This window comes from Bufo bufo, chromosome 3 (assembly GCF_905171765.1).
Source record: "Bufo bufo chromosome 3, aBufBuf1.1, whole genome shotgun sequence".
NCBI classification, from domain to species: Eukaryota; Metazoa; Chordata; class Amphibia; order Anura; family Bufonidae; genus Bufo; species Bufo bufo.
In genome coordinates this window covers 557,416,273-557,488,361 of record NC_053391.1, presented here as the reverse complement: position 1 = coordinate 557,488,361, position 72,089 = coordinate 557,416,273, and the positions used below count along the sequence as shown (strand labels likewise).

General features: G+C 43.5%; 2 protein-coding genes across 3 annotated transcripts in view; one reads left to right on the top strand and one right to left on the bottom strand.

The window, feature by feature from the left end:
• The window catches only part of FKBP11 (FKBP prolyl isomerase 11), a 45,632-nt gene extending 44,031 nt beyond the window's left edge, over nt 1-1,601 (top strand). For both annotated transcript variants that reach the window (XM_040425520.1, XM_040425521.1), the window contains one exon: nt 1,361-1,601. In XM_040425520.1, the coding sequence (XP_040281454.1) occupies nt 1,361-1,578 (218 nt within the window). In that variant the 3' untranslated portion in view covers nt 1,579-1,601. The remainder of the gene's footprint in view (nt 1-1,360) is intronic.
• A 28,153-nt stretch (nt 1,602-29,754) lies between these two features.
• CCDC65 (coiled-coil domain containing 65) lies at nt 29,755-67,671 on the bottom strand. The gene is made up of 9 exons (XM_040422106.1): nt 67,620-67,671; nt 62,147-62,298; nt 60,134-60,301; nt 57,266-57,435; nt 51,350-51,488; nt 47,046-47,243; nt 43,310-43,528; nt 40,425-40,577; nt 29,755-30,244 (listed from the first exon to the last, which is right to left on the bottom strand). Exons 2-9 carry the CDS (start codon nt 62,285-62,287, stop codon nt 29,927-29,929), a joined length of 1,506 nt encoding a protein of 501 aa, XP_040278040.1. The 5' UTR covers nt 62,288-62,298; nt 67,620-67,671; the 3' UTR covers nt 29,755-29,926.
• Nucleotides 67,672-72,089: the final 4,418 nt, after the last annotated feature.

Sequence of the window (72,089 nt, the reverse complement as noted above, 5' to 3'; positions counted from 1 at the left end):
GTTTTTCTTATAATCAGTTGAACAGTGAAGCATAAACAGTTGCCGTCCGGGTAGGCCAAGGATTCATTGGTTGGGTTTAACCCACAAGATCTATTACAAAGATCAGAGTGAATGGCATCATTGTTTAGAATTTTTATTTTTATTTTTTCCACATCACTATCTAAATAAAATAAAAAATCTAAAATCCTGCAGTTATAATATGCCAACACTTCCTGTTCTGTACAGGACACTTTTCAGCAGTCATCTTATTATCATCACAGGCAAAATTACAATGACATATTTCACTTCTGCATGGTTAACACAGGATCCACCATTCACAGCTTATCTACCCCTGCTCCCTGTAAAGTCTCCTCTGCATGGGTTACTGAGCATGTTAAGAAAACTATCCCCTAGAAGTCAATGGGGATGATTTATCAAACTGGTGTAAAGTAGAACTAGCTTGGTTGCCCATAGCAACAAATCAAATTCCATCTTATATTATTTTTACAGCTTCTTTGGAAAATTAAATTGCCCCCAACCCCATGTGGCAGCTGTAAAGCATATCTCTAAATGCTATTAACAGCTCTGGCAAGATGGCCTCCTTGATAATCTCGCATAGGAAAAAAAAAAAGAATAAAAAAAAGCTGCAATCACATTAAAAAAAAAAGTGTCACTATCTGGTTTTAATTGGTATAAAAAAAAGTTATAGGTGACACATTCCCTTTAACTTGTGGATCCCTGTTTCCCACTGCAAAAGCCCCCAGAGGGTTTGCCAGGCCATATAGATATGGAATATTCCTATGCAACCATTCATAGTCTGCATTTAGCCTAATTGCACTTTAATGCACCTTTCTCACATGGACTGAAAGCTCGGAGATAGTTGTGTGTCTGGAGTCCGTGGTTGCCATATAGACGTTTGACCCCAACACAAAACACACTTTAGGGTCACTTTTATAGGAAGCTAATTCGTATATTTTTGGAGTGTGGAGGGAAACCGAAATACACAGAGGAATCCCACAGAAACATACCAACTCCATGTAGATGTTGTCCCTGGCTAGATTCGAACCCAGGACCAAGGTACCAGAGCCACCGTGCTGCCCATGTTTATGGTAATCATGTAGATCCCCCTGACTTTCACTATGTGAGAACTGGATTGACTAGCGTGTAAATTTAGTTGTTTTAATGCCCACAGGACATTGTGTCAGGAACATAATGTACATCAATAATGCAGAGCTTGTTCTGTTGGCTCATTGTTTTCTACTTCATTTTTTTTGTATTGTTACTTTGTATTTCTGCCTATAAAAGCCTAAATGTTACACATAATGCTTTGTTAGAAAGCATGTAATAATAATGAACATGCTGTTCTTGTCATTCTCTACAGGTGATGCAGTGCTACAGTTTGAGACTGAAGTCATATCATTGTCTAAGCCCACCCAGTGGCAGACTTTGGTGAATGATGTGCTTCCCATGCTGTGCATTGCTTTAGTGCCCACCCTTTTAGGGCTGATTGGTTACCACCTCTACTCTAAGTCCAAGTCTCCAACTGTGTCCAAGAAGAAACTGAAGGAAGAAAAAAAGAATAAAGCAAAAAAGAAATAAAATAACTCTAATTTTCTTAAACACCTGAGTCTCATAATTTGTTATTCTGAAGAGCACTCTTGTGGGCGTTGGAGACCGAGCCACTTCAGGTCTTTTCTTTGGCGAACTTTAGATTGCCGTATTTTTCGCTTTATAAGACGCACCTGATAAGACACACCCCAGATTTTAGAGGAGGAAAATAAGAAAAAAATATTTTTCATCAGACCCCCATAAATATCAGGACATCACATCAGACCACCATATCATCCCTCCATGTCAGACCCCCAACAGACCTCAGAACAGCCCTTTTCATTCAGACCTCAGATCAGCCCTTTTCTTTCAGACCCGCATCAGGATAAAAGAAAAAAATTTACCTCTCCTGCGCCGCGGCTCGCGCTCCCGTATCTTCCCTGGCCCGCGCTGCACTGTCCCCTGACTGCGTGCAGCGTCAGGTTATAGTGTGCGCACTACGTCCTGACGCTGTACGGGGTCAGGACAGTGGAATGCGGGCCCTAGCAAGAAGACCAGGGAGGGTGAGTATCGGAAGCGCTCGCAGCGCTTCTTCACCGCTCCCGGCACCTAATGCATACTAGTGAGTGCTTCCATAATGGAAGCACTCACTAGTATTCGCTTTATAAGACGCACGGACATTTTCCCCCTATTTTTTTTTTGGGGGGGGGGGGGGGAGTGCGTCTTATAAAGCGAAAAATAAGGTACATACTAGTCGCTCTGATGGTGACAGCTGTCATTTAAGGGTATGATACTTTGTGTAGTTTCACCCCTCCACTGATACCTTTGGGAAGTGTGTGTTCTGCTAGTATACTTCTCCTCTACAAATGGGAGCTTTGTGATGCAGAAGACTAAAGGGAAACTTCAGTTCTCACTTCCCTTTCATCCCATCAGCATACACAGGCTGTATTACATTGTTCTATGAATACTGATCCAACAGAAAACCATAGTGGCAGTGGTAAATTTGCACACAAGACACAATCTTTAAAATAACACTACAGACTCTTTGAATCCAGAGAAAAAATTCTGCAGACAGGTTTGCAGCTGATTAGGAATAGCAGGTTTATAAGCAGACTAAAAAGGCGAGTTTGGGAGCATTCAAGTGTGTTCTGATCCAAATTGTGTTATGTCTTAAGTGTGTGACTTGAGATTATGTGAGGAAGTATCTGTGAGGCCTGCTAAAAAAATATCTGTGCATTGATGAGTGTGTCTGTGCCTGACTTTTTTTGTACTTTATACCAAGTCACAGCAGGGTATTATAGATTATACACTGTAGGTTATTTGTAACAGGTTAATTATATAGTAGTTGGGGGTCTATTGTGGGTATATTTGCTCAGTTGTGCAGTCTGTGTGTGGTTATCTAATGAAGAAACTCTAGGAGGGTACTGCATTTATTCATTTGTTAATCAGTTTCATTGCATTGTATAATTGACCTTATTTTTTTTGGGGCAGTCTCCATAAGCAAGTATGTGCTCCATGATTGACAATTCTGTCCAGTGCACATTTTGTGCATTATATGCAGTCCTGGAACAGCCATTTGAGGGTGCACATTGCTGTGCAAAATGTGAGCAAAGTGCACGTTTAGAAGCCCGTATTCTGCATCCAAATGAGAGAATTGCAACACTGAGATACCTTGACAATATGGAAAGTTGTTAGGTGCTTACTGAGCAGACACTTGCTGGGGTACATAAAGGGGAGGGTGGTAGTATGGAGGAGCTGGAAAGTGAGGTAGCTAGCTAGGTAACAGAAGGCAAAGTAGATGGAAGAGTTCCAGGGAGGTTAGCCCTGAGTGGACACAACCCAACAAGTTTCCAGATGAGGGGATATCAATTCAGGGATGGCCTTGCTGCAGCAAGATACTTCCTCTGCCAGTCACGGGAATGTCAGCTCCAGTGAAGAGGATTGCAGGGCAGGTCAAACAGGTGCTTGTAGTGGGAGACTCAGTCATTAGGGTAACGATAGGGCGTTCTGTCACAAAGACCGGGATCGTCGAATGGTATGTTGTCATCCTGGCTCTTGAGTTCGACATATCGCAGATTGGGTTAATGGATTACTGGGAGGGGCTGGTAAAGACCCAATGGTCATGGTGCCCATTGGCAAATTTAGAGGTAGGTAGAAGGTCCCTAAAAATGATTTCAGGGACATAGGTTGCAAGATAAGGGCAAGGACCTCACAGGTATTATTTTTGAAGTACTTCCTGCACCACAAGCCACACCAGAAAGGCAGTGACAGATTAAGGGGTAAATAAGTGTTTCAAGAACTGATGTAGGAAGGAGGAGTTTGGGTTCCTGGAGAACCTGGCTGACTATTCCATCAGCTATAAGGGAGGGATGGGCTGCACCTCAATGGGGGGTACTTACATTATAGAAGTGGAAGATAGTGACCTGGGGCAAAGTAATGGAACTGGGTGTGGGACTAAAACTGTTCATATGTAAAGGACTAGGGTAAAAAAATATACAGAAAAATGCCAGAAGCCAAGTCTGGACTGGAATTGGTAATGTCTGGGAAGGACCATGACATAATCCTATTAGGATTAACTGAGACATGATGGCCATGACTGGGCAATTTACAGTCTGTTTAGAAAGGATCATAAAAAACAGTAAGGGAAAGGGATTTGCCTTTTTGCAAAGTCCTTTCTAAAGCCCACACTCTGGGAAGATATAAGTGAGGATACTAGTAGGTGGGTTTTATAAGCAATTTAACATAACTGAGTCCACAGAAAATCTACTACTAAGGGAAGTGGATGAGGTGACAAATCATACTTAGATCATTATTATAGGGGACTTCAACTACCCAGATATGGACTGGGAAACTGAAACCTGTGGATCTCGTAAAAGAAACAGGTTCTTGTCAATAACTAAAGACAATTACCTTTTCCAACTGGTACAAGATCCAACCTTACTGGACTTCGTATTAACCAATAGACCTGACTGAACAACAGACAAGCAGGTTGAGGGACACCCGGGAAACAGTGACCATGCTAATATCTGTAAAGCACTGCAGAATATGTCAGCACTATATAACTGAGAAAAATAAATAATATTATAAACTTCCAATTCTCATAAAATAGTGTATTTTCAGGGAGGCACAAAAACAGAACTATCGAAAAGCAAAATTTGATCAGCTTAAAGAGTCGATTAGCCTCACTACCTGGGACAATGACCTCAAAAATAAAAATACAGCCACAGAATGGGATATTCTTAAAGCATCCTAAACTTTCATTGTTAGAGGTACATACCTTATGGGAAAGGGCCATGAAGAAGAAACCCCAATGTGAAAACCCCAAATAAAAATGTAAAGGGACAACAAATAACAAAGAAAGCATTTAAATTACTAAAACAGGAAGGTAGCGAAGAAGCACTAAAAACTACGTAAAAAAAAACCTAAAATGTTCTTCTGATATATAAATGTTAAAAAGGTTAAACCTGAAACTGTAGGCCCTTTAAAAAGTGATGAGGGAGGAGTTGTAGAAAATTAAATCTTAAATGAAATGCGGAGTGTCAAAGTAAACTCCCTATTAAATGTAGTCAGTTTGACCCAGGAAGTAGTGCAGCAGCATCTTAAAAAGATCAACATATCCAAACTAAAAGAATGAACCTGGATCACACATTCTCATGCTATGCTTTGATCTAATAACTGCTTCTCAGCATAATTAACATCGCTTCTCAGCGTCATAAATAGTATACAGGCCCCTATGTTGCATACTATACATGGTATATATACATAGTATGCTATACATAGTATATATTTTGATCAAAAAGCATACTAAGGAGCCCAAGGGGCTGCACTAACCGTTCTGGAGCCCAGCCACGCCCCCCTGTGAGGGAGCCCAGCACCGCCTGTATCCAGGAATCTCCTTGCTCACGAAGTCAGATCGACGTAATCTCGCGATTTGCGAGCTCGCGCATGCGCAGTGCCCGCATAGTGTTCCCTGTGCTGGCATTAGCCTCTGGGAAGGAACTGCGCATGCGTGAGCTCACACATTGCGAGCTTACCGCAATCGTGAGCAAGGAGGAGATTCCTGGATACAGGCGGTGCTGGGCTTCTTCACAGGGGGGCGTGGCTGGGCTCCAGAACGGTTAGTACAGCCCCTTGGGCTCCTTACCAGGCTCATTTACATATATATTAAATCATTTTTTAAACTCTATAAAACCACTCAGAGATATGGGATAGGTATATTGCGGACACGCTAGCGGCGATCTAGCCGTGCATGTCCACATCTCTATAGGGTAAAAAGAGGTGACAGAATCCCTTTAAGGACTTTATAATGACAGGGTCTGTTGCATGGTAGCCCGGAAACTATAAGCTGACTTGAACACTGAGTGATTGGGCATCAACTTACCAAATGAGGTTCAATGTGGATAAATGTAAAGTTATGCATCTAGGTAGTAATAATCTCTGTGCATCATATGTCCTAGTAGATGTAACACTGGGGGAGTCACTTACTGTATAGAGAAGGATTTCGGTGTTCTTGTAGATGGTAGATTAAATAACAGCATACAATGTCAATCAGCTGCTTCTACGGCTACCAGGATTTTGTCATGCATTAAGCGAGGCATGGACTCGCAGGGCAGGGATGTAATATTGCCACATTACAAAGCGTCGGTGCAGCCTCATCTGGAATATGCAGTTCGGTTCTGGCACCAGTCCATAGAAAGGATGCACTACAGCTGGAAAAAGTTCAGAGGAGAGCGACTAAACTGATAAGGGGCATGGAGGGTCTTAGAGGTATCTTCTCAAGACTAAATAAATGTAATTCTTTTAATCTTTCCTCACAATTAAGGGGGGGGGGGGAACATGATTAACCTATACAAATGGGCCATCCAAAAAATATGCTGAAAAGCTGTTCAATGCAAAACTCCCTCAAAAGACAAGTGGGCACTGCTTCCAACTGGAGAAGAAAAAGTTCAGTCTCCAGAGATGTCAAGGACTCGTTACTGTAAAAACGGTAAATCTGTGGATATACTGTCCGCTTTTGTGTTAATTACTTTACACAGTTTAGTATAGTCTGCAAAAGTTTATATTTTACTGCGCAGTACCTCTACAAGATCATTAATATATATATTGAAGAGAATGGGGCCTAATACTGACCCCTGAGGTACCCCACTGGTGACCCAATCTGAGTATGTACCTTTTAATAACCATCCTCTGTTTTCACAGAGCCAGTTACTTACCCACATACACACCCCAGTCCAAGCATTCTCATTATATGCGCTGACCTTTTTATGTGGCCCACTATCAAATTCTTTGGAGAAGTCAAGATCTACAACATCCATTGACTCACCCCAGTTAAGTCTAGAACTTATCTCCTCATAGAAACTGATGAGATTAGTTTGACAGGACCGATAACTCATAAACCTGGGCTGACAAGGCGTTATACACTAATTTTCATTGAGATACTCCAGAATAGCATCTCTTTGAAAACCTTCAAACGTTTTACCCACAACAGAGGTTAGACTTACTGGTCTATACACTGTACCAGTCCCTAGAGAATCTATGAAAATTATAAACAGGGGCACAGCAATGACTGAACTGAGTTCTTTAAGAACTCTTGGGTGTAATCCATCTGGATCCAGAACCTGGTGAAACAGTGTAACAGTTTCTGAAAAGTCATCTGAAAGTCTAGTTATGCTTGAGTTCTGTTTATACACTTGCAAGAAAAATGTGAACCCTTTGGAATGATATGGATTTCTGCACAAATTGGTCATAAAATGTGATCTGATCTTCATCTAAGTCACAACAATAGACAATCACAGTCTTCTTAAACTAATAACACAAAGAATTTAATGTTACCATGTTTCTATTGAACACACCATGTAAACATTCACAGTGCAGGTGGAAACAGTATGTGAACCCTTGGATTTAATAACTGGTTGAACCTCCTTTGGCAGCAATAACTTCAACCAAACGTTTCCTGTAGTTGCAGATCAGACGTGCACAACGGTCAGGAGAAATTCTTGACCATTCCTCTTTACAGAACTGTTTCAGTTCAGCAATATTCTTGGGATGTCTGGTGTGAATCGCTTTCTTGAGGTCATGCCACAGCATCTCAATCGGGTTGAGGTCAGGAATCTGACTGGGCCACTCCAGAAGGCGCATTTTCTTCTGTTTAAGCCATTCTATTGTTGATTTACTTCTATGCTTTGGGTCGTTGTCCTGTCGCAACACCATCTTCTGTTGAGCTTCAGCTGGTGGACAGATGGCCTTAAGTTCTCCTGCAAAATGTCTTGATAAACTTGGGAATTAATTTTTCTTTCGATGATAGCAATTCGATGATAGCAGCAAAGCAACCCCAAACCATGATGCCCCCACCACCATACTTCACAGTTGGGATGAGGTTTTGATGTTGGTGTGCTGTGCCTCTTTTTCTCCACACATAGTGTTGTGTGTTTCTTCCAAACAACTCAACTTTGGTTTCATCTGTCCACAGAATATTTTGCCAGTACTGCTGTGGAACATCCAGGTGCTCTTGTGCAAACTGTAAACGTGCAGCAATGTTTTTTTAACAGGGATGTTAGCATATGCCAGAGACTTTTGTAAGTCTTTAGCTGACACTCCAGGTTTCTTCTTCACCTCATTGAGCAGTCTGCACTGTGCTCTTGCAGTCATCTTTACAGGACGGCCACTCCTAGGGAGAGTAGCAGCAGTGCTGAACTTTCTCCATTTATAGAAAATGTGTCTTACCGTGGACTGATGCAAGGCTTTTGGAGATACTTTTATAACTCTTTCCAGCTTTATGCAAGTCAACAATTCTTAATCGTAGGTCTTCTGAGAGCTTTTTTGTGCAAGTGGACTCCAGTTGGCTGACACCTCACTCTAATTAGCTCTTGGAGATGTCATTAGTCTAGGGGTTCACATACTTTTTCCACCTACACTGAGAATGTTTACATGGTGTGTTAAATAAAAACATGGTAGCATTTAATTCTTTGTGTGTTATTAGTTTAGGCAGACTGTGATTGTCTATTGTTGTGACTTAGATAAAGATCAGATCACATTTTATGACCAATTTGTGCAGAAATCCATATCATTCCAAAGGGTTCACATAATTTTTCTTGCAACTGTATTTATGCAAAGGGAGTTTTTAGTAGTCCCGAATAAAGTATATAAATATTTGTGCTTGTCGTAGGGATTCTTGTAGGATGGATGATTTTTTTTTCTATGACTTGTCAAGTGAAGATTTATTAATGAGAAGTCAAGTAATATAATCTAATAATTTTATTGGATGTCCACCATCTATGCACCTTCCAGTCTTGACCACGTGCAATGCTTGCGGGTTGCGAATAAAATAGGATTACAGTGATGAATCAGAAAACAAGTTTTAAATCTCCTACATCCCCTGGGCACTAGAGAATGGTGGTGCAATTATACAAATGGAATAGCGCCTGTAATCACATTAGAGCAGGTGAGGAAATTGGGTATAATAGTACATGCTCTAATTGAACCCATGCCATGCTGTTTTTCCAGTATTTATAGCTGCCTGCTTTCCTATTTGGGGGCTTTGTAATATTTCCAGTAAGGAGACTTGCTCTTTGTCATATATGGGAGATATTTATTTCCTAAGAAAAAGGAGTTAGAAGATGACCACTTGCTTATCTAATCACACCTCTGCACCTTATTAGGCCGTTTGTTGATGCCATAACCCAGATTTTTACCAGGATCCAGATCACAGCGCCAAATAAGTTGCACCGAGCACACCACAAACATCAGTAGTTTCCATTTGACAGTTTCCCTTTCGATTCCCCATCTCTAGGCTAAAATATGCGGCCTGCTTCTCTAGCAATGCCCATTACACATTCAGCAGTAACACAGTTAAAGGGGTTGTCCGCTTTTTTATATTGATGATGAGTGCTGCCTTCTCTTCATTGTTTACCTGCTTGCCTTTGCAACTGCAGAGGTGAGCAGGTATAATTACCGTACATCGAAGATGTCCCAAGGAAAAATTGCTAATTTAGCATAGACGTCACTGAAGGCAATTTCCTAAAACGGAACTTTTAATCTACATACAATAAAAATCCAAAATTAATCAAGCAGCTGCAGGCTGGGGTAGGATACAACTGGGACAATTCAACAAGATATACTATAGCTGTGCCTAATATCGCTCTTATCCACACTGCTCAGCCCAGAGATACACCTTAAAGGTAGATATACTCTGTCCACGTACCTAGGCTAACCTGTCCTTATACAACCCTATCACTTTCTAACACCACATACAGTATCTCTTAATACAGCAAAAATGCTGAATATGAGTATCTGAAGTGCAACAATAACTGTCAAAAACATAGGACGGTTAGCAAAAAACAGGGACAGAATGCATTTGGGACAGACCATAGGTATATGATATGTCACTATTCTTTCCCTTGTCCACGCTGCTCAGCCCAGAGATACACCTTAAAGGTAGATGTACTCTGTCCACGTACCTAGGCTAACCTGTCCTTATACAGCCCTATCACTTTCTGACACACCGTGCACTGTTCCAACGCGTTTCCCCTTAAAAATAATCTAAGGTTCATCAGGGGACTATTAGTATCAGTATGCTAATAGAGTGCCATATACACAAATCAGTGTGGTAATAGGATACCATGTACAGAAGTAATAGTAATAAACTGTGATCGATACGCCATATACAGAATACGGAGATCAAACTGATAATTAGATGCCGTATACATAAATAGGGAATCATAAACAAAATACCGGACCGCCCCAGACCAGCACCAGGACGAGGTACCAAAATATGAAACAGATAGTATATAAGCAACCAATATACAATGCTTATTGTTCCTATAATGAGGAAAACACTTAGCTGATCCGGATGATCCTCTCGCAGATAACAGATGCGCAGCTGGGGGGCTCCAGGGGGCAAACAGACAGCTCAATTTTGCCAGGGAAAAGAGCTGCATTAAAACTATAGTTCTAGGGCGGGCAAGACCTTGATTGGTAGACCTGATGTACATATCCGCCCCCTCATGATCCCATGATCAAATATACCCATTCTCATTGGATAATATTATGAAAAAGTTCCTCCCCGTGTGTCTGCTCCAGTAAACTTCGGACGCCAGGCGTCCCAGACCTCGCTCCGAAGTTCTATATGTCCAAGCCTCGTTCTCCTTTGAACACACTCAATACACTACCCGTCCTATCGCCAAACAGTACACGGCCACATGATTAAACGTGGCCGCACGCTCCACGCTGGACGCCCGTGGAACGCACGAAGATACCTGATCCAACATAGCCGCGTGTTCCATGCCTAATGCCCATGAAACGTGTTAAAGATGTGTGAATTTTATTCTATGTTTTCTGTATATCTAGGACTGTAATGAGTTAAACTTTTTCTTCTCCAAGTGCCTCCCTCCCACCCCTCTCTTTGTCTAAAGCAGGAGAGGAAGGGGGGCAAAATGCTGCGGGCAGTGTCTGATTTCTCACCTTTTTGCAGGTGTCCCATGGAGTGAGATGGAATGTGTAGACCAATCACATGACTTGATGATATATGTTGTTCACTGCCTATAGAGAAGCACCTCTTTGAAGTGTCACATATGACGTATGCAGTAGTAGTGTTAGACCGTCCACCATTAACAAATGGCGACCCTTAGATGTTTACAATTAGCTTAACATTCCAAGGTGGTATTCACTGCGCAGCTGTTGAGTGTTATCTCTGTTTCTCTTATCTCTTCTTAACTTTGACCAATGAAACAATGGTTTGTGTCTCAGTGAGGACTGCCCTCTTCTGAAGATATATATATGTCTACCTGATGTAATAAAAGTTAGAGTGAGATTGCTTTGACCAACTTCTGTGTCAGTGTTCAGTCTTTCTACCACGCGTGGAGATTAACCCCCTGAGGGTACATTGATTCGGAACACCAGAGTGTATCTTAAATGCCCTAATTGAAGTGTGGCTTTAACAAACGCATAAGTTAAAGGATCCAAGATGTCCATGCGTTCCACACGCGACAGATGTGGAACGCACCAGTCCATCGCTAAGGAAGATATCAGTACAAGTAGCGCAATGTAGAGGCCACATACAAGGTGGTGGAAAGGGGAAGGGGAGATGAATAAGGAAACCACGAGAAACGTAAGGAGGAGTGGAACTCTATAATCCCCACATACCAGATTTAACACAAAGGGGGAGGGGAGAATGTAGACATGAGAAATAATCGAAGACAAAATCATATAGTGGATCTTCCAATTCGAAACTATACACACCCACAAGATATTAAAAAAATGGTAGCCCATTACTATACACGACAACCACAAAAGTTGATGGTAAAAAAAAGGCCACTTCCTTGACATGAAAGCAAATAAGGTTCCAGCACTCGTGTATTCTTGGTAGTCTTTCTTTGTGCATATTCACACTTCCTTGACACAATGTGTGACTATAGTTTTGGTTCAAATTGATACTGCCATAACGGTCAAATAAAGAACCTTTTTTAAAAATAAATGAAATTAGCGCTTCATGCGCCGATATTTATTTTTATCTGGTAAAGGAGGAAAAGCCAATTGCACAAGAAAAGGAGGCCAACCCTTAAATATAGCAAGAGAAGGTGAGTCTCTCGTTTAGTCCCCCCAGGTGACTGGGACCGGAACCTATACTGTATATCCATTCAGTTTCTTTTTAAAGGATTCTACGTTCCCAGGCACCTTTTCTGGGAGAGGGTCTAATCAATTCCAGTGCTGAAAACAATACAGAAGTAAGGTCTCCATCATGGCACTCCCATATATGATTAGCCATGGGGGTGTTATTCTTTTTCCTGATGTCACTAATATGCTCAAGAATTCGGCGACGGAATTCCCTAAATGTCTTCCCCACATCTAAAGGACAGGGGCACTGACAGAGGTACACTACCCCTTTACTCCTACAGTTGATGAAGTCCCTTACAAAATAACTTTTATTTGTGGCTGAACATATGTTGACTTGAATTCCTAACAAAGCGACACGCCGAACATGTGCCACAATGGAAAGTACCCAGTGGTTTCCTGACTAGCCAGGTACCTACTGAGGTCGGACGTGAAAAATGGCTATGAACTAGCCGGTCTCGAAAGCATCTACCATGTCTAAAGGTGATACTTGGGCGGGGTGACACCACATCAGCCACGTCCGGACCCATTAGGAGGATGGGCCGGTATTTATTGATTATCTCCCTTATTCTTCGATTTTCAGTATCATAAGTGCAGATAATTCTAATAACTCCCCTCACCCCCCAGGATCAGGGTACTCCGCTCCCGTCCTACAGGGTTCTGGAAATCATTCCTTAGGACCTGTTGGGGATAGCCTCTTGCCTCAAAAAAATCTTAAAGCTTCCTTGATTCGCAATAAAAACTCTCTGGATCTGAACAGTTTCTTTTCATCCTCAAGTACTGACCACGAGGTATTCCTCTTTTAAGGTTCGTAGGGTGGTAACTCTCCCAATGTAACAAGTTATTGGTAGCAGTGGTCTTCCTAAAGGTGGTTGTGACCAATATGTCTTGGTGACCCTAACATCCAAAAATGTTAGTGTATCTGAATGAAACTCAAAAGTGAATGCCAGGCCTAACTCATCCGTGTTTAAGATCTTAATAAATGATTTGAATTCATTCAAGTCACCATTCCAGATGATGAAGACGTCGTCTATATAGCTTGTCCAAAAGACGATTTTGTCACACCATTAAGCTTGATTGTCGGGAAAGAACACTTTGTCCTCCCACCAGCCCAGGAGGAGATTACCATAAGTGGGAGCACAGGGGCTCCCCATAGCGGTCTCCCTGAGCTGGTGGAAGAAACGTGAGTCAAACAGAAAATAATTGTGCATGAGGACAAACTCTAAAAGGCTCAGCACAAATTCATTATGAGAATGGTAACAGACTGCCCTCGTCTTTAAAAATTCCCCTACCGCCATCAACCCTTTGGAGTGAGGAATAGAGCTGTATAATGACTCAACATCAATACTTGCAAGGGAGCACGATGGTTCTAGATTGATAGTTTCAATTTTCCTTAAAAAAATCCATTGTGTCCCTTGTAAAAGAAATGCTGACACAAATCCCTTGAGAATCTTATCAATATAAATACCACTGTTCTGAGTTATCGAGTTCACACCAGATACGATAGGGCGACCCTTCAAGGGAGATAGACCCTTGTGGATCTCATCCAGAATCAACGTCAGTTTTTTACAGAAGACCTCTGTTGGGTCAGATGGTAAAATGCGGTAGCAGTCACGATCACCTAACAGGCATTCACACATTTGTCTATATTGGTTACAGTCCATAATCACAAGATTACCCCCCTTATCGGCAGGTTTAATGACTATAGAAGAGTCTTTTTCTAGGCCCACAAGGGCCAGAGAGATTACAAAATGGTATTACAGATGCAGGAAGCTTCTCAATCTCAGCAATGACCATTTGCAAGAATATATCTATATGGTCATAATTCATAGGGGGAGGGAGTCTAGTACTCTTTGGACGAAGGTCCGTAAATGGGCCATGTCCAGGTTTATGTGTTCCTTCCTCCAGCAGGTCCAAAAATATTTTAAGGTCTGCAAATTCACTGTCCTGAATGCCAAGATGTTCACAGGTGAGTTTGTTATTATGTTTAACAAACTTGTGCCATTTTAATTTCCTTGAGAATAAATGAAGATCTTTAACCCAGATAAAGGGATCAAACTTGGTTGTAGGGACAAATGATAGTCCCTTTTTTTAGTAACCTAGTCTCGGTCTCATTAAGGGCGCGGGAAGAGAGATTAATTATTTATGATTCCTCACCTTTTATTGATCTTTCCCCGTCCTTGTTCGATCCCTCAACCGGTAGGGGGTATTTACTGATTGTGGAGGGAGTAGATGAAAAAGAGGGTAAGGGAGAGCATGATGACGATTCTCCCCCCTCCCCCTCTGACCTCCCGACCCTGGCCATCTCCTACTATTGAAGCGTCCTCTACCCCTTTGACCACGTCTGTAGTTGGTCCTACCCCTGAGTTGAGAGGGTTCTGAGTCCGAGAATTCCTCAGAGGATGAGATCTCGGATTCCGAGGGGGGAGGTGGCTTACTATCCAGCTAATACGCTCTATTTTCTTTGAACTCCTTAAGATCTTTGTTAAACTGTCTATGCTTCCGCTCTTTTATCAGGCCCTGAAATCTCTCCACTGCGGTCTGTAGTGATGACTCTCTTTTATTAAAGTCAGGGTCAGCCTTGAAAGTCACAGCAAGACCAATTCATTCTTTTAATCGCACTGATGATTTTCCAAAGAAAATTTTCTCTTCTTCTAGGAGTAAGCTCATTAGCATGGGGGAGCTATTAGTTAATTCCTGTTCCCAGCGTGCCAATAAACCTGGTGACCGTATGCGTAATGCTGGAAAAATAGGGATGCGTAGTCCCTTGGGGATGATTCTATCTTCTAAATAGCTCTCTAATGATTTAATTTCCCACCATGATTTGAAGTTATTTTTATATTCATCGTATAGATCAGAAAAGGCAAGTTTACAGGTTACTGAATTTGACAAACCGGGTAGCTCCTTATCTGAAAATATATCTTGTGCTTCTTTGATGAGTGCCTATGTAAATATTGTACCTGGCAAAAATCCAGCCATATGGAAACAACGAATTTACTGAATACCAAGATGTCCCAAGAAAAAATTGCTAATTTAGCATAGACGTCACTTAAGGCAATTTCCTAAAACGTAACTTTTAATCTGCATACAATAAAAATCCAAAATGAATCAAGCAGCCGCAGGCTGAATGTGATACCTATAGTGCAAAAAGCTGTCAAAACAATGGACGGCTAGCAAGAGCCAGGGGTAGGATACAACTGGGACAATTCAACAAGATATACTATAGCTGTCCCTAATTTCGCCCTTATCCACACTGCTCAGCCCAGAGATACACCTTAAAGGTAGATGTACTCAGTCCACGTACCTAGGCTTACCCACCCTAGCACTACCATTTTAATGCAGCTCTTTTCCCTGGCAAAATGGAGCTGTCTGTTTGCCCCCTGGAGCCCCCTAGCTGCACATCTGTTATCTGCGAGAGGATGTGACTTCATCCGGATCAGCTAAGTGTTTTCCTCATTATAGGAACAATAAGCATTGTATATTGGTTGCTTATATACTATCTGTTTCATTTTTTTGGTACCTCGTCGCAGATTAATGCTGGTCTGGGGCGCTCCAGTATTTTGTTTATGATTCCCTATTTATGTATACGGCATCTAATTATCAGTTTGATCTCCGTATTTTGCATATGGCGTATCTATCACGGTTTATCACTATTACTTCTGTACATGGTATCCTATTACCACACTGATTTGTGTATATGGCACTCTATTAGCATACTGATACTAATAGTCCCCTGATGCACCTTAGATTATTTTTAAGGGGAAATGCGTTGGGACAGTGCACTGTGTTTCAGAAAGTGATAGGGCTGTATAAGGACAGGTTAGCCTAGGTACGTGGACAGAGTACATCTACCTTTAAGGTGTATCTCTGGGCTGAGCAGCGTGGACAAGGGAAAGAATAGTGACAGATGTATCATATACCTATGGTCTGTCCCAAATGCATTCTGTCCCTGTTTTTTGCTAACCGTCCTATGTTTTTGACAGTTATTGTTGCACTTCATATACTCATATTCAGCATTTTTGCTGTATTAAGGGATACTGTATGTGGTGTTTAAAAAGTTATAGGGTTGTATAAAGACAGGTTAGCCTAGGTACGTGGACAGAGTATATCCTTTAAGGTGTATCTCTGGGCTGAGCAGTGTGAATAAGGGCGAAATTAGGCACAGCTATAGTATATCTTGTTGAATTGTCCCAGTTGTATCCTACCCCTGACTCTTGCTAACCGTCCATTGTTTTGACAGCTTTTTGTACTATAGGTATCACATTCAGCCTGTGGCTGCTTGATTAATTTTGGATTTTTATTGTATGTAGATTAAAAGTTAAGTTTTAGGAAATTGCCTTAAGCGACGTCTATAATTACCGTACATCTGTCGTCCCATTCCTTCTTAGTTGGCTTAGTTGTAATTACACCTGCTCCCCACTGGGGTTGCGACAGTGAGGAGTTATACTGTACAGTGAAGAGAAGGCAGCGCTCATACAAGCACTGCTTTCTCTTCAAACAGCTGATTGGCGGGGTGCTGGGAGTCGGACCCCCGCCGATCTAATATTGATGACCTATGCTGCGGATAGCTCATCAATATGAAAAAAGCAGACAACCACTAGAGAGGAATCTGATATGCTTCTTTTTATATATCTATACAAAATATTTCTGACAGAAAAGATAATAGAACAATAGGCAGTTCTTTGTTTGATAGGTGTAAAGGTAACTGGGTGAGGAGATCAAGAGTGGAATAGTGTTGGGAGATTTAAGAATTTTGGGGGTCATTTATTATCCAGAAATACGCCTATATTCGGCGTATTTCTGGCGCAGATTGCGGCTCCAGTTTTAGGCATAGAAAATGGTCAAAATGTAAGCCAGCTAGGATGCTGTCTTACATTTAGACTGGCGCTAGATGCGCCAAAGTTATGTAGAGGCCCGCGCCTCTTCATAACATCGGCAGATTCACCGCCAGATATAGGGGTTATTAAGCGTCTAAAACGTCGGTCTTAATAAATGACCCCCTTTGTTTCTAGATTGTTTACTAAAGCAAGATCCACCCACCCAGCCTTCATTATAAGTTTTGTTGTGATGTTCTACATTGTAAGGTACTTCACAGACATGTTGGTTGCTGTGGGCCGTGGTGAGATAAAAACAGGCTTCACAGCACTGTTTTTCATCTGTTAGGGGGAAGGGGGACCCAGGATTTGCGGCACATCCACAGTTTCAGATGGACTTGGGCAACCACGAAAGCTTGCTCATGGAGAACCAGCGGTTGCTCGGAGGGAACCAGTGGAGGTGCTTAGGCATCACTGCTCCAAGTCAGTGGGAGGCAAGCATGCCGTGGCCTATGGTGTTAGGTGGCACGATCAGTCGGGTTCTCCCAACTGTGCTGTATAAATAATGGGTGGTTAGTGCCCTAAATTATTTGCCACAATATTGTTTTGGCATGGGTACTTATGTTTGATGTGTGAAGTGAGTGTGCATTCCTTAGTCAAATTCTGGAATGACATAATCAAAAGTCCCTTAAAGAAGGCTTGCAAACTATAGCACCTGTATTTGTATTCATTGAGGGCCATTTATCATGAGGAGAATTTTTAAAATCCGCTTTGCAGAAGTCTATGGTGTTTCATAAATTTGGTGCCAAATAATCCCAAAAAGTTTCAAAGCCGTTGTTGCAACATTTTGAATCCAAAATTCTGGGGTTTAGGGCAAAATTTTCCCAGTTATCTTTTTAAGTGTCTCTGCACTGTCTCTTATGGATTTCCCCATGTGACTTTATCATTTTGTTTCTTTATCAGGGGCATATTCATTAGCATACACACACATGTAAGTGTATCAGCCTCATGACGTCTTGGTGCTGACCACATTTGGCAGCGAGTTCAATTAATATATTAGGCCAACATGCTTTCACGTTGCAAGGGCAGTAGTGTGCTGTGCTGCAAAACTGCAGCAGTTTGTTACAAATTGCCATGTTTTTTTTGTAACATGCGTATGTTCTTGACCTGTACTTGTCGAGACACTAATTATGTCATAGTACATTATGATGTCATAATGCATTTGGCTGTTATAGTACATTATGATGTAAATGTATTATTATCAAAAATAAAAGGACAGGAAGCAGGCGCTCCATTGTGTATTACCTCCATAACACTGGTAAAACGGGATCTAGACAGCCGCTTACCATAGAAAGTTGCATGTCAATGGCTTATCAGCAATCCCAGTTATCACTCCAGTTGCTTCCTACTGCCTGGGATAACAGAATCCAGTCCCAGTAGAGTAACAATAGTACAGGATTTATACAGGGCGCTAAGTAAACTCTTATGGGATATTTATTTTGAAAACATAAGCAAAATCACAGAACAGTGCTTCATATATCGTGGCGGTCCTCCACATGCCTGAGGAAGGTGGCAGAATGCCACCAAACGCTTTGCTATGTATGCCCATCTAATTATAAAAAAAAAAGTTTCATAAGGGATTTCATGACTTGAAGTATTGAAAAGAAAATTGATGATTAATGAAGTCTTCTGAGAAAACACAGCATCTGCTGCAGAGATCACACCTTGTGCGATACTCTGTCGGAGGGAACATAATTCATCAAAGATTCCCTATTGGATTTAGAAATGACATGCAGTGCAATTGGAAAGTCTTCAGATCCCTTCACTTTTTTCACATTTTGTTATGTTCTGGCCTTGTGCTAAAATAAAAAATGTTTAAATTTTTCCCTATCATTCTGCACTCAATACCCCATAACGAGAAAGTAAAAACAAAATGTTTCAAAATCTTTGATAATTTATGACATAGTAACATAGTTTATAAGGCTGAAAAAAGACATCTGTCCGTCCTGTTTTGAGAAGGAAAAACTAAAATCTTGCATTGCCATAAGTATGCAGATCCTTTACTCAGAACTTAGTTGAAGCATCTTTGGCAGAGATTACAGCCTCCAATCTTCGTGGGTATGATGCACACCTGGATTTGGGGATTTTCTGCCATTCTTCTATGTAGCTTTTCTCCACCTCTGTCCGGTTGAATGGGGACATATGGTGGACAGTCATTTTCAGGTTTCTCCAGGGTTTATATATTTAGGAGAGTGAATAGGATGAAAAGGATACCCTATTATGTCCCTGTAGCCCTACGCTGGTTCTCCACATGGGTCTACCACGTGGAGAACCAGCGTAGTGTTACAGGGATATAATAGGGAAACCTTCCCATCCTGTTTATTCTCCTGGATATTTAAATCCTGCAGAACTAATCTACAACACCGGTAAGACTGTTCTTATTGTGAGCACTGGTGTATGACAGCACTTTCTGAAATGACGTGGTATAGTGTTGCCTGCTTTATTGTTTGTTGAGCTTTATTATTGTGGGGCCAATTTTTATGGTAGTTTGGATTAAAAGTTATGTTTTAGAAAATACTCATGTTGCTACATATTGCTTCCATACGGAACTGTTGTATATTTACGTGTCCACTATGTTTAGTGGAGTTTTTTGTTTTTGTTTCATCAGACCAGAGAATCTAGTTTCTGAGAGTCATTTAGTTGCTTTTTGTAAACTTTAATGTGTCTTTTATTGAGGTAAAACTTCTTTCTGGCCACTCTGCTATAAAGCCCAGATTGGTGGAATATTGCAGTGATGGTTGACCTTCTGGAAAATTTTTCCATCTGCACACAGGATCTCTGGAGCTCAGCCAGAGTGACCATTGGATTCTTGGTCACCTCTTTTACCAAGGCCCTTTTCCTCCCAATTACTTTGGTGAGGTAGTCAGCTCTAGGAAGAATCCTGGTTGTTCCAAACATCTTCCATTTAACCCCTTAGGGACGGGGCTCATTTTTACCTTAAAGGGGTTATCCGAGTTAACTTAATTTCTCTCTATGGCTTTATTTCTCCTATACATTAGTTTTCCTAAATCACTTGCAGTACCTATCTTGTGCCGTTTCTCTGCTATACTAAACAGTCATGTGACCGCCCACGTCATCAGCTGTGACGTTCCGTTTACATGGAGCTCTCTGCTTGTCGGAGTGACTAAGCCATGTAAACGGAACGTCATCAGCCTTGGCCACGCCCCCACCTCTCTGGATTACAGTCCGTGCGGCTGTGAGTTGATCGCGCATGCGCGATCCTCACTTGTGCCGCGGCTACCTCCAAGTTCCTCCCTGCGGCTAATAGCTGATCCAATGGTATAAAATATTCTAACCCCCAGGTGTTCCCATGGTGACGGGGACGCTTGCCTGGTTAGAATATACCATCGGATCTGAGTTTTTCGAGCTCAGTGAGATCGTAAAAAACTCAAATCCGATGGTATATTCTAACCCCCAAGCGTTCCCATGGTGACAGGGACGCTTGCCTGGGGGTTAGAATATACAGGGCGCTGTAGTGAGCTCTTTACTTGGATTATTACAGGATATCTCTTACTTTGTCTTAGCTCTGTACTCCGGTAATAGCAGAGCAGGCAGTTCGGGGGGCGGCGCTCACTCACTGTCACTGACGTCACGCGCCTGCTCCTCCCACTAGGCGGAGCAGGCGCGTGACGTCAGTGAGTGAACGCCGCCTGCACTGCCTGCTGTTGTTACCGGAGCTAAGCCAAAGTAAGAGTCAGAGACTCAGAGATTTCAAAATAATAAGAAAATAGCTCTGCATTGAGAAATGAAGTGACTGATTAGTTTATTAATATACTGCTGCTGTGAGCGTCGGGGAGGGGGATCTGTGGATGGCACTGTAGGGGGATCTGTGGTCTGTGGATGGCAGGCAGTGCCATCCACAGATCCCCCTACAGTGCCATCCACAGACCACAGATCCCCCTCCCCTAAACAGTGCCATCCACACAGATCTCCCCCCTAAACAGTGCCATCCACAGATCCCCCCTCCCCTAAACAGTGCCATCATGATGATCAACCCCTCCCACAAATATTCATGAGGGAGAGATGAGTCATTGTTGTTACTGCTGCATGTAAACACAGCAATAACAGAACCTAGAAAAGGTGTAAAGATCGTTTTTTTTTTCAAAAAATCAAGCTTGACTAATGTATATGTATATCCTGATTAATTTTGTTAGGTTTTATTTTTTTTCCCATAACTCGGATAACCCCTTTAAGGACCAGGCCATTTTTTGCAAATCTGACCAGTGTCACTTTATGTGGTGATAACTTTAAAACGCTTTTACTTATCCAGGCCATTCTGAGATTGTTTTTTTCGTCACATATTGTACTTCATGACACTCGTAAAATGGAGTTTAAAAAAAATCATTTTTATTTATAAAAAAAATACCAAATTTACCATAAATTTGGAAAAATTAGCAAATCTTTAAGTTTCAATTTCTCTACTTCTATAATACATAGTAATACCTACAAAAATAGTTATTACTTTACATTCCCCATATTTCTACTTCATGTTTGGATCATTTTGGGAATGACATTTTATTTTTTGGGGATGTTACAAGGCTTAGAAGTTTAGAAGCAAATCTTGAAATTTTTTCAAAATTTTCAAAAACTCACTTTTTAAGGACCAGTTCAGGTCTGAAGTCACTTTGTGAGGCTTACATAATAGAAACCACCCAAAAATGACCATATTCTAGAAACTACACCCCTCAAGGTATTCAAAACTGATTTTACAAACTTTGTTAACCCTTTAGGTGTTCCACAAGAATTCATGGAAAATAGAGATACAATTTCAAAATTTCACTTTTTTGGCAGATTTTCCATTTTAATAATTTTTTTCGAGTTACAAAGCAAGGGTTAACAGCCAAACAAAACTCAATATTTATGGCCCTGATTCTGTAGTTTACAGAAACACCCCATATGTGGTCATAAACTGCTTTACGGCACACGGCAGGGCACAGAAGGAAAGGAATGCCATACGGTTTTTGGAAGGCAGATTTTGCTGGACTGTTTTTTTGACACCATGTCCATTTGAAGCCCCCCTGATGCACCCCTAGAGTAGAAACTCCAAAAAAATTATCCCATTTTAGAAACTACGGGATAGGGTCGCAGTTTTGTTGGTACTAGTTTAGGGTACATATGATTTTTGATTGCTCTATATTACACTTTTTGTGAGGCAAGGTAACAAGAAATAGCTGTTTTGGCACCGTTTTTATTTTTTGTTATTTACAACATTCATCTGACAGGTTAGATCATGTGGTATTTTTATAGAGCAGGTTGTCACGGATGCGGGGATACCTAATATGTATACACTTTATTTTTATTTATGTAAGTTTTACACAATGATTTCATTTTTGAAACAGAAAAAAAAATCATGTTTTAGTTTCTCCATAGTCTGAGAGCCATAGTTTTTTCAGTTTTTGGGGCGATTATCTTGGGTAGGGTATGATTTTAGCGGGATGAGATGACGGTTTGATTGCCACTATTTGGGGGTGAGTATGACTTTTTGATCGCTTGCTATTACACTTTTTGTGATGTAAGGTGACAAAAAATGGCTTTTTTTACACCGTTTTAATTTTTTTACGGTATTCCCCTGAGGGGTTAGGTCATGTGATATTTTTATAGAGCAAGTTATTATGGACGCAGCGATACCTAAGATGTATACACTTTTTTTTTTATTTATGTAAGTTTTACACAATGATTTCATTTTTGAAACAAAAAAAAATCATGTTTTAGTGTCTCCATAGTCTGAGAGCCATAGTTTTTTCAGTTTTTGGGCGATTATCTTGGATAGGGTATGATTTTTGCGGGATGAGATGACTTTTGATTGGCACTATTTTGGGGTGCGTATGACTTTTTAATCGCTTGCTATTACACTTTTTGTGATGTAAGGTGACAAAAATGGCTTTTTTTTACACCGTTTTTATTTTATTATTTTTTTACAGTGTTCATCTGAGGGGTTAGGTCATGTGATATTTTTATAGAGCAGGTTATTACGGATGCGGCGATACCTAATATGTGTACTTTTTTTTAATTTACTTAAGTTTTACACAATAACAGCTTTTTTAAAACAAAAAAAATGATGTTTTAGTGTCTCCATATTCTGAGCCATAGTTTTTTTTTATTTTTTGGGCAATTGTCTTAGGTAAAAGCTCATTTTTTGCGGGATGAGGTGACGGTTAGATTGGTACTATTTTGGTCGGCATATGCCTTTTTGATCGCTTGCTGTTGTACTTTTAGTGATGTGAGGTGACAAAAAAATGGTTTATTTAGCACAGTTTTTATTTTTTATGGTCTTCATCTGAGGGGTTAGGTCATGTGATATGTTTATAGAGCCGGTCGATACGGACGCGGTGATACCTAATATGTCAACTTTTTTCTTTTTACCAATTTTATTTGGGGGAAATGACGATTTTGTTTTTTTTTACTTGAAACTTTTAATTTTTTTTTTGGGGGGCGACTTTTTTTTCACTTTATTTTTTGTCCCACTTTGGACTTCCACTTTTGGGGGTCTAATCCCCTTTACAATGCATTCCAATACTTCTGTATTGGAATGCATTGGCTGTATGAGTAATACAGTGTGTATTACTCATACAGCTTCCTGCCTATGAGATCCAGGGGGCTGGATCTCACAGGCTCGTCACCCGAAGGCAGTGCCGATGCCTAAGGAAGGCATCGCGCTGCCTTCCATGCCATTGGGTTCCCATTACAGCCGCACGGGGACCCAATGGCACCTCCGACCGCCAGCAACTCCCGTAAACGCCGCAAACTGAAGGTCTGAATTGACTAGGCATTGTCCCAGGGTGCCTGCTCAATGATTTGAGCAGGCACCTTGTTCCGATCACAGCCAGCCACGCGGCGGTGATCGGAACTACACATGACGTACTGGTACGTCATGTGTCCTTAAGTACCAGGACATCATGCCGTACTGGTACGTCATGTGTCCCCAAGAGGTTAAGAATTATGGTGGCCATTGTGCTCTTAGGAATTTTCAGCACCCTTCTCCAGATCTGCACTTTCACATGTTACTGTCTCTGAGCTCTACAGGCAGTTCTTCTCTCATGACTAATGAACAGGGATGTGCCTTTCTAAATTATGTCAAATCAACAGAATTTACCACAGGTGATATCCAATCAAGGTGTAGAAACATCTCAAAGATGATGAAGAGAAATGGGAGGCCCCAGAGCTAAATTTAAAGTGTCATAGCAAAGGGTGTGGACACTTATGTCCATGCAAAATTATAGTTTTTAACTTTTTTTTAAATAAAATTGAAAACATTTCTCAAGTTCTGTTTTCACTGTAGGGTACTGAGCGCAGATTGATGGGGGAAAACATGATTTTTTTTTATTTTAGCACAAGACCGCAACTAAGGCTACTTTCACACTCGCAGTAAACTTTTACGGCAGGCTGTTCTGGCTGCACGCTGCGTTGTTTTGTCCAGCCGCCTCTCTGCATGTTTGCTGTGCTGTGGCCGGATCTCCAGCCGATCCTCATGCCGGAAAAGTTTACCGTGAGTGTGAAAGTGGCCTAAACTAAATGTGAAAACAGTGAAAAGGTCTGAAGACTTTCCAAAAGCACTGTACATTGGTATCAGAAGGACTAAACCACTGAAAAAAATGATATTGATACACATTTCCTATCAGACCTTTTTCGCTCACCATTATTAGCCCTGCATTTTTTATTTTGCATTTTTGCTTAATATGTTCTGATTTTGTTGATTTTTCCATTTATCTGGTAGTTTATGTTATTTCTCTTTGTTTTGGTCTTTCTTTTTTTCATCTTATCATGTAACACTGACACCTTCCATTTTCCTACAGCTTTTCTGTCTCCAGTTTAATCTTTTTAAGTCACTTTTTCACACGTCCTCCTTACGAGGCTCCAGCAGTACCTATTTCCACGTTTACTGCTTTAGTATTGTGTATTTAATCATTTACACATTGTTACTCATATCTACGTTTTTTTTTTCTAGTTCTACAAATGCTATTATGTATCACACTGATACCCCATTTTTCTTCCTAATATTCCAGATTGCTAATGTCCTAGATTTTTATAAGAATTAATTTATCACACATTTCTAGATTCTCATTTACATACGGTATCTGAGCTTTCCCATACTTTAGGTTTTCACTGACATGTAGGCTTTTCCAGTGAATGGTATTCCTTATATATAGGTCACATCCACACTTGTCACTTATTTTCATTCTCACTCTGTCCATCCGTTCTGGATGCATCCCTTCAGGTGTACAGAGACCTCATTCACTGTACAATCTTTATGCCGTGATTGACTCATCATTGCATAATGTTGGTTCCTTGTGGGGAATTTTCTCCACAATTATCAGTGTTCCTTTGTATTGTTTGATTCATTATTTTTCCATCCAACAGAGTATCACATAAGGTGCGAATTCTGCAGCAGATGCCGTTTTTTTTTACCAGGAGTTAACCCTTCAATCATCATTCATTTTCTTTATTTCAAGTTATGGAATCCCCTTTGTGGATCTTTAATTTTCAGTAAATGTTTTTTTTAAATAATTTTGTAATGTTCTGCATTGCATTCATTGTTGTTTTTCGTCTGGGTTATGTATATATAAAAACCCCAGGAGTTCTTATTGCATCAAGTGCCATCTCATAATGCATTATGATGTCACAGTACATTATTATATATTAATGCGCTGTGATGTCCTAATCAATTATGATGTCCAAATGTACTATGAGGTGTTAGTGGTTGTGTCATATGCAATATGTTGTCATATTGGTTGCATTATGATGTCAGATTACATTATGATGTCACAGTGGTTGCAATATGATGTCATAATGTATTATTATGTCATAGTAAATTATAGTAACATAGGGTTAAAAAAAAAGCAGGCTATGGGACACTACTTCAAAATGACTTTTTAATTATTTGTATTGATATTTTAATAAACTTTCCTCATTTTGTAGCAGCATCCCATATCCTGCCTTTTTCTAACATTGTAACCCTATCTCGCCAAAACTGAGATCACCGAAAGATCCCTATTGCAGGAGGGAGCGAAAACTACTGACCGTAGGGCAATATACTAACAAGCCCTGAATAGCACAACCCTATCTGGTAAGCAGTTCTAACAGGCATATTTGCATGTCTGACTCTAAAAATAATATATACCAGTGATGGCGAACTGCAACCCAAAACCCACTTATTTATCGCAAAGTGCCAACACGGCAATTTAACCTGAATACCACAGTCCAGTATATTATATCTTCCATGTACTTAATCACTCAGCTATAATAACCTGCCTACATTCAATGTGCTGCCTGTGCCGTCCATAGTGCGCCCTGCGCTGATGAATGGCAGGAAAAGTCTAAGGCATATTGGTACACCAAAGACTTTTTCCAGGGTGCAGGTGCCCACAGAGAGGGCTCTGAGTGCTGCCTCTGGCACCCCTGCCATAGATTCGCCACCACAGATATATACAATTGCTTGTCTGTTTGCAATGGGTTACAATATTATAATACATTATGATATCATAGTGCGTTATGATGCCACAGGGGTTGAAAGCTATGGGAGAGGGGAGAGCCAGCAATGAACTCCCTACCACACCCTACCGCAGCTCGCTCTCTTCATCAGGCACATGGAGTTGTAGTCACAAAATCCAGGCTATATATGGATTAACATGAAATGACACAACAAATTTGGCGATTTTTTTGACAAGGTTGTGTGACCCAATCAAATCTTTCCTTAAAGGGGTTATCACATAGTACATGACAATATCTTTCTAACAAATCTACAACCAGCCCTGTACCTCACATGGATCCAGAGATCTCCCCATTCATTGCTCTGCTAGATTTACCAACAGAGGAGGATGCGTTATGACATCATAATGTGCTATGAAATCCTAATGCATCCATTATGACATTACAGTGTAAAGAAAGTGGAAGAAAGGAGCACAAGGGGTACTCCCTGACATGATACCCCCAAAAATAGTAAGGCACAAAGAGTACAAATATGAGCTCACTGGATGGTTTTGTGCAGACAGAGGAACAGCCGTGGAAATTGCTTGTTCCATAGGGTAGTAAAGCAACTGCTGCCCCTTTATTCTCAAGAGTGGGGCTCCCAGAGGGGATTAGAACCTTATAGCTGAAACTAGCAATATGCCATAATTTAAAGGGGTTGTCCGGGTTCAGAGCTGAACCCGGACAAACCTTCATTTTCACCCCGGCAAACCCCCTTACTTGAGCGATTTAGCGCAGGGCAAAGGAGAGCATCGGATCATGAACTGCTCCGATGCTCTCCTTTGCCCTGCGCTAAATCGCGCAGGGCAAAGGCATTTTTTGGAGATCCGGTGACGAACCGGGCTCTCCATGGGGCTGCCAGGAAGCCCAGTGACGTCACCAGCACTGATGGGCGGGCTTTAGCGCTGCCCTAGCCAGTTAAACGGCTAGGGCATCGCTAAACCACGCCCATCACAGCCGGAAAAACGTCACCGAACACACTGCCGGGCGGAAGCTTCTGCCCGGCAGTGTGTGATTGTAAACAAAAGAGCCTTTGCCCTGCGCAATCTAGCGCAGGGCAAGGGAGTGCATCGGAACATGAAATGCTCCGATGCTAACATCAGGGCGGCTGCCGGGGTGAAATTATGGGTATGTCCGGGTTCAGCTCTGAACCCAGACAACCCTTTAAGAAAAGGGAATACCATTTTAACTGAGCCATCTTTTTGTTGTGTCCTATCTGGACATCTATGTGTTTTATCATGGTTTCTGTACTATTTCAATGTAATAACCCATTTTTATTCTTGCATAGACAGAACAGATTGACATGGGTTCCCACAGTGCATATGTGATGTCCATTTTATGTAGTTTGCATTTTCTTTAGTCTTCATTTAAAGGGTTATTCCCATCACATACAATGGGGGCATATCGCTAGGATATGCCCCCACCTCTGGGACCCGCACCTACAACGAGAACGGAGCGGGGAGAGTTGTGGCTGGAGGACCCCGGGGTCCGGCCTTCACCAAGTGCTGCTCCCATAGAAACGAATGTGAGCACTCCAAGCACCCGCATCCCACGCTCCCATTCATTTCTATGGGGCCGACGGAAATAGCCGAGCCAGCATTTATAGAAATGAATGGAGGGCGGCTGCTCATGCACAGTGCGCCCTTCTCTACGTTCCCCGCTCCGTTCTCCGTATAGGTTGGACCCGCACCTATCAGAAAATAGGGGCTTATCCTAGCGATGTGTCCCTATTGTCTGTGATGGTAAAACCTCTTTAATAGGTAAATTTGGCACTTACAATTCATAGACATTTTCAGATAAGTGTTTATTAATCTCTTTATTTAAAAAGACCACAGAGAGAATAGTCCTTAATTTTTGAAATGTCAACACCCATTCCACAAAATGTATTTGTATTACACAGGTTGAGAACAAGTTTATGAATTAAGTTTCAACGTATATTGGAAAACTGCATCTTCAGCCATGTCCTAATAGTTTATTAGACTTGCAACCAGGGGCAAAACTACCATAGCGGCAGACCAGGCGACTGCTATGGGGCCCTATTGGGCCCAGGGCAAGAAGGGGCCCAGTCGTAGTTGCGATTATCTCCTCTTCTACTGGAGGTGAAAACTTGGTCAGGACTCTACCCTCTAAAGGAACAACTTTTAGCAAATGAGGCAGTGCAAAAAATGGCCCAAGGGTCATTGAAAGGGGTTAGGTAGAAACCCTTCTGTCCTGTGTGGGGGGGCCTGGTTTGATCTTTGCTATGGGGCCCTTACTTCTCTATATACAGGAGCAATTCTAATACTAGAAGTTAGAAATCAAACCCCTCACATTGCCCTAGGAGTCCTTCCTGGCAACACATAGCAGAGAAGGCATAGACTGTCTTCTGAGGAAATTTATTTCCGTATCAGTTCGTTTCTTGGGGGGCATTTGCATGACTGTATCTGATTTGCGGTCCACATTTTGCAGATCAGCATGTCCCGCTCTTTGTTAGAAATGCCTATTATTGTCTGCAAAACAGACAATAATAGACCAGACATGGATGCAGACCCTATTGAAATGAATGGTTCCACATCCGAACTGTGGATCAGATAAACATTGAAAATACATGTGAATAAATTCTTAGTTTATTTAGTAGTGTAATTCTTACGAACCCCTGCCTAGGCCTGTATTTAAAGGGGGTGTCCCATCTTGACATTTATGGCATATCGATAGGATATGCCATAAATGTCCAATAGATGCAGATCCCACCTCTAGGTCCCGTTCATGTCTCATGAAATGGATCCTGCTTTGAATGGAGAGAATGCGGTGCATGTGCAGCGTTCTCCATCCACCGCTGTGGAACTTCCGAAAACAGCTGAGCACTGACCTTGGAGAGGAGGCACCACGGTATTGAAGCTTTGAAATATCTCTGACATTAATCAATTACATATACTATGTAGCCACTTATGGTCCAATTCCATCAAATGTGATGCTAGGGAAGATATGCCACGTTTCTGGTCGACACGTCCTGCTGTCTGATGGCAAAATAGGCGTCTGTAAAATGTACATAAATTACTGGGAGTCCTGTTTCATAAGAGATTAGCCCTTTTGTCTTACTACTTTGTGACATATTTCCTAGCATGAATTATCCTAGACATAAAGCAGTAATCCAGTGACCCCCACGGTGCAATCCACACCACCCATATACAGCAATAATACTTTTGTCCATCCAGCTAACATATTGTTGCCCCCCCTCCTCCTTAGTCAAGGTTGGCACAGAAGACGTCATTAGAAATTAGAAATACCAAGAAGAGACTGTCATTGTTTTTATTTGCAATGGTTTTCTGGAAAGAGAGTACCAATATACCTGGGATTTGTACAGCTTTACAGATCTTTTATGAATCACACCATTGTAAAGGCGAACAGGTTTATATATATTCTACCTCAGATGCCCACTCCCAGTATAAAGTTAGTTAAAAGCACAAGTCTGGTCACAGTGTACGGCTGACCACATGAGCAGCTTCGATGATGTTATGGACAGGGCGCTGAACCCTCTTGTCAGTAACAGGAACTTGTGGGGCAACTTTCTGGGACAAGTTGCTGCGGTTGTTGAGAATTAGTAGGGAGTTGTGTTGGGTAAGGACCTCATCGCTCACAGAGATGCCATCCAGGTACTGCTTCAGCAAAACCCGCAGCTTCTGGTTATCCTGAGAAAGGACAGTCTTCTCACGATCAAGTGCCCAGCGTTCAAGGAGAACCTTGTTGTACCGTTTCCAGAACTGGTCCAGTGCGGTGTAGTCCAACATCAGCTGAAGGAGATAGGAGGAATAAGAGCCTTTTCAGACATAACTTAATATGGTAAGTCCAGCAAAAATACAGTAAAAATGTTTTTCTGCCCCCACTTATTTCTGCTGATTATGGTACCTGGTCCACTTGTCTCATCAACACCTCATTCAAATTACTAAGTACTAGATTACCACTAGTGTTTTAACTTCTCCGTACAGCATTCAAATGTATGGGCTCCGGCGAGGCGAAGTGAGTTATCACCGATGTCTCGTGAGACTTCAGTAAATAATTTCAGCCATCGATTTTTAAACTTTTTTAAAACATGGATCCGAAGCCAGCTTTGGTACCAACTGGTACCTCGGTATGTAAGCCGACTTCGGATCCATGTTTTAAAATGAAAAATCTAATCCTGAAGTTATTCACCGAAGTCCCACTTCGCCTCGCCGGAACACATGCATTTGAGGGTTCTAAAGAAACTAATCTCCGTACAGCATTCAAAAGAAGCTTTGACCGAAGCGACTTCGGATCTATGATCCGAAGCTCGCTTGGCTCAACATTAGTTACCACCATGCTTAAAGGGCTTTAATGGCATTTATCATGTAGAGAAAGTTATTAATGTATTGTGATTGTCCATATTGCCTCCTCTGCTGGCTTGATTCATATTTCCATCTCATTATACACTGCTCATATCTAGGGGTTATCCCTGCAATGCAGCAGCGGTGGCCGTGCTTGCACATTACAGTAACGAATCGCTGTCCTCTCTGGTGGCCAGGACCGTGGGAGTGTGCATAGGCACACATACGCAGCAGCTCCGGTCCTGGGCAGCTTGTATCTGCGCTGCAGTGGTGACCGTAACCCCTGGATAGGAGCAGTGTATAATGTCATGGAAAAATAAATGGAGGCAGCAAAGGAGGAATTATGGATAATCATAATACATTAGTAAATACCTTGTATTAACTTTGTCTACATGTTAAGTGCCATTTGCTGCAGTGAGACAACCCCTTTAAGCTCAAAGGCTCTGTTCACATCTGTGTCATGATAACATGCCAACTGTGGGTTCATTCTTGAGTACATATGAGTACAAAACGACATGAAATCAGATCTCAATAGATAGAAACACACCTACTTAAATGCCAATACAAATATATAAAAGTAGTGAAAAATAAGAAAGAATAAAACAACCCTATAGTGGTTGCTGCTGAGTATTAAAACAGGGCCCTGCCTCTTACCCTGTAATAAAAAACCTTATTTAAATCACTTTAATAAATACCTGCGCTGACCTTTTACAATTGATTTACTTGATAAAAAAAATATATCCCAGGATATGCATCTATACTTCAGTACAGTCATAAGGTGATGATCGTACCAGTTATAGAGTGACTCCGTATTTGATATAATAAAACAGTCAACTCATTTGCCATTACTATAATACTGTATGGAGCTCGTTCTGCAATCCTGGAGATACACAGTCCGATCAAGTACGGAGTCACTCTATAACTGGTACCTTGCACCAAAAGCCTAATTTAAGAAAGAGTATCATAACTCGAGAATGGAGCCTCAGATCAACAAAATAAAAACTGTGTTTTAATCAGGTTAACCATAGCTGTGTGCCTTTGCAAACAGTATGATAGGGAGGTCTCTGGTGACAGATTCCCTTTAACCCTTTCGCTACCAGCGCTGGAGGGATAGGCAAACATGGAACCCGCTCACATGTGCAGCGGGCGTCATGGCCGGCAGGTCAACTTGGCCTTGGAACACATTCCGAAGGCCATTTGTAATCGTGCTGTAACATGAATACTTGTGAGGAAAAGGGAGTATTTCACCCAATTTGGAACCCAATGGAGAAGTTTGAGAAAGAGCAGATATATAACAATGTTCTCAGGGATTCTAGGAAATGTTTTCTACATGATGGATCCAGATGGTTGGTATACATGTCCAAATTGGATCCAGTTTTAGAGAACTGAAGGAACTTTTACCTAGATTCTTGTCCAAATGGACTTTTACCCAGTTTTAAAACTACGAGATATTGCCAATATGTTATCACGTGCAATTATGTAATGTGCCACGTTTGATTTTTAAGTATTGTAACCGCCTTGAAACACCCAGTGACTCCCATTATTATAAAGGTATAATAATAAAGATTTTTTGGGTGGTCTATCAGATCTCCTTAGATGCAGCAACTGTGTCTGTGTCTCTGTGTCGGCCAACTTAATTATTTAATTACTTTGTACCTGAAAATTGAACTACTCTGACAATTTGGAGGCCCCAGCGAGATACCCAATCCTGCTCAAACAGGACTGAACCACAGGGGAGCAGTACCCACCGGGTCCAGGAACGCTAATCCTAGGTAAGTGAGCCATTGACTCGCTGCTTTCCAGAGCTGTGGGGTGCTTCAAGATAAGTCCAACTTGCGGGATCGGGGTATCATTTCAGGTAGATTGTAATTAATTGAATTGTAATGAATTTATTTATGTTAATGTTTTTGACTTATTTGAAATGTTACTGTATTGTTATTGTGTATATGGTTTTGCTATTAACTTGCACAAACTGCAGAAGGCGTGTGTTTGATAACGTGAATTTTGTCTTGTCATCCTGAGTCCTGTGAAGGGTCAACTGGTCACAGCGACTCCGATCAGGAGAGTCAGTGGCAGCTCCTAGCAACAGGAGAGGTCCAAGTGATTCGGGATAGGGCTCCTGCAGTTCCCGGTTATCAACCCGAAAGGGGGCATTGGGTCAGGAGTCAGTCTGTATTGTTTGTCTTAAATCTGCTAATAAAAATCTCTGCTTGTACTAACTTGAGGATTAAGTGTGGAGGCTGGACACTCTCTATACGCTGTGGCTGCTCCCAGAGCAGGCAGAATACGTGTGTCTATGTAATGTACTAACCCACTATCCAGTAACTAAGAGCTACAATATATAATAGATTGGATACTGATCTACTGATTGTGCTGGTTTGTTCACGGTGTAGAAGGTCTGAAGTATGAAGAGTATATAGGAATTACTATTGGGTTATGTTTATATGTCTTTGTGTGCATTTATATAAGGTATAGAATTTGTCAAAAGGCGAGAGAGACTCCCCATTTTGAAGTTCCGCTCTGTTAACTTAAAGGGAACCTGTCACCAGTTTTATGGTGTCCTAACTAAGGGCAACATAAATAAGTGATTGATTCTCTTAGCAAAATGCTGGGTCACTTTCTTTAATTGACTCAGTCAATCTGCCAACATCTTGTATTGAAAAGCTCCAGCTGATAATGATGAGTCCTGAATATTCATGAGCTCCTGACTCTCCCCGCCCACCTGCTGCTGAATGACAGTTTGTTTCCATATGAACCAGCAGCAGGTGGGCAGGGGAGTGGCTATAGCTCTGAATTAAATATACGCTGGACTCAATGACATCACGCTGGACTCCAATCAGCTCATTAGCATGCGGCATGCGGCATCTTAGTGTGTATATTATGAGGTAACCATCTGTCACACCAGTCAGTGAATACATCTAAGGTACTTTTTAGTAGTTAATGATTGTATATAATTAGTTAGATTATAATCAAATATCCACATGACAGGTTCCCTTTAAGAGATTATACATAGTAGGATAACCAAAAAGTTCAGTGATCACTACCCTGATCAGGTTGCTATGGGAACTATTTCTACCAAGCCAGAAACGGAAGAAGAGGTTACTCCCAAGATTACGATGAAGGGCTTGATAAAAATAGAACATGGGAAATGGGCAATTAAGGATGCCACTGCTATTCTTAAGAAAGCAGGGATGCCAAAAAAATTTGGTGTCTGGATGCCACTAGATGAAGGAAATTTATGGATAGAGAAACTGTCACGGATGGTGTACAGGAAACAAGATGATACAAATACAAACGATGACTCACTGGATCCACAACTAAGGAACAAAAAGGGAGACCCCTGCAATCGACCTGCCGCTCTCCCTTATTGCTCAGCCTATGCGACCACTCCAAAGGTGAATGGGCGCATATCCACGTACCTCGGCTATCTTAACCTGAAGGCCCTACAATAGTGAGGGGACACGACCACCGGCTCCCTACACAGACACGGAGGGAGTCAGGGTCACCTGGATCCAGACAACAGAAAATCATAAATACTAAAACAGAACTTATCTGCAGACGACTGTGGACTGGGAACTGGTAGCTGGGAGCTGGGAGCTGAGGACAGCATGCACACACATTCCAGGAAGTTGTATCAGCCGCACCCTACTACCTTATGGGGAAGAATTTAAAGGGAGGTAATGAGTCTGACTGCATGACAGCTGAGATAGCCTAACGAGGTGAGGAACAGAAACCAAAACAAAGAAACTCAAGGGGGAGGATCTGAACGGCTCCTGTCAGAGCTTCTCAGCTGTCTGGTTGTGACAGTACCCCTCCCTCTAGGAGTGGACTCCGGACACTCAGGGCCCACCTTCTCAGGATGGGACCTATGGAAAGCCCTGATGAGGCGAGAGGCCTTAATGTCCGTCACTGGGAGCCACATCCTCTCCTCAGGACCATAAACCTCCCAATGAACGAGGTACTGGAGGGAACCGCGGACAAGACGAGAATCCACAATCCTAGAGACCTGAAATTCAAGATTTCCATCAACAATAATCGGAGGAGGAAGCAAAGGAGAGGGTACAATAGGTTGAACATAAGGTTTCAATAAGGACTTATGGAAAACATTATGGATCTTCCAAGTCTGAGGAAGATCAAGACGGTAGGCAACAGGATTGATGACAGACAGGATCTTGTAAGGCCCAATAAACCTAGGACCCAACTTCCAGGAGGGAACCTTCAATTTGATATTCTTGGTAGACAGCCACACCAAATCACCAACATTCAGGTCCGGACCAGGCACACGTCTCTTATCCGCCACACGCTTATATCTCTCACTCATGTTCTTTAGATTATCCTGAATCTTTTGCCAAATAGATGACAAAGACGAGGAGAATCTGTCCTCATCAGGCAAACCAGAAGAGCCCTCTCCAGAGAAAGTCCCAAACTGCGGATGAAACCCATATGCACCAAAAAATGGTGACTTATCAGAGGACTCCTGACGACGGTTATTTAAAGCAAACTCAGCAAGGGACAAAAAAGAACACCAATCCTCCTGATTCTCCGCCACAAAACAGCGCAGATATGTCTCCAGATTCTGATTGACACGCTCTGTCTGGCCATTCGACTGCGGATGGAAAGCAGAAGAGAATGACAAGCGAACCCCCAAGCGAGAACAGAAAGCCTTCCAGAATCTGGAAACAAACTGCGTGCCCCTATCAGAGACTATGTCTGAAGGAATCCCATGCAATTTGACAATGTGGTCAACAAATGCCTGCGCCAGCGTCTTAGCATTGGGCAAACCGGGAAAAGGGATAAAATGCACCATTTTGCTAAAACGGTCCACCACCACCAGAATCACAGACTTCCCCGAGGAACGAGGCAAGTCCGTTATGAAGTCCATGGACAGATGTGTCCAAGGACGGGAAGGAATGGGCAAAGAAAGGAGAGGACCTGATGGCCGTGAATGAGGGACCTTGGCACGAGCGCAAGTCTCGCAAGCTGCCACAAAACCCTCAACCGACTTACGAAGCGCAGGCCACCAGAATCTCCGAGCAATGAGATCCAGTGTGGCTCTTGTCCCCGGGTGCCCAGCAAGGACCGTATCATGGTGTTCTTTAAAAATCTTGTGTCTCAAAGCGAGAGGCACAAACAACCTCCCAGGAGGACAAAGATCAGGAGCTTCTGACTGGGCTGCCTGCACCTCTGCCTCCAATTCAGGAAAAAGAGCAGAGACCACCACACCTTCAGCTAAAATGGGACCCGGGTCTTCAAAATTCCCACCTCCCGGGAAACAACGTGACAGGGCATCTGCCTTCACATTCTTAACCCCAGGGCGGAACGTAACAACAAAATTAAACCTTGAAAAGAACAAAGACCATCTGGCCTGTCTCGGGTTCAGACGCTTGGCTGACTCCAAGTAGGCCAGATTTTTATGGTCAGTAAACACGGTAATAGGGTGTCTGGCTCCCTCTAGCCAATGGCGCCATTCCTCAAAAGCCAACTTGATGGCCAACAATTCCCTATCTCCCACATCATAATTTCTCTCTGCGGAGGAGAGCTTCTTTGAGAAAAAGGCACACGGTTGCCATTTGGCAGGAGAGGAACCCTGAGACAAGACCGCACCCACCCCTACCTCAGAAGCATCAACCTCAACTATGAAGGGTAACGAAACATCAGGTTGTACTAGGATGGGAGCGGAAGCAAAACTCTCCTTGATATTAGAAAAGGCCTTACGCGCCTCTACCGACCAGGAAGAAAAATCTACCCCCTTTCTGGTCATATCCGTGAGTGGTTTAACAACAGAGGAATAATTCAAAATAAATTTCCTGTAATAATTAGCAAAGCCCAAAAAACGCATCAGCGCCTTCTGATTCTCAGGAAGCTCCCACTCAAGCACGGCGCGAACCTTCTCGGGGTCCATGCGAAAACCAGAAGCGGAGACAAGAAACCCCAGAAATTGGATCTCTGGAACCGCAAACACACATTTTTCCAGTTTCGCGTATAATTTATTCTCCCGCAGGATGAGTAAGACCTGACATAAGTGTTCCTTATGAGTCTTGAAATCAGGAGAAAAAATCAAAATGTCATCCAAATACACTAATACAAATTTTCCCATTAAATGATAAAAAATGCTGTTGACGAAATGCTGAAAAACGGCTGGGGCATTCATCAAACCAAAAGGCATAACTAAATTCTCAAAATGGCCCTCAGGGGTATTGAAAGCCGTCTTCCATTCGTCTCCTTCTCTGACCCTAACCAGGTTGTATGCCCCTCTTAGGTCTAATTTGGAAAAGACTTTCGCCCCAACAACCTGGTTAAACAAATCCGGGATTAGAGGAAGCGGATACGGATCACGAATAGTGATACTGTTCAGCTCCCTGAAATCCAGACAAGGTCTTAAAGAACTATCTTTTTTCTTAACAAAGAAAAAACCAGCGGCTACAGGTGACTTTGAGGGTCGTATGTGTCCTTTTCTCAGACTCTCAGAGATATAAGCACGCATCGCGACCCTCTCAGGTTGGGAAAGATTGTATAAACGAGATTTAGGCAGCTTGGCACCTGGGATGAGATCAATAGGGCAATCATACTCTCTGTGCGGAGGTAAACCCTGAACTCCACTCTCAGAGAAAACATCCAAAAATTCAGAGAGGAAAGGTGGTACAGTTTTAGTAGAAACCTCAGAAATAGATGTTATGAGGCAATTCTCTCTGCAAAAGTTACTCCAACCATTTATTTGCCTCGCTTGCCAATCAATGGTGGGGTTATGTTTAGTGAGCCAGGGTAGCCCCAACACTAGAGGAGTAGGCAAACCGCTAAGGACGAAACATGACACATCCTCAACATGAGCATCATTCACAATTAAACGGATATTGTGAACTATGCCCTTTAATGATTTCTGAGAAAGTGGAGCTGAATCAATAGAAAAAACAGGAATATCTTTTCCCAAAGTGCATACCTGGAAACCATGAGTTATTGCAAATTGGTTATCAATGAGGTTGACAGCTGCTCCACTATCCACAAAAATCTCACAAAAAATGCTCTTGCTCTCTAGCGCCACCCTAGCAGGCAGGACAAAACGGGAACTACAAGCAAAAGAAAAATCTTCAATCTCCGCCTCAACCCTGCCAATAGTAACAGACGGAATATTCTTAAAAGATTTCTTCCTTTTTGTCTCTTTATTACTCCCAGAAAACTGCCTGAATCTCCTAGAGGGACAAACATTTGCCAGATGATTTATACCTCCACAACAAAAGCAAACCCTCCCCTGCGGGCAGAATCTTCTATTGTCAGAGGCAATCAACCCCAGCTGCATGGGCTCCTGCTCAGAAGGGGCTCACAGCGACTGAGACCCCTGTGCACAGAATGACACCGCTGCACTGTCCCGGGACTGAGCATGACAAGAAGGAGAGATCTCTCCTCTTTCTCTAAGACGCCTGTCAATACGAACAGCCTGAGACATAGCAGAATTCAAGGAGGTAGGTCTTTCATGAAAGGCAAATGCATCTCTCAATCCCTCAGAAAGACCATAGCAAAATTGACTTCGGAGTGCAGCATCATTCCAACCCGTATCTGCTGCCCATCTCCGAAATTCTGAGCAGTATATCTCTGCGGATTGTTTACCCTGGCATAACAGACGTAGTCTAGACTCAGCCAGAGCAATACGATCCGGATCATCATATATCTGACCCAGAGCTAAAAAGAATTCATCCACTGAACGGAGGGGCCGTGCCCCCTCCGGCAGCGAAAAGGCCCAGGACTGAGCATTACCCCTGAGCAGCGATATAATGATGCCCACCCTTCGTTCTTCATCACCGGAAGAATGGGGAAGAAGGCGAAAATGGAGTTTGCAAGCCTCTCTAAAACATACAAAATTCTCACTACCCCCGGAAAACGTATCCGGGAGCGAAATCTTAGGCTCAGCACAAACTCCATGAACGCAAGCTGAACCGGTCACTTGAAACTGAGAAAAAGTCTTACGGAGATCAGCTACCTCCAAAGAAAGACCCTGAAAGCGTTCAGCCAAAAGTGTAACCGGATCCATGCTTGAGACGGTTTTGGGCGGCTGATAATGTCACGGATGGTGTACAGGAAACAAGATGATACAAATACAAACGATGACTCACTGGATCCACAACTAAGGAACAAAAAGGGAGACCCCTGCAATCGACCTGCCGCTCTCCCTTATTGCTCAGCCTATGCGACCACTCCAAAGGTGAATGGGCGCATATCCACGTACCTCGGCTATCTTAACCTGAAGGCCCTACAATAGTGAGGGGACACGACCACCGGCTCCCTACACAGACACGGAGGGAGTCAGGGTCACCTGGATCCAGACAACAGAAAATCATAAATACTAAAACAGAACTTATCTGCAGACGACTGTGGACTGGGAGCTGGGGACAGCATGCACACACATTCCAGGAAGTTGTATCAGCCGCACCCTACTACCTTATGGGGAAGAATTTAAAGGGAGGTAATGAGTCTGACTGCATGACAGCTGAGATAGCCTAACGAGGTGAGGAACAGAAACCAAAACAAAGAAACTCAAGGGGGAGGATCTGAACGGCTCCTGTCAGAGCTTCTCAGCTGTCTGGTTGTGACAGAAACATGAGTATGAAGCTCAGGTGAAGGCATGGCTGACTACCTCAATGAGGCATAATCACAAATGAGAATGAAGAGGAATACAGGGTGGGGGGTGGGGGAATAGTGAGGCAGGTTCCCAGGAGAGTAAGTTTTGGCGTTGGTACTTCTCCTGCGGCTGTTTCCCCACCTGTATCAGGCACACAGAGCAGACTTTATCCAGATCTGTCAGGATCAGAATGGACAATGCCCAGTACTAGCACTGAATATGGTGATATGACAAGATTAGAAAAGACACATTCCAGACCACCACCAGCATAGACCAGCACAATGGAGTAGAGACCTTCTAATCCTTCAACCCCTCGAGTCCCTTCTTTGGGGAGGGCTGGAAATGTACCTACTTTGGGAAATGTAGCCAGGGAGAGAAGCTCATGATGGAAGAAAAGTTACCTGATCCATATAAAGATCCAACTGGTTTTTATAAGGGCTTATGAAAAATAAAGAGAAAACTATGATGTTGTCTGGGTGGACCTGTTTGCACTCTGTAGTGCAGCAGCAGCACCCCGTTTGTGGAGATAGTAAGTAATGGGATAGAAGCTGTCCTAAGAGATGAGGATGCAAAGATAAAGTGGTATCAATTGGGTATAGGATTGCCAGAAGCTTTTCAAGTTGATAAGTTTTACGCTAGATTAATTAGCATATTTTCTGATCGGATTTCGATGTGATCACAGCCAACAGTAGAGATAGGCGGATACTCAGAACTTGTTTTATTAACGGATTGAGAGATGAATTAAGGGCAGAATTGTTGAAAATCCGCCCATAATGCATGCACACCCCTGTTGAGCAGTCGCTGGTTATTGTTCGTACCTTAGAAGAGCAGTCAAATAAAAAGAAAAAGAAGCAGGCAATGAAGCAATCCCATTCACTCAGAACCTCTCTAATGCTCCTCACGGAATAAGTTGATGTTCAGTTTTCTTCAGCTGCTTTGTGAGTACAGGCCATTATTGATGATCAATTATAATCTACTTATTAAGCTTCATAAGCTGTGGAGTGCACTTATACCCACCTGTGCCAGCTGCTCAGAAGGTTTCTCCATGTTGACTCTCTCAGCCTCCTCCCTCTCTGCATCACTTAAGGAAGATGGGTAGAACGGCAGCACTTTCTCTTCTTCGGTTTCCAGCTTACGACACATTTCTGACAAGCGGAGAACCTGCTCTCCCTGCACACAAATCACACAATAACATTTTAGAACACTTTATGTGAAATGTGAGAAAACAAATATTTTACTTTTTTTTATCTTCATGCTACAGGCCCAATGCCCGCCATTGTAGAGCTCCCTGTAATGACGATTCCTGCTCTGGTGTCTCAGCATTGTCATATGGACAATGTGAAGTGCCAAATCCCCATCGCATCAATGTTCACATATACCATACAAATACATAGGCCATCATTCAAGCCAATTAGGATGTGGACACTGATGTGAAAGGTGGTTTGGAGCCACAAAATGTCCCTATGACAACAATGTACCAGCTGAACAGGAGGACATAGGAGTCAAGCACTGATAAGAAGTAAGATGACATTTTATGTACATTATAGGCCTTTTAAATATTTCTTAATTTTCCTTTTACTGTTGAAACGGTCATACCAATTTTCAAATGTATTATACACTGCCCGGCCAAAGAAAAAAAGGTCACCATCTGTATTTAAATAAGTAAATGGGTAAGAGACTCCCAGTTGGTCAGGTCTAGGTTCCGCAACGTTGTGTGCCAAAAGAATGAGGTCCGCTGACTACCTGAGTATACTGAGTGACCAGGTTACTCCATCAAAGGATTATTTCTTCCCTGATGGCACGGGCATATTCCAAGATGACAATGCCAGGATTCATCGGGCTCAAATTGTAAAAGAGGGGTTCAGGGAGCATGAGAAACCAATTTCACACATGGATTGGCCACCACATAAAAGTGTATTCTGAAGTAAGTATAAGTTAAGACTAGATTGTCTAAAAATGTGGCAGGTTTATCACAGTGGCTGATGCTGAATGACAACTTTGGCACTATTTTGTTGCACATTGTTGTATCTTCATCCATGTCATTTTTCCGTAGGCAGTCCAGACCTGAACCCCATTGAGAATCTTTGGGATGTGATAGTGAAGACTTTGCGCAGTGGTCCAAATCTCCCAATACAAGATCTTGGGGAAAATAATGCAATGCTAGACAGAAATAAATGTTGTGACATTGCAGAAGCTTGTGGAAGCGATGCAGTAATCAAAGCTAAAGGCGGTCCAACGAAATATTAGAGTGTGTGACTTTTTTTTGGCCAGGCAGTGTATCATATCTACTTGTGTTTTTTTTTTTCACACGAAGTCAGAAGAGGGAAGACAGCACATGGATCCAGAAAGTTCAGCATATGAGTTTAAAGGGTCACTGAGTTTTCACCAAACTTTTGATATGTCATAAAGACATATCAAAGGTTTTGATTTGCGTAGATGGGTCTGATTGATAGAACAAGGAGAAGGAGGTGCTCACATATCACACTCTCTCTCTCTTTGCTGCAGGAGACGGAATTTAGAAGGACCAATAGACTTTCTATTGAGTTTGTCTTGCTTCCTCTCCTGCACTGAGAAAAGAGATATGCAAGAGCTTCTCTCTCTTTGTTCTAGTCATCAGTGGACATCTTAACACTCAGACACCGCCAATGAAAACCTCTAAGGGTACTTTCACACTAGCGTTTTTCTTTTCCGGCATAGAGTTCCGTCCTAGGGGCTCTATACCGGAAAAGAACTGATCAGGCATATCCCCATGCATTCTGAATGGAAAGTAATCCGTTCAGGATACATCACGATGTCTTCAGTTCAGTCATTTTTGACTGATCAGGCAAAAGAGAAAACCGTAGCATGCTACGGTTTTATCTCAGGCGAAAGAAAACGGAAGACTTGCCTGAATGCCGGATCCGGCATTTTTCCCCATAGGAATGTATTAGTGCCAGATCCGGCATTCAAAATACCGGAATGCCAGATCAGTCCTTCTGGTCTGCGCATGCGCAGACCTTTAAAAATGAGAACAAAATAAATACCGGATCCGTTTTGCCTGATGACACTGGAAAAACGGATCCAGTATTGCAATGCAATTTTCTGACTGATCGATCGGGATCATGATCAGTCTGAAAAATGCCTGATCAGTCAGAAAAAATGACATACAGTTGCATACAGTTTGCCTGATCAGGCAGTCAGTTCACGCAACGGAACTGCCTGCCGGAATCAAACAACGCAAGTGTGAAAGTATGTCTTTATGACATATCAAATATGTCTTTATGACATATGGGCAGCACGGTGGCTCAGTGGTTGGCACTGGTGCCTTGCAGCGCTGGGGTCCTAGGTTCGAATCTGACCATGGGCAACATCTGCATGGAGTTTGTATGTTCTCCCTGTGTTTGCGTGGGTTTCTTCTGGGTACTCCGGTTTCCTCCCACACTCCAAAGACATACTGATAGGGACCTTAGATTGTGAGACCCACTGAGGACAGTTGGATGCTAATGTTTGTATAGCGCTGCGGAATATAGTAGCGCTATATAAGTGCATAAAATAAATATCAGAAGTTTTATGAACACTCAGTGACTCTAATTCAGTATATGTAATGATTCAGCCGGTTGTAGCCTTTTTCATTCAGTAGTTGTGTAGTTCCAGAGCTGGAGCCACTTTCAAACAACTGATAGACAGAGGTCCCGGAAGTCAGACCCCCAATGATCACATATTGATGGCCTATGCTTAGGATAGGACATCAATATAAAAGTACTTGGAAAACCCTTTTGACTCTGCTTCTTTACTACTGCTGCTTTTTGTTACCTTTGTTTAAAGTGGTGTCATATGCTGTACATTTTATTTTTGATAGTCAATTGCCTCCTACACCATATATACAGTATATTTTACCATGTTATATATATTTGTAAATATACCTTCTCTATAACTCTATTAAGCTGCTTTAGCGCAGCATTGCTCTGCACAGTCAGAGTGGTCAGGTGACTATGCTCTGCAGCTCTTGCTTGGTTCATCTGGCCTTTTAGCTTCTGGAACTGCTTGTGCACCACTTCCTTATCCTCCCGTAGTTGTCGGTTCTGCTCATCACTTTCACGAGCATGAGTTGCAATCTTATTCCTCAAGGTTGTAATAGTTTCCTATATAAAAGAAGGAGCGGTCAGTACTTTAATCACTTAGCTATATCCCAGCTATGGAAGGGTATTTGATATCAGTAATAAAATCTAATCAATATCAATAAAAATGTAATCTATCATCATAAAATATAAATAATTCTGATTATTTTCCCATGTAGTATGCAGTTAGATAGAAAAAGAAAACCTTTCATTCACTGACCAGAGAGTTTAAGATTGTAAGCTTACTACTTCACTGACTTTAAAACACTTGGTCTACAGTGGTGCTTGAAAGTTTCTGAACCTTTCAGAATTTTCTATATTTCTGCATAAATGTATCCTCGAGCTACATAAGATTTTCACACAAGTCCTAAAAGTGGATAAAGATAACCAATTAAAACAAATGAGTAAAAAATGTTAGATTTGGTCATATATAATGAGCGGCAAAAGTATGTGAACCTTTAGGATTAGCAAATAATTTAAAGGTGAAATTAGAGTCTGGTGTTTTTAGTAAATTGTCTTTTGCGGGCAGTAGATTGGGGTGTCTGAACATCCTCTAGTGATGTCAAATATTGATTCTGTATTGGAATTAGTGATGGCATTAGTGAATGAGAATCAGGTGTGAGTGTGTGAACGGTTTTATTCAAAGAATAGGGATCTATCAAAGTCTGATCTTCAGAACAAAGGAGATTTCTGAGGACCTCAGAAGAAGCGTTGTTGATGCTCATCCGGCTGGAAAAGGTTACAAAACCATCTCTTAAAGAGTTTGGACTCCACCAATCCATAGTCAAACAGATTGTGTACAGATAGAAGAAATGTAAGACCATTATCGTCCTCTCCAGGAGTGGTCGACCAACAAAGATCAGACCAAGAGCAATGCGTGTAATAGTCTGCAAGGTCACAAAGGTAACCTTGCAATTAAAGGCCTCTTTATACTGCAAGGATCTGGGGTGCAATCTGGGATCTTTTGGGGTTTTATGAATTTGGGTGGGACGGCTGTTCTGGGGTCTGTATGAATTAGGGGGCTAATCTGGGGTCTGTATGAGTTTGGGGGCTGATTTGGGGTCTATGAATTTGGGGGCTGATCTGCAGTCTACACTAATGTTGTGGTCTGGAGGTCTGTATCAATTTTGGGGTCCAGGGGAATGTATTAATTTTTGGGTCTGTCTGGAGGTCTGTATTAAAGGGGTTGTCTGGGCTTGAGCCTACAACCCCTGGGGTCCTAACCTGTGGACCATTCTCAGGCCTCAGTGGTCACAACAGCTTGAACGGTACATAACATCTGCAAAGTACCATTCAAGCCGCTGTGACCACTGAGGCCTATGGTTGACAATGGTGGTCATGGGACAGGACCAAGTGACTTCCTGGTCCTGCAGGCACCAGAAGCTTCCAAGAATGAAGGAAGCAGAACAGGTGAGTGGGGCTGTTTATTTTCAGGGTTACATGTCTGGGTGATAGGGGTTGTTCTCTCCAAGGCCAGACAACCCCTTACATTTTAGAGTCTAGTTTGGGAATCTGCATTCATTTTGTGGTCTGTTTGGAGGTCTGTATAAAATTCTGTATTAATTCTGGGGCCTGGTCTCGGAGCCTGTATCCATTTTGGGGTCTCATTTGGGGTTTGCATTAAGAAAGGGTTGTCCAGCCATGTAAAATAAATTTTTGAAAACTGACACAAAAAAAGTAGTGATACCTCGTATTGCACTGTTCTCACCACTAAGAGAGCTCTTATCATCATTTCCGGGTGTGGCCAGCTGAGATGAAGCTCGGGGCGGTGAGCGTGACACATGTATGTGCTGTACATGTGACATAACGTGGCCCAAAACTGGATATGGGTTCACAAACTTTCAAGCACCCCTATATATTGTACGTACTGTAGATCAAAGGCATATTCCACTTTTTATTTTCTATTTGTTATAGAACTAGCAGTCATAGGATTTTCTAATATATATGCAATAAAATTCTGCTCACATATTGTACCTTTCTTATATAGGTGCAGTTGATCCCTACCAGCACAATAGAAGGTATAGCCCAGGGATCAGCAACGTCTGGCACTCCTACTGTTTTGAAACTACAACTCCCAGTATGCTCCATTAAATTCAGTGGAATTTCTGAGAACAGCCGAGCAAGTGTGCATGCTGTAGTTCACAACACCTGAAGTGCTGGGGGTTGCTGACCCCTGGTCTAGCCCATAGATCAGTCCTGAATCTATGGGATAACTGACTAGAATTAAAGAGGTTGTGCAGTGTCATGATACTGATGGCCTACCTTCAGGACAAGTCATGAATGTCAGATTGTGGGGGTTCGACACCTAGCATCCCCAGCCGATTAGCTCTTTGAAGAGACTGCGGTGCTTGTGCCAGCACTGCATCCTCCTCAATGTTTACCTGTGAGCCATTTAGATTGTAGCGGCGGTGCAATGTAATTACAGCTCTTCGTCTTATTCCAGTGAATGGGAAAAACAGCTTTAATTTCGCTGTAACGGCGCTACAATTTAGATAATGTACAGGTAAACGCTGAAGAGGACAAAGCTCTAGCATGAGCGCTGCAGCTGCAGGGGTGCCGGGTATCGGACCCCCACTGATCTGATACTGATTACCTGTCTTGAGGATAGGTCATTAATATAATCACACCACAAAACCCCTTTAAACATGGTGTCAGTCTTGTGACCCCTTGGCACACATCCATGGCATACCAGTAATGGTGGAAAATGATTTTTATTTCACGTACTACAATAGCCATTTTACTGTATGTGTTTTTACTTGTATAAAATGGATTCCTGTCTGAAGGTAATGTTTTCCTGCTGTTAATAGAGTTAACTGTTAAAAACAGAATAATACAGATATGGATAAAAATGTAAGACCTGGTTAAGCACAGAGCCTGATAGGCTATTTACCTGGACACGTCTGAGGATGACATGACTAAGGCCATTTACTCCTATTCAGTCATCCTACGGTAACAATACATTGCAGTAATCTGAGCCATGCAGCACTTGGATGCATATTGCATGTGCGGTTAAAAGGGTTTTCTGAGATTTTAATACTGATGACCTATCCTCTAGTGTCTAATCGGTGGGGGTCGATCAGCTGTTTGAGAAGGCACCGATGCTCGAAGTAGCACCACAGCCTTCTCACCAAGCACACAGCCATACATTGTATAGCGGCTGTGCTTGGTATAGCAGCTCACCCCCATTCACTTCTACGGAGCTGAGTTGCGCCTAGGTCACATGACCAATAAATGTGATGTCACTGGTCTAGGCAAGGCTGGGGGAAAGCCAAGGTGCTACTGCAGGCGCCAATGCCTTCTCCAACAGCTGATTGGCTGTTTGACCTATTCAGAGGATAGGTCATCAGTATAAAAGTCTGGAAAAATATGCCTGCTTTCTTCCAGAAACAACGCCTCTCTTGTCCATGAGCTACCTGCAACATTGCAGCTTAGCTCCATTCATTTGTCATCCACACACCCCATGGACAGGAGTGCTGTCCCAAGTTCGGCACATCACTTATCTACAGGAGAGGCAATAAATGTTGGCTGATTCTGACCATACCTGAATCTTCTGAAGCTTTTTCATCTGGTAAGCAATTTCTTCAGCACTTGTTTCATCTTTTGCTTTTAACGTTTCAAACGCAATTTTGCGGTCCTCGGTGGCCTTTGTGTAGTTATTCAAGGCTTGCTGGAACTGTTTCCACAGGTCCTCCACTGTTCCCTCCAGAAGTACACGAAGGGAATGTTTCTCCTCTAAACTCTGTCAAACCAATGAGCAACAGCATTCATTAATACAGCTAAGTATGTCTTGAGAAGGGTGCCGGGCAAAAAGCATCACATGAGACAGGTGCTCAAGATAGGAATGTTTAGTCTATAGAAGTTCAGACAGTACAGTATATCTCCCCAATTCGCCAACAGTGTAATGTCTATAGGACATAGGAGAGGTTGGACTTTTTCTCCCTAAGGCCACTGTTCACATGGTCAGTATTCTGCATCAGTATATGTAAGCCAATACCAGAAACTGAACCTACAAATACAAACTATAATGGAAAGATTTGCCCCTCTTTTGTGTTTTGGACCCACTCCTGGTTTTGGCTTACAGAAAAATACCGATCATGTGAAAGCTGTGTAAATCTGTTGCTTACCCGGCAGTGCTGGAAGGCTTTGGGACTCCTCACTAACTATGTCACCATTAAAGGGGTTTTACGATATTTTTTTAACTGATGACCTATCCTCTGGATAGGTCATCAGTGATCGTGGGCGTCCAACACCCGGAAACCCCACCAATCAGCTGTTTGAGAAGGCACTGGCACTCACAGTTGAACCGCGGCCTTTTCACAGCTTTGCCTAGGTCATGTGACATCACGTTCATCGGTCACATGGCCTAGGCGCATTTCAGTCCAAATGATGTGTGCTTGGTAAACTGTGAGCACCAATGCCTTATCAAGCAGCTGATCCGAGGGGGTCCAAGGTGTTGGACTCCTATTGATCTGAAAACTCCTGCTGAATACAGCAATGCAGGCGCATTAACCCCTGTAAGGGGTTTGTGTAGGGTAGGGGGCTCCCTCTCCCATCCCAATGGGTTCACACGCTGTGGTGAGGGGACCCGATGGCTGAAACAGCAGCCCGATGCCTTACACAGCCCCCTGGCTGGGTCTCATAGGCACACTGTCAGTGTTTAACACTGACAGACAATGCCAGTGTATAACACTGACAGACAATGCATTACAATACACAATTTATTGGAATGTATTATAGAGGGGATAAGACCCCCTAAAGTTGAAGTCCCATAGTTTGACAAAAATAAAATGTAAAAAGTTATGTTTTACATAATAAAAATAATAAAAGTTTCCATATTTAAAGAGGACCTTTCATGTTTTTTTTTTTTAGTTTAGCTAAATAACTTTCCTTGCGGGGTACCAATCACAGTGGAGAGCATCACAGCCAGCGAGAAGGAGACGCCCATTGAGAAACCCTGGCGTCTCCTCCTCCCTGTAGCGATGCTCAGTATTAACATACTGAGCGGGAAAACTGCATGGGGGCACAGCGGGGCGTAGGAGCGATACTTGAAAAAAAACAGGCAGGGTGGCAGCATCACAAGGAAAGGTATTTATCTAAACTAAAAAAAAAAAAAAAAAAACATGAAAGGTCCTCTTTAAGGCCTCCTGCACACGAACGTGTGCGCCATGTGGTCGTGCTGCGGCCTGCAAAATGCGGGCCGCAATGCACGAACACCGTCTGTGGGGCAGCCGCAGCGGATCGTGGAACCATTCACATTAATGGGTCCGCGATCCAGCCGTTCCGTAAAAAGATAGGACATGTTCTATCTTTTTGCGGAACGGAAGTACAGGACGAAACCCCACGGAAGCACTCCGTAGTGCTCCCGTAGGGTTCCGTTCCGTGCTTCCGTTTCGCACCATTCTGCAACTCCGGATTTGCGGACCCATTGAAGTGAATAGGTCCGCCTCCGTGATGCAGAATGGCCACGGAGCGGCGCCCGTGTATTGCGGATCCGCAAGTGTGGTCCGCAATACAGCAACGGGAAGCACACGTTCGTGTGCAGGAGGCCTTAGTCATATAAAATTGTAAAAAAATAGGAAATAACGACCAGCTCTAAAAACATATCACAAGATCTACCCCGTCAGTTGAACACCTAAAAAAAAAAAAACACAAAATAAAAGCTGAGCCTTTTTTTGGTAACCTTGCCTCAAAAAAAGTGTAATACCAAGCAATCAAAAAGTCAAATGTACCCCAAAATGGTACCAATCAAACCGTCATCTCATCCCACAAAAATGAGCCCCTACATAGGACAATCACTTGAAAAGTAAAAAAAATATGGCTTTCAGAAAATGGCAACACAAAAGACAGATATTTTCTTTTCAAAAATGCTTTTATTGTGTAAAACAACATACTAGGTATTGCTGTGGTCAGAAAAACTGGCTCTATAAAAATATCTACCCCATCAGGTGAATGCTGTAAAAAAATAAAAACTGTGCCCAAACAGCCATTTTTTGTCACCTTTACCTCACAAAAAGTGAGTGATCAAAAAGTCATATGTACCCAAAAATACTACCAATGAAAACATCACCCCATCCCGCAAAAAACAAGCCCCCAAATCAGACAATTGCCTGAAAAATAAAGAAAATGGCTTTGAAAAAATGGCAACACAAAAACAAGATTTTTTCTTTTCAAAAATTAACTTTCTGTGTAAAACTTAACAAAAATAAAAAAACAGACATTAGGTATCGCCAAGCCCTGCTCTATAAAAACATCACACGATCTACCCCGTCAAGTGAAAGCTGTAAAAAGGAATAAATAAAAACAGTACTAGAACAGTGATTTTTTTGTTGCTTTACCTTACAAAATGCATATTATCGAGCAATCAAAAAGTCATATGTACCCCAAAATGGTACCAATGAAAATGTCACCTTATCGCATGACCAAAAAATAAAAAAAAATTATGGCTTTCAGAAAACATGATTTTTCTTTACAAAAATTATTTGTGTAAAAGTGGTAAAATGTAGAAAAATATATATAAAATTAGTATCTCTTTAATCGTACTAACCAGCAGAATTTGGGTCCATTCACACATCCGTGTGTGTTTTGCGGATCCACGGATCCGCAAAACACGGACAGCGGCAATGTGGACAAGAATAGGACATGTTCTATTTTTTTTCAGGATCGGAATTGCGGACCCGGAAGTGCGGGTCCGCAATTCCGGATCAGGGCCGCACGTCGTGCGGCCCCATAGAAATGTATGGGTCCGCAATTCCGTTCCGCAAAATGCGGAATGGAATTGCGGATTAGTGAATGGAGCCTAAAGATAACATATCATTTTTCCTGCACAGTGTACGCCATAATAACAAAACCCAAAAATCTAAGTCAGAGTTGTTGCATTTCTTTTTCCTGCTTCCCAAAAAGCTAAATAAAAAGTTATTAAAAAGTTGTATGTCCCCCAAAATAAAACCAATGGTGATGGCATCTCATCCCACAAAAAAAGAGTCCTCACGCGGAGTAAAACATATGATTGTCAGAAAATAGCTGTACTGGTACCCCAGAGACTGTTCAATACCAACATGGTGCCCGTAAACCAATCCATCAAAATCTACGCTGCAAACGCCACATGGCGCCTTTTGAGTCCTGCAGTGTGCCCCTACAGCAGTTTACGACCACATATGGGGTGTTGGCATATTCAGGAGAAAATGGGTAACAAATTATGGGGTGCTTTTTCTCCTGTTACCCCTTGTGAAAATGAAAATTTGGGGCAAAAGAAACATTTTATTGGAAGAAATGAAATGTTTTCTTTTTCACAGCCAAGTGTTTCTAAATTCCGTAAAACGTCTGTGAGGTCAAAGAGCTCAGTATACCCCTTACTAAATTCCTTGACGGGTGTCACTTTTTGGGGGTTTTCACTTTAGGTGTACCTCAGGGTCTCTCCAAATACAACAAAGCGCCCAAAAACAATTTCAACAAAATCTGCTGTCCAAAAGCCTATGGTGCTTCTTCCCTTTTGACCACTGCCATGTGCCCATACAGCAGTTTACGACCACATATGGGGTGTTTCTGTAAATTTCAGTAAATTGTAAAACAGGCTAGGACAGAGCTAAAGCCCGCCCATTAGTGCCGATGACGTCATCGGGAACACTGCTAGGTGGAAGCCTCCGCCCAGCAGTTTAAGTTTGTAAACAAAAAAGCTCCGAGAGCATTGGAGCATGAAATGTTCCGATGCACATGTTAAGGGGGCTGCCTGGGTGAAGAAGAGGTTATGTCTGGGGTTCAGCTCTGAACCCGGACAACCCCTTTAAATTGCTCATAAAGCCAATGGCCGGGAACAGTCCAATGAATATCTTGAACCTCTATAATTACCTTGTTTTTGATCTCATCCCTCATACTCTGAAATTCTTGTTTCCCCTCATTCTCACTTTCAAGCGTATTCTGTTCCATAGTCAGCATCACGTTCTGTAGAAATGACATCTCCTTCTCACTCTGCTCAATGATCATCTTCCTGTGTAAGAGAAATTATCTGTAGTAAAGTAGTGACCAGCGCACTGCCCATAGGTCTGGCTGGGAACCAGGATAATGTAATACTGCTTTCTTCCAGGGGAAGCCTGAAGTGCTACTGTTAGATGGATAGATCCACTTCTAGACTAAATCAACTTACCAAATGGCCTACAAGCTTCAAAATGTCACAAGCAACCACATGGAGCAGCACGTATGCTGATAAAGCCCCATTCACATGATAGTGGGACCACCGTGCCCGTATTGTGGACTCACTCAGTCCACGATCCGCAAGATGCGGCAAAAGATAGGACATATTCTATCTTTTGCAGCACAAATGTGCGAACTCGGAAGCACGCAGAAACACATGGAAGCCCTTCCGGGCCGGTGCCTCCACGCCACAAAAGATAGGACATGTCTTGCGGATCGCAGACCTATTGAAGTCAATGGATCCGCACTGCGATGTGGGGTGCACATGGCCAGTATTCGTGTTTTGTGGACCTACGGTTTGCAACACGGGAACGGCGGTCCCATGGTCGTGTGAATGGGGCCTAAGACATACATTTATTTTTGTGTCAAATATACAATCTAGCGCACGGTGAACAATTTGTGTGTATCGTATCCTAACATAAAATGGAATATAACTATATTTCGATAACAGCTGTCTTCTCCCATGGCGACGCTTCAGTTCAAACATACTGCTTTAAAAAAAAATATGCTACCTTACCACTAGGTGTCAGTGTTTACCTAAACTTTGCTACTGGCTCAGCACATCAAAAGGCTACTTTGATGAAAGCACTTTTGCACTTAAACAAAAATCAATATATAATGTCTAAGTAGGTGGATACTTTAAGAAATCATTGTCATTCTGGGATCACAAATTAGTTGTCATCAGCAGGAAATGAATGATATTTAGCCTTCTTCCTAAAATAAGATAATTAATAATGCAGGGCAATCTTTGCGAATACCCCCTTAATTCTAGGAAGCTACATCATCACATTTCGATGAATGGACAGAGGATCGGTAAACAATTACTTTATAATGGGAACTATAATGCTTCTGCAATAAGGGAAGTCCAAGCTGTCTGGAAAAATGCACAACCCCTATTCCAAAAAATGTGTAAAATGTAGAGAAATGTATATAAAAGCAGAATCTGTAAATCTCGTAGACCATGATTTATTCACAATAGATCATAGAACACATATCAGATGTTGAAAGTGAGGCATTTTACCATTTCATGAAAATAAAAATGAATTTAGAACTTGGTGGCAGCAACGTGTCTTAGAAAAGTTGGGACCGGGGAAAGAAGAGGCTGCAAAAAGAGCACGTTAGAGGCAGAGAAGACGGGTAGTGGTTCACCAATCGGAGAAAAAACGAGTCTAAAAATTGTGGAACAATTTCAGAAAGATGTTCCTCAACGTAAAACTCAGAAGACTTTGAAGATCCATCATCTACAGTAAAATCCATGTGTGCAAGGGACAAGGCCGGCGGTCAATACTGAATGCTCGTGATCTATGGGCCACATCAAAACCAGACATGATTGTGTACTGGAAATGACTGCATGGGCTCAAGGACATTTCCAGAAATCATTGTCTGTGAACACAGTTCTCCGTGCAATCCACAGATGCAAATTGAAGCTGTATAATGCAAATAAGGAGCCATATGTCAGCACGTTCCAGAAACGCCGTCGTCCTCTCTGGGCCAAAGCTCATTTCAAATGGACCAAGCCAAATGGAAAAATGTTCTGTGGTCAGAGGAATCTAAATGGACTACTGAGCAGCTAGACTCCTACAATATTCCTCTCTCAAATCTCCAGCAATTGGTCTCCTCACTTCCCAGACATTTACGGAATGTCGTTAAAAGAAGAGCGGATGCTACACAATGGTAGACATGGCCCTGTCCCAACCTTTTGGAGATTTGTTGCTTCCATCAAGTTCTAGATGAGTTCATTTTTTCATGAAATGGCAAAATGTCTCAGTTTCAACATCTGATATGTGTTTTATGTTCTACTGTGATTAAAATATGGGTCTATGAGATTTACAAATCATTACATTCTTGTTTTATTTACATTTATCTACATTTTACAGTGTCCCAACTTTTTTGGGATTGGCTGTTTTATAATGGATGGGTACATGTTCTATCTCATTCCTGAAGAATGCCGTTTGGGATGGACTAAAATAAATTTATCAAGAGGAATGTTAGATTTAGAATATAAAACACATTGAGAGGAAAGTCCTAATGAACTGACAAGAGATTTATAGACGATTTATACTGAAAACCCCTATACGCATAAAACCACTGTTGGCTGAACACACCATTTTTGACAAGACCGGCTGACAATCTAAAGTGTATGTTGAACTCCTAAATCAGACAGATGACGTTGGGGAAGAGAAGGATGTTTGATCCTTTTGTTCTCCTAGGAGACCAACTGACAGAATATGCATTGTGACTGGTTGCTATGAACTCATAGGTGACATGTTTCTGCTGCACATGGGCTTAGAGCAGGAATGCCCAAGCTGCCGCCCTCCAGCTGTTGCAAAACTACAACTCCCAGCATGCCTGGACAGCCTACAGCTATTAACGCATGCTGGAAGTTGTAGTTTTGCAATAGCTGGAGGGCGCTAGGCTGAGCGACCCTGGCTTAGAGGGATAATGCAGGTGTTTAGTGCCTTCTTTTTAGCCTCCTCTTTGGCACCTTATAAGGCTGGATAATGGGTCTAAGTATAACCACTAGCATTAGGCCTCATGCACACGACCGTTATTGTGTTCCGTTCCGCAAAATGGGGTTCCGTTGTTCCGTGATCCATTTCCGTTTTTGTTTCCGTGTGTCTTCCTTTATTTTTGGAGGATCACCAGACATGAAGGAAAGTTAAAAATAATCTAAGTCAAGTTTGCCATGCAAATGATAGGAAAAAAAACGGACGTGGACGACAATCTTGTGTGCCTCCGCGTTTTTTCACTGTCCCATTGACTTGAATGGGTCTGTGAACCGTTTTACGTGAAGAAAATAGGACAGGTTATATTTTTTTGACGGACTGGAACCACGGATCGCGGACGCGGATGGCAAACAGTGCATTAGCCGAGTTTTCAACAGACCCATTGAAAGTCAATGGGTCCGCAGAAAATCACGAAAAACGGAACAACGGACACAGAATAAAACAACGGTCGTGTGCATGAGGCCTAAGGCTAGTTTCACACTAGCACTAAACTGTTCCAGCAGGCTGTTTCAGTAGACAAACAGCCTGCTGGAGTTCATCGCATCTGGCATAGCCGGAAGCTGCCGGAGCACCACTAGGCCCCACTGACTCAGGGCCGATCCTACACGGGGTGCAGTGGGTGCCCCGCACCCCAGCGCTGTCACCCGAAAGGCGCCGAGCGCAGGGCCGGACTGGCCTGCCGGGATAGCGGGAAATTTCCCGGTGGGCCGGCAAGCCTGAGTGCCGCAAGGCCGCGGCCCTGGTGACAAGTGGGGGCGGCCGCGGCCGGCGGCAGGGCAGAGCAGGAGATGAGCGCCTCCATTGCGGAAGCGCTCATCTCCATAGTCATCTGTATTGCCGTCCTCAGGACGGCAATACAGATGCCTGTGCTGCGGCAGAGGAGGGAGAGGTGTGTCCCCTCCTGTTCCTCTGATAGGCTGCCGGCTTAGTGCTGGCAGCCTATCAGAGGCCGGTGCAGGCGGCGCGATGACGTCATCGCGTCGCCTGAGCCGTATAGCGAGGGACACAGACGGAAGAGGCGGCCTGCATCGCATCGCATTGCTGGAGGTAAGTATAAGTGTATTATTTTTATTTTATTTTTTATATAGGTACAATACTGGGCTGGCACATGATAAGGGGGGCTACTGGGCTGGCACATAAGGGGGGCTACTGGGCTGGCACATAAGGGGGGACTACTGGGCTGGCACATGATAAGGGGGGCTACTGGGCTGGCACATGATAAGGGGGGACTACTGGGCTGGCACATGATAAGGGGGGACTACTGGGCTGGCACATGATAAGGGGGGACTACTGGGCTGGCACATGATAAGGGGGGCTACTGGCACATGATATGGGGGGCTACTGGCACATGATATGGGGGCACTCTGGCTACTGGCACATGATATGGGGGCACTCTGGCTACTGGCACATGATAATGGGGGGGATCTGGCTACTGGCACATGATATGGGGGGCTCTGGCTACTGGCACATGATATGGGGGGGCTCTGGCTACTGGCACATGACATTTATTTTGACTTGTCAAAGCCGTTGACTAAGTTATTGTCAAAGCAAATTGGTGGGGCTGAAGTTGGGGGCTGAAGTTGTTGCCATAGAAACATTGTAAAGGGGAGGAGTTAGTAAGATAACCACGCCCATGTGGGGGCGCCAGAAATATTTCTGCACCCAGGCGCCTGTGACCCTAGGATCGGCCCTGCACTGACTGTAATGGGACCCAGCAGGGATCTGGCCGGTTTCCGGCAATAGGCTCCTGCAGGGAAAGGTAGTATCCAGCTATGCCGGATACAATAAACTCAAGCAATCCGTTCCAATACCAGGATTTGGGACTCATATGGGATTTATTCATGATATGTATGGAGCATGACCTGTTCCAACATACTTTTGGGTGATGTATGTATTTTGGTTGTTTGATTATGGTTTATTCTAAGGTGCTTTGTGTACCCTGACCTGGCAGACTCACTTATATCAAATATCTTGGTGACGGGATCTGTCTCTGTGTCAGGGACGTATTAGGGTGAGTAGGAGGTTCCTGACTAGGGATCGCCCTATCGGGGCGGCTATTCCGTTTATAGGCAGGGTGTAAATAGATATAGGGTGAGATTTAGGGAAAATTATTTCTTTAGTTTACTCCTACCTCATGCAAGGAAATAGTGGTAGGAATGGCAACAAATGGTTTTATGGAATGATATATCTTTAATAAACGTGATGTTTTAGTAGTGGTTTTCTCAGTGATACCTCTACCGGAACAGCCTGCCGGAATAGTTTTGCAGAAGTGTGAAACTAGCTTTATCATACAGACGTCATAGTCACAGGTTTTGTTTAGGCAAAAACATGTAGTCTTGTGTCTGGGCCACCAGCAGCGGGTGTTAGCTGTAACATACAGTTGGGTTTTCATGGTACCCTGGTACATAATTAAAGCCTTCAGGTTGACCATGTATGTGAGCCCAATAGGCTCTGCCTCTGGCACAGCCTAACAGCCTGCCAATAACTGTAAAATTGACCGGCACGATGCAACGCAAGATATTTATTGATTATGCAAATTCACAAATTAAACTGTTCCCGGTGCCCTGCAGTTGACATGTACAGTATCCAAACATACAGTTATTATCCTTTTTTTTTTTTTTACACCCTGAGACCCTGTAAAAAAATGTATTTTCATTCATATGCAAGTTAGGGCTTGTTCACATCACCATTATGTATTCCGTTATGGCTTTCCGTTATAACCATGTTATAACGGAAAATAATGGAATCCATAATACGGAAATCGAAACGGTAACCTTTAGAGGCATTCCTTTTTGATCCATTATAATAGAAGTCTATCGGCAAGCATAAAGGATCCGTCTGGTTTCCATTATGCTGGATGGAAAACAAAGTTCTGTCAACAGAATAGCAAAAAATGGATAGTAAAAATGTGTTTGGGATACTGTACATGTCAACTGCAGGGCACAGGAACAGTTTAATTTGTGAATTTGAGGTGACTCCCTTTACTTTGATGAGGTACCACAGGACACCCTGTTTTCACATTTCCCTACTGATCATTGATTTTACACGTTAGAAGCATTATACTGACCTCTCCGTATCAAACTCCTTCTGTATAGTGTCCAGCTCCTGTTGATACTCCTCCTGCAGCAGATCAAGGCGCTCTCTCTGCAGCTCCAATAACTGGTCAATGTTCTGGAGGTGACTGCGCAGAGCATGCGTGTACTGCTCCTCCGCTTCATCAATGTCTTTTATTAGAGACTGAAAGCACAGATATCAATATATTACAATGCACTACATGTATACAGCAATGTATGCCCCAGAACTGTACTGCAGAGCACTTACAAGCAAGCAAACACACTCAGGTCAATTTGATAGCTAGCCATGTGTATTTTAGCAGTGTGGAAGAATAACTAAGTACCTGATAGAAACCGATACTAATACTAGCAGAGCATAAAATACACATGCAGTATAGCTGTTACATTGATTAAAAGCATAGCACAGCCAGCTCAGCTGTTTCTGCTACCCTAGCCACCTTTGAACACCACATAGGACGGGTACTCCGATCTTAGCCATGATTGGAGCAATCCCTGTTGCACTGGCCAATTGAAGGGCATCTGTCAGCAGTTTTGTACCTATGAAACTGGTTGACCTGTTATATGTGCACTTGGCAGCTAAAAACATCTGTGTTGGTCCCATGTTCATATGTGCCCGCATTACGGAGAAAAATGAATGTTTTAATATATGAAGATGACCCTCTAGGAGCAACTAGAGGCTCAGCTCTCTCTGCAACAGCTGCGCCCTCTCCACTTTGATTAACAGGGTCAGGCAGTGAAACATCATCACGTCTGGCCCTGTCCATCAAAGTGCAGAGGGCGCGGCAGTTGAAGAGAAAGAGCAGCCTGTAGGTGTAACGCCAACGGCCCTGTTGCTCATAGAGGATCACTTGCATATATTAAAACATCATTATTCTCAGCAATGCAGGCACATAGGAACATGGGACCAACACAGATGTCTTCAGCTGCCAAGTGCACATGGAACAGGTCAATCAGTTTCATAGATACAGATCTGCTGACAGATGCCCTTTATTCTAGATTTCTTATTTGATGGTCCTGCGTGCTCCTGCTCCTTCACTAAAAAATAAGTTCTGTACTATTTTTAAGACTTTTTACAAGGGCTGATGCACAGGCAATTATCGGCAATGAACGTTCCTGATAACTGCCAAGGTGATAGCAGCATTTCCATGCAGCAGTCCTCTCCTCTGCATGGGGCTGAATGATCGCAACTGCAATCACGTGTCCCCATACAGATTCACTGTTTGCCGGCAGCGCATCCCTGTTTACACAGGACGACGTGCTGCCAGCAAGCGATCATTTTATGTAATTTTAGGAGCTTCCCATTCATCAACAGTCTTTCAGACAAGCTAATAAATAATTTCTAAGCCAAGCTGTTAACAAATCAGCAGCACAAATATGTTTGGGCTTCCGCTTGGTAACAGATGTACAGTAGCTGTCGGGTGACTGTGCCTGATCTGTAAGCTCTTGTGGAGATCTAGTGCTGTAAGTCATAATGAGAAGTATACTCATACATGCCTGCAGCATTTGTGGCCCCAGCTGCCGGCGCTCACCGGTCCTGCTGCTCTTTTGGCCCTGCAGGCCTCTGTTAAGTGAGCATAGGCACACTTTTTTTTTCAACTGCGTAGGAAAGAGCGGTATATATATACAGTACAGACCAAAAGTTTGGACACACCTTCTCATTCAAAGAGTTTTCTTTATTTTCATGACTATGAAAATTGTAGATTCACACTGAAGAAATCAAAACTATGAATTAACACATGTGGAATTATATACATAACAAACAAGTGTGAAACAACTGAAAATATGTCATATTCTAGGTTCTTTAAAGTAGCCACCTTTTGCTTTGATTACTGCTTTGCACACTCTTGGCATTCTCTTGATGAGCTTCAAAAGGTAGTCCCCTGAAATGGTTTTCACTTTACAGGTGTGCCCTGTCAGGTTTAATAAGTGGGATTTCTTGCCTTATAAAAATGGGGTTGGGACCATCAGTTGCGTTGAGGAGAAGTCAGGTGGATACACAGCTGATAGTCCTACTGAATAGACTGTTAGAATTTGTATTATGGCAAGCAAAAAGCAGCTAAGTAAAGAAAAACGAGTGGCCATCATTACTTTAAGAAATTAAGGTCAGTCAGTCAGCCGAAAAATTGGGAAAACTTTGAAAGTAAGGGCTATTTGACCATGAAGGAGAGTGATGGGGTGCTGCGCCAGATTACCTGGCCTCCACAGTCACTGGACCTGAACCCAATCGAGATGGTTTGGGGTGAGCTGGACCGCAGAGTGAAGGCAAAAGGGCCAACAAGTGCTAAGCATCTCTGGGAACTCCTTCAAGACTGTTGGAAGACCATTTCAGGGGACTACCTCTAGAAGCTCATCAAGAGAATGCCAAGAGTGTGCAAAGCAGTAATCAAAGCAAAAGGTGGCTACTTTGAAGAACCTAGAATATGACATATTTTCAGTTGTTTCACACTTGTTTGTTATGTATATAATTCCACATGTGTTAATTCACAGTTTTGATGCCTTCATAGTCATGAAAATAAAGAAAACTCTTTGAATGAGAAGGTGTGTCCAAACTTTTGGTCTGTACTGTATATATATATATATATATATATTTTATATATATATATATATATATATACAATGGAATCCTATCACTGATGATAGGCTCAAACGCTGTGTGCACATTGAAAGAGAAAGGGCCAGAGGAAGGCAACGGCATGGAACTCTTTTGGCACTATCTGATGTGGTGTCCCCTATGCTCCGTGAATCGGTGGGCACTTGGACAATACTCGGCTAGCTGCAGTATGACCTTGTGGCACATAGCACTATAGCGTGATGCTGCTGCGGATGGACTCATTAGTGTAAATACAACATTAGTTTCACACCTTGATGACGTGGTCCTTGCAGTCCACAACTCTTTCAAATGTCTGATGGAGAATCTCTATATCTCTGCGCAGCTCCGTGGCCTTCACCTCCCGCAGTACTGCACGCCATTGTACATTCAGCTTGTTCATATTAATTTTGCTGTTTTGTTCCTCTTTAGCAAGTTTGTCCTATATAGGGGAATCATCCAATATGTTTAAATATCATAAAAAATTGTGTTCACGAAACACAAAAAAGGACATCAAGGACAACATTAGTATATTCATCAGCATTCATATTGGTCTTCCAACTACAGTAAGTCAGGCATGCTCAACCTGCGGCCCTCCAGCTGTTGCAACACTACAACTCCCAGCATTCCCGAATAGTCTACAGTGATCAGCCTACAACAGGGCATTGTGGGAGTTGTAGTTTTACAACAGCTGGAGGGCCGCAGGTTGAGCATGCCTGCAGTAAGTCATTGAAAATTTCCGTTTTAATAACCACTATTAACCCTTTCCCTGCCAAGGATGTATCTCATATGTCTTTGCAGGGTGGCACTTCTGTAGCCAAGGACGTATCACATATGTTCTCGCTACTGATGCCTGGATCTTTGGCTGTGTAGAGGCTAGTGATGTGATCCAGGTGCTGTTTTGAAGCTGACAATCTAAGCTATAAAGGCTTCGGTCTTAGCCGCAATACCTCCCAAGATAGAGTTGTTAGAAACAATTCTCGGTGAGAGCTGCATATACCTGCAGCTCTCACTCCTGACCGGATTTCTAAAGGCTGTGTCTCTGGTTGTAGGGCAGCAACCACTGTGATCCTGGTCTTGTTTTAAAGCTTAGATTGTCAGCTTTAAAGCAAGACCTAGCTGCTACACAACCTGACATATTTCAGGTTAAAGCAGCCCTCCTCATTTTAGCCGACTGTGAACTCAGCCAGTGTGGAGGAGGAAAGGGGGGCCAGTGGGGGACATGCTAACAGACTGCAGGGAGAAGAAGAGAGAAATACATCCTCATCTCTCCCAGTATTACTGTACAAGACCCCAGGAGGAGGGTAACATGAACTTATGTGCATGTTATCAATACCCCTTCGCCAAAAATCAGATGTCACACTTGCTTGAGAAATTCCCCCATTATCCGTCCTATTATTTTCACCTTTACTACTATTACTTTGTGAATAATCTTAATAAATTTGAAAGCTTTTATAGAGGATGCATTGGGGGAAATCCAAAAAGGATATAATGTGAATGCCCAGGACTTGGAATGAACTATACAGCAGAACTGGATCAGATAAGAAAAGCAGGCTAGTGATGCTGCCTACCATAGGACCACACAGATACAAACATACAGGGTAAGATATATCATGACTAGCATTTTCTATGTTGATCTTGGTGTCCTCTCTCCCACCAGAGGATGCAAGTAAATTCCGATGAGGCGTGCACCTAGAATAAAATTTACACCAACTCGTAGCCGGCATAGATTTCAATCATCAATTACACAAAATAACTGTCGTACATGATGATAAATCTGCTTGACCGAGGACCTGCCCACACCACTAACCTGTTCAAAAAGTGGAGAGGGCAGCACAGAAACAGCATTTGCGCTAATTATTTTGTGCAAATGGCTTTTTTATGCCAATATTCTGAAATATTGGGATGATAAATCTCCCCTATATTGCTTACGTCCCACTTGTTTATATCGAGAAACTTACATGCTAAACATGATAGGGTTACAGTAGTCTTACAGAGGCTAAAAAATGTCCTATATAAAAGTATACAGCAATTTTTTTTAAAAAACGCATGGCATAGCATAATAGATATTTCATACTTTTATACTTTTTTTTCACAATGAGGCCCTATGGGTGACAGATGCCACTGTATGGCATTCATCAGAGACATCTGTTCAGCTTTGTCCCATCTTATATGTTAAACGAAGGCTATCCGTATAATGTGAACAGAGCCTTACGGCACAGCTAGAGGGTAGGATTAGTTTTTTCATTTCTCATTACGTTACTGAATCATTACACTGAATGAGCACCTTTAGGAACTGCATCAACATGTCTTCCTTCTTTTTATTCTGTTCCTCCTCTGCCATCATCTTCTGTTGCATGTAGAGTAACCTCTCCTCTTCAGTCATACGGCTTAACCTGCCAGACTTTTTTCTACCTTTCTTCGGCATGGTGGTATTATCTGCAAGAAAAAAGCGAAGAAGGAACAGGTCGGTTTTAGTCCTGTAACCGATGGAGGCTCTCCAGTGAGATAAAACAGTGACCGAACATGCAGTGCTGTCTCTTTCAGCAACAGGTCCAAAAGTCTGGATCATGGGACCACTGGGGGTCCAAACTAACGGGAAAACCCCTATAACGTGCGATTGTGTTTTGGGACCACATGGCGAAAGATAAAAGTCCACCTCTGTTGCAGCATATGTAGGAGCTACAGATTATTACTATGTTAAGGGTTTCTACCATTAATAACACATTCTCTATCCACAGGACAGTGTTTGATTCTTGGGGTCCAACAGTGATCATGAAAATGGGGGTCAACAAGTGACACTGCCACGTGCCACGTGTTTACAACTCCATTCACATCTATGGGACTGCCCAGTACAATGCTTTCAGCAATCCCATAGAATTGGAGCAGTGAACACGCATGCGCAGTTGCGCACCACCACTCCATGCTCAGACAGGGATAGGTGTCTTGGTGGCACAACCCCTTTAAAGAAGCTCTGTCACCAGGATTAACCCTATACAACCAGGCATATAGCCTGGTAGGATTGATGAAGCTGATTAAAAGGATGCCTTTCTTTTCACTGTAGGAACCTGCATTCTTGAGAAATTTGAACTGTTATTATTATGCAAATGAGCTATTGGAGCACCAGGAGGCGGGCTTATGCGATTTGAGCACCGCTCCAGCGACACCCCTGGTGCTCCATACTGACGCCCCTTTTCTTCAAAATACGCCCCCCCCCTCCCCCTAGATTGACAGCGCTAAACCAGACACGCATGCGTGATGTTGCTACTGTACATTGTGACATCATCGGTAGCAGTGTGCAATAGCAACGTCAAACATAGCGATCCCAATGCGTGATGTTGCTACTGTACTAAGGTAACGTTTTTAATGCTCCTTGTTCTCATCGTGGCAGTGGACTCTCAGGGGGAAGAGACAGGGGTGGAGGGGGAGGCGAAAAAACTCACCCTTTGATCCAAGCTCCTCCACTTCAGCTGAAGCCGATCGCGCCGCCACTTCAGTGACGTGACGGCACTTGTACAGCATGCATCTTCGGCTTCAGCTGAAGTGGAGGATCTTGGCTGCGGGGAACGGTGAGTATTCTCGCCTCCCCCTCCACCCCTGTCTCTTCCCCCTGAGCCTCCACTGCCGCCAATGATGTCACAATGTACAGTAGCAACATCATGCATGCGCTTCTGGTCTAGCGCTGTCAATCTAGGGGGAGGGGGGGCGTGTTTTGAAGGAAAGGGGCGTCAGTATGGAGCATCAGGGGTGTCGCCGGAGCGGTGCTTAAACCACATAAGCCCGCCTCCTGGTGCTCCAATAGCTCATTTGCATATTCATAAAAGTTCAAATTTCTCAAGAAAGCAGGTTCCTACAGTGAAAAGAAAGGGATCCATTTAATCAGCTTCATCAACCCTACCAGGCTATATGCCTGGTTTATAGGGTTCATCCTGGTGGCCGAGCCGCTTTAAATACATAAAACCTAGAGAACTGTTTATCAAAAGTAATACAAGTTTCCAGATATACCCTGACTTCTAGGCCTCATGCACACGAACGTTGTTTTGGTCCGCATCCGAGCCGCAGTTTTTGCGGCTTGGATGTGGACCCATTCACTTCAATGGGGCCGCAAAAGATGCGGACAGCACTCCGTGTACTGTCCGCATCCGTTGCTCCGTTCCATGGTCCACAAAAAATATATAACCTGTTCGATTGCGATTATGGCCCTAAAAATTGCGATAACGATATGCGATGCAATATTTTAAGGGAACTGTGCTAGAGGTCTATTTGCTGACGCCGCCACAGGAGCCCCTGCCGTCACCCAGGTACTGTATTTTTTGCTTTATATGACAAACCTGATTATAAGATGCACCTAGGTTTTTGAGGAGGAAAATAAGAAAAAAAAGATTTTGAACCAGAAGGTGTGCTTTTGGTGGATTTAGAACTAATGGTGGTCTGGGTATGACATTGTTATGGGGGATCTGTGGATGGCACTGTTATGGGCATCTGTGGATGGCACTGTTATGGGGGATCTGTGGTTGGCACTGTTATGGGGGATCTGTGGTTGGCACTGTTATGGGGGATCTGTGGTTGGCACTGTTATGGGGGATCTGTGGATGGCACTATTATGGGGATCTGTGGATGGCACTGTTATGGGGATCTGTGGTTGGCACTGTTATGGGGGACCTATGGATGACACACTGTTATGGGGGGGTCTGTGGATGATGCACTGTTATGGGGGATGTGTGCTATGACAGATAGGGCCAGGAGGGGGGCCAGCATAAGATGCTATATATGTGAATGACACACATATAGCATATTATGCTGGCCCCTCTCATGGCCCTATGTGGCACAGCATTACTTTATTAAAGTCCCCTCATGTGTCCTAAACCGCGCACATAACTGTCTTTGTATGTAAAGTCTTTGTTTACTGCTGAAACAATCGCTCTCCTATTGAAACTCCTATTGATAAAATCACCAGCCTCTGTACTCACTATGAATGCACTGCAACGAGCGGGCCGGCCGACGCATGACTGACGTCACTCAGTCAGTCACGCTCCTCCCACTTCATTAGTGATGCAGGAGCGTGACTGACATCAGTCATGCGTCGGCCGGCCCGCTCGTTGCAGTGCATTCATAGTGAGTACAGAGGCTGGTGATTTTATCAATAGGAGTTTCAATAGGAGAGCGATTGTTTCAGCAGTAAACAAAGACAGTTATGTGCGCGGGGCCAGCCGCGACTTGCCTCCAGCCCCTCCCCTCTCCCCGCACTGTAACTGATGTATCGCCGGTCGCGCCGGGCAGCATAGCAGACGGCGATACATCCGTGTCAGCCACGTAAAAAGTCAACTATCGCTTTATGAGACGCACTGCCATTTTCCTCCCACTTTTGGGGGGGGGAAAAGTGTGTCTTATAAAGCGAAAAATAATTGCAGCATTTTTGGGTCGGCTAAATCGCCATATCGCAATCGGCGATTATCGCGATACGACTGCTTTGGCGATATATCGTGCAGGCCTAGTTTACAGTAGCAGCAACGCTTACAGTAACTGCAAAAAAAATAAACGTGTTGTCAAATTATTTTCATATATCATGATTTTGAGGGTGATATCTGCTGCAAATTTGCACTAATTCTCACCAAAACCCACACTATATGGTGCGGATTTTGCCGCTACAGATTTCGGGCAAATATGCTGCAGATTTTCTATAGGACCCACTGCAAGTGGGCGTACCCCCATTGTGCAGGTTCACTTACATCAAATAAATGTCATTTTTGCTAATTAATAATGGGGTCATATTAACACTATGATTACTGTATAGCTCCCAAACTTACAGGCAGACCCCTTTTAGGATTAAAGGAAGTCTGTCACCTACTTTGGACATATTAAACTGTTATCACTGTCCTGTGGGTGACAAATCGTTAACAGATCGTACCTTTCTTTCTTACTTCTGTATATTTGATATTGAATAAACGAAGTTTGAAGATATATGCAAATGAGCTGCAGGTGCCCAGGGGCGTTTCTCCCTGAATGCAAGTGCCCAAGTTCACCTGTGAATGCCGTTATCGCCCCTACCATGTTTCAGTGTAAGCCAGCCCAGTGCCATGGACTCTACTCTGTGAAATCCTGCGACCGTTTGCATCAGTGCTGGGCCCGGGCATGCACAGTGGGCAGTGTACAGCGCATGCCCAGGCCTGGCACTGACGTGAGCTACCGCAGGATTTCAGAGAGCAAAGTCCATGATGTCAGGGCACTGGGCTGGCTTACACTGAAACATGGGAGGGGTTTTCCAGGCTCAGGATAGGTCATCAGTATCCGACCTGTGGAGGTCCGGCTCCCAGTGATCAGTGGAAGTAGCACTTTGGCCCAGCTTATTTGGCAATGCTCCCATTCACTTGAACATGCAGAGAAGAGCTGATCGGCGGGGGTGCTGGGTCTCCACCGATCGGATATTGATTAACTACCTTGCGCATAGGTCAGGAATATTAGCAGTCCAGAAAACCCCTTTAATTTACATGGACCCCTGACATTAGTTACCACCTGTACCGCTCTGTTAGCGGCTCTAGCTAGTAATGAGTCGGTAGGCCCACCAAGGTGTTCCTGGAGCGGCCCACCAAGGCCAGATCCTCAGTGCAGATGGAGCTCTGGGCACTGTAATAAGCTGCGGCCTGAGGGAGGACAGGAGAGGTGACCTGGAACGGGAGGGGATGTGGGAGGGATTGCACCTTCATTTTGTATCCCGGGTTCCATTTTACTTGCTGGTTTATTTTAGGTCAGAATTGAGAATTGCTGAGCCGCGTGTATTTGAGACAAAGTTAATTGCTTATTAGTTCTCAGAAGTATGTGTGCCTGAAGTTCTGGGGGTATAACTGGTACTAGGTACTATTCAAGGCTAAGATAAGGTTTTATATTTTTTTTTATCAAATATGCTTGACTTGCAAGCATCAAAAAGAAGCTGTTATTATTAATCACGTGACGCTTACGTAAAATGACGATATCTGTGTTTGGCTTGAGTTCTAGAAAAAGGGTATAAATATTTTGTATCCGCCCAATAAAGATGAGAGATCATTCTGATACAACCTTGAGCCTGTGTCATTCATCTCTCCCGAGTATACTCGTACTTTTATCTGATTTGGACCCCAGCAGATCATAGAAGTAGGGGCTTTGCCCTAACAGATGGAAGGGGGCAGGCAACACATGGGTGCAGGACCTTACTACACACAGGAGATCCTTGTAGTCTGTCACCATGGAGACACATAGGATTGCATAGCAGCAGCGTACACAGCATGATAGGACGCTTGTAATCAAGACTATTTTCAAAGCTGCTTCATTTGATTAAATGTGCATTAAGGAGGCTTCCGCCAATCAGCATCATTAGGTGATAAATGCTAGGTCTCCAGGGGTCTTGCTGCAGAGATCCCCACTCATCACTACCATGAGGGTCCGCGGTTGCCCCCATTACTGCAGTGAGTGATTGATTACGTGTGTACATGCAGATGCCACCTTACCACAGTCATGAAGAAGCAAATGGGGGGCGCAGGACCCCTGTACTTTGGATCAGTTGGGCCCCTAACAATATAAAATGTATTTCAATTGTGGTAATACAGGAGCCCCTAAACCGACCTGATAAAAAACACCCGATCTATACACCCCCCACATAAGGATCCCCGCAGAGGCTCACGTATCATATCTTCATACATCAGCACAATTTTCCACGGCTATCAGCGCTGACTACATCCAACAATATGACACCCTGACACCCTGTTCCGTCCATTCTCCCCTCGTACCTGTCCCAAGCGCTTCTGCGAAGTTTCCTCCGTCTCCTAGCAACAAGGCATTCTCTCCACGGAGGGGGCGGAGAACACGTGGGGGCGGAGACTGCAGCGAGAAGAAGCCGCCAGAGTCACGTCACGTGGTGCTCCAGGTTACGTCGATGCTGCGTTTTGTTTATCACGTGGTGTGAGGACGGCGGCGACGTAATGCCGGTGACGCTTCGTGCAGGACCTCCCTGCAGGCAGGTCGCGGTGAGAGTCTCCGGTGAATTCTTTGCTCTCTGGGCGCTGTGTCTACGCAGATGTTATTTTTATATATAGGTTCAGTCCCATCACACGTCAGCTGCGGCTTTCCTGGATATTTCATGACTGTCATGAATATGTGTAGCGGAAATTATTTGCTGTACCAAGTGCTGGCCTTGCGTGCTAATCTATCTGACCATGCAGTTACATGACCGCATGGACGTGATGTCATAGGAGCTGTATGTGACGTCATCAAGAAGGGTGCAGGAAGATGGAACAGGAACAAAAGCCTTTGCTGTTCACAGCTCGGTGGTTACTGTTTTATGTGAGGCAATAAGCGTATGGTTACCGTTCCTCAATGACAGCTTCCACTGGCGTTTTGGTTTCAGTTTGTGAGATCCGTTCAGGGATCTCACAATCGGTCCAAAACGGATCAGTTTTGCCCTAAAAGGATCCGCTCAGTTTGCATCAGTTCCGTCTCCGTTCCACTTTGGAGGCAAACACCAAAACGCTGCTGGCACACGGACGGATCTGTTTTCACTGGCACAATAGAAAATGGATCCGTTCCCCACTGACTTTCAATGGTGTTCAAGATGGATCCGTTTGGCCAATGTTAAGGCTACTTTCACACCTGCGTTAGGTGCGGATCCGTCTGGTATCTGCACAGACGGATCCGCACCTATAATGCAAACGCATAGATCTGTTCAGAACGAGTCCGTTTGCATTACCATGAACAAAAAATAAAATATATATATATTTTTTTGTTCATGATAATGCAAATGGATCCGTTTTGACTTTACATTGAAAGTCAATGGGGGACGGATCCGTTTGAAAATTGAGCCATATAGTGTCAACTTCAAACGGATCCGTCCCCATTGACTTGCATTGTAAGTCTGGACGGATCCGTTTGCCTCCGCACGGCCAGGCGGACACCCGAACGCTGCAAGCTGCGTTCAGGTGTCCGTCTGCTGAGCGGAGCGGAGGACAAACGGAGCCAGACTGATACATTCTGAGCGGATGCGCATCCTCTCAGAATGCATTAGGGCAGTACGGATACGTTCGGGGCCGCTTGTGAGAGCCTTCAAACGGAGCTCAAAAGCTGAGCCCCGAACACTAGTGTGAAAGTAGCCTTAAAGATAATACAAACGGATCTGTTCTGAATGGATGCAGATGGTTGTATTATCGGTGCGGGTCCATGACGGATCCGCATTAAACGTGAGTGTGAAAGTAGCCTTAGTGGCAAAGTAGGGCTGCACGATATGGGAATTTTGTGCGATTGCGATTAGGGCCCTAAAAATTGCGATAACGATGTGCGATGCGATATTTTAAGGGAATTGTGCTAGAGGTCTATTTGCTTGGATTTTCCCATATGAGCCGCTGACGCGGCTGGGTATGACATAGTTATGGGGGATCTGTGGATGGCGCTTTTATGTGGGGGATCTGTGGATGACGCTGTTATGTGGGGGATCTGTGGATGACGCTGTTATGTGGGGGATATGTGGATGGCGCTGTTATGTGGGGGATCTGTGGATGACGCTGTTATGTGGGGGATCTGTGGATGACGCTGTTATGTGGGGGATCTGTGGATGACGCTGTTATGTGGGGGATCTGTGGATGGCGCTGTTATGTGGGGGATCTGTGGATGACGCTGTTATGTGGGGGATCTGTGGATGACTCTGTTATGTGGGGGATCTGTGGATGACGCTGTTATGTGGGGGATCTGTGGATGACGCTGTTATGTGGGGGATCTGTGGATGACGCTGTTATGTGGGGGATCTGTGGATGACGCTGTTATGTGGGGGATCTGTGGATGACTCTGTTATGTGGGGGATCTGTGGAGGGCGCTGTTATGGGGGACCTGCGGAGGGCGCTGTTATGGGGGACCTGCGGAGGGCGCTGTTATGGGGGACCTGCGGAGGGCGCTGTTATGGGGGACCTGCGGAGGGCGCTGTTATGGGGGACCTGCGGAGGGCGCTGTTATGGGGGACCTGCGGAGGGCGCTGTTATGGGGGACCTGCGGAGGGCGCTGTTATGGGGGACCTGCGGAGGGCGCTGTTATGGGGGACCTGCGGAGGGCGCTGTTATGGGGGACCTGCGGAGGGCGCTGTTATGGGGGACCTGCGGAGGGCGCTGTTATGGGGGACCTGCGGAGGGCGCTGTTATGGGGGACCTGCGGAGGGCGCTGTTATGGGGGACCTGCGGAGGGCGCTGTTATGGGGGACCTGCGGAGGGCGCTGTTATGGGGGACCTGCGGAGGGCGCTGTTATGGGGGACCTGCGGAGGGCGCTGTTATGGGGGACCTGCGGAGGGCGCTGTTATGGGGGACCTGCGGAGGGCGCTGTTATGGGGGACCTGCGGAGGGCGCTGTTATGGGGGACCTGCGGAGGGCGCTGTTATGGGGGACCTGCGGAGGGCGCTGTTATGGGGGATGTGTGCTATGACACACATATAGCATCTTATGCTGGTCCCCCTCATGGCCCCATGTGTCCCTTCATGTGTTAACTCTCCTATTCATAAAATGGCCAGCCTCTGTACTTTCACTATGAATGCACTCACACTGCAGAGAGCGAGCCGGCCGGCGCGTGACTGACGTCACTGTCACGCTCCTCCCACTTAATTCAGGAAGCAGGAGCGTTACTAAGTGACGTCAGTCACGCGCTGGCCGGCTGCCTCGCTCGCTCCCGCTCGTCTCTGCAGTGCATTCATTGTGAAAGTAAGTACAGAGGCTGGACCTGTTATCAATAGGACAGAGGACTTTTTTATCAATAGGGGCCCCTTCATATATAATAATCGCGGCATTTTCGGCTCGGCCGAATCGCCAAACCGCATTTGCCGATTATCGCGATTCGATTATTTTTGCGATATATCGTGCAGCCCTATGGCAAAGGTTTAAACACGAACACTGGGGGTCATTTATTTCCAGTGCTATGACCGCTTTTGGCGTATAAAAAAATCACAAAACCCCGTTTTGTGACCTTTTTAAATACCCGTGCATGGGTGTTTTCGCACTGTGCTCGCCCCTTGGGAGTGACGCGGACCGGGAAATCTGGTCCAACACATTTACTGTTTGTTTTTTTTTTACATAAAAGCAGAAGGAAAACTACTCCTGTCGGGGGCTTCAGTAGTATTTACTTCAGCCCCACAGACAGCTGGCGGCACACCTAATTTATGACCAGGCTTGAGCCTCATCATAAATTATGCGCTTTTTGTGTCAGCGCAGGGGGAATCATCAAAGATTGGTGTAAACTGCCGGTCTGTGTAAATGACCCCCACTGTCTTTATAAAGGACAACAGGTTTTCTCTCTGTGCAGGCTGCTCAAGACGCCCCGAGGAAGCCGAAATGGGGGGGGGGGGGGGGGCTTGTCTGTTTAGTTTTTTTTTGACAGCTGGTTAGTTCAACCTCTGTATAGTGTATTCCATAGTGAGGGCGTCAGATTGCAGACGAGTCACAGATCAGAACTAATAGGAGCAGGGGAGGACTAGGAACTGAAGGTGGCCCTGGAAAAAAGGACAGAAAGTGGCCACATGTAGATGGGTCCAAATTGACGGTGCAATACAAGTAGGCAGGGCCTGCAATACTGTAGTGCAGCACAAAATACTTCCACCTGCATCAAAGTATCCTGAAGACGGTGATAGAGTTCAGCCCAGGAGGGCACCTGTGGCCGCAGGCCAGGTAAATATGTGATGCTCCTAGCATTAATGAATGCTGAGAGTATCAGAATGTTATGTACACGGCCATGAAGAGGGCTCGGGTGGCCCCCTGGGCATCAGCCCACCGGGGGTCTATGGCCAGTCTGCCTCTGAATGGGAGATGCTGATAGTGTGGTGGACACACAGAGATCAGTTAGGTGACACTATATACTGTTTTCATTGACTGTCCATATTGTGACACAGTTGGATAGTAAGGGCCAGGATAGGAGGTGTATCAGCTGCTGTGGGGGCCCCACCACCAGAGAGTGATCACTATGGATGATGGAATGGGAGCATGAAAAATTGAATGCAGATCACTGGGAAACCAAGGAAATGTCATTTTTTATTCTTTTGATGCCAATGCAAATGATTTGTTTTACAGTATTAACTGTGAGCAACAGCCCCTCTCCCGCCCCCGAACCTTGAGGAGGAAAAATAAAAGAAACTTTTTCCAGTATAACAACTTACTTATCTGTTGTCATGATGGCATTTCTTAATCCAATTAGTCCATATATCTAATATATGAAGCTGAGTGTATGTCCGCTAAAGGAA

Excerpts from the sequence above, each read along its gene's own strand:
- CCDC65 (XM_040422106.1), bottom strand. The coding sequence starts at position 62,287 with ATGCCGAAGAAAGGTAGAAAAAAGTCTGGCAGGTTAAGCCGTATGACT. Across the intron at positions 57,436-60,133 it reads GCAAGGACCACGTCATCAAG|TCTCTAATAAAAGACATTGA; the intron begins GTGTGAAACTAA and ends CTGTGCTTTCAG. Across the intron at positions 40,578-43,309 it reads TTAATAGAGTTATAGAGAAG|GGAGAGCAGGTTCTCCGCTT; the intron begins GTATATTTACAA and ends ATTTGTGTGCAG.